This window comes from Frieseomelitta varia, unplaced genomic scaffold (assembly GCF_011392965.1).
Source record: "Frieseomelitta varia isolate USP_RPSP 00005682 unplaced genomic scaffold, Fvar_1.2 scaffold_263, whole genome shotgun sequence".
NCBI classification, from domain to species: domain Eukaryota; kingdom Metazoa; phylum Arthropoda; class Insecta; order Hymenoptera; family Apidae; genus Frieseomelitta; species Frieseomelitta varia.
Window position 1 is genome coordinate 30717 of NW_025109994.1, and position 56762 is coordinate 87478.

A 56762-nucleotide genomic window follows, 5' to 3' on the forward strand; every position below is an offset into this window, starting at 1 on the left:
AAAAAAAAAAAAAAAAAAAAAAAAGAAAATGGAAGGAGCCCGGGCTTTCGAACGGTTTTTCGAGGGCGTATTAACCCTATCGATATGATGATGCTGCGGTTACCTCGGTAGGTACTGTAATTACGGTAATGTTATGCGCGCTAATTGGAGGATTTTGCGAGAGAGCGTCCGATAAAAACGAGATTACCGCGAGCGCATCGCGCGCATCACTCTCTCTCAATCTCTCTGTCGCGCGCGCGTCCCATTCTTGTATCGTTCGGGCGTATCGGCGGAAGAAATTGGCTATCGGGGCGCACTTCTCGGCCCCGGGCCCATTATCTTTGCGCAGAAAGTTAGTAAATCATCCGCGATACAATCTTTTTTGCGCGAGGGCCCTTGGCTCTCGGCCGAAGGAGGAAGGAGCCGCGCGTTTCAGCCCCTCCGTCGTCCTGAAAACGGTAATGAAACGCAACGCATCAAATAGGATAATACTCCGTCCCGTGGCTTTTTTAATTAATCCCAATGGACGACGAAAATCGTCCGAGGCTGGCACCGGGGGCGAGGCGACGTTCGCGTGGTTGACGCTCGTTAGCGATCCGAGTAATTGCGCGCCCCGGAACAACCTCGCGTACCGCCGCCACCGTGTGTCCCGGCCAATTTTCTTCGTCGAATCAATTGAACCTTCCAGACCTGTTTGTCAACCGCGAAATTTCTCTCCTTTCTTTCTCATTTTTCGTCCCGACGGTTCCACGACACGGAGGATTCTTTCGTTTCTCGAAGTTTTCGCTGTTCTGAATTTTCGTTGCATATCTTTGGGAATGACAGTTCTTCGTTTCTTTTATTCTTATCAATTTAGACGATATTTCTCTTCTGGAGTCTTCTGTTCTTTCTTTCTCTCTTATTTTTATTTTGACAGTTTCACAGTGTGGAGGATTCTTTCGTTTTTTTAAACTTTTTGCTACTTCGAATTCGTTACAGATCGTTAGGAATGACGATTCTTCGTTTCTTTTCATTCAGAGCGATCAATTTAGACTGGCTTTTACACTCTACTTCAGTTCTTTTTAAGTTCAAATCCTCGTCCTTGTTTTCCCGTGTCATTGCTTCAAGTAACGTATCAAACGATTCTCCTGTGTTCGTGTGTCCTTATTGTGCTCTAGATAACATATTTTTAAATCCTTTTTTTTTTATATTCTTTATATTTTATATTTATTATTAGTTTATTGATTGATTTAAATCGAATTCCTTTTGATTTGAGATTGAATCAGAATTGGTTTTAGGATTTAATTTAAAATATAGAAGACTATTCGTTTATATTTTTTCTCTGAATATATAAATTTATTATTTATAAGAATAATTTTAGTAATAATTTTTTTATGGTTTATTTATTGAAATATTTAATTTAATTTATTTCATATAATAAATTTAATATTATTAGTCATAATTCGAGGTGTTTTACCTCGAATTCGACATGATTATTTTATATATATATATATATATATATATATATATATATATATGTTGCAAACGATTATTTTAAGATGTGTATCAGGGAACGTTCGATGATGATTTTATTACACAATTCCGTCATCTTTGGTTTTTTACGTTACTTCGTATTCTTCTTCATAGATGGCCAAATAGTTACTAGCCAGTACCCGCAGTAGAAAGTATACACTGGCAGTTAGATATAGGCATCGTCAGTGGATCTTGTTGTAGCCAAATTACAGATTGTTGCCAATATATGGCAACAACCACGATGATGTAGCATCTTTCCATGAGCGTGAGGAAGGCTGTGTGGAGATTGACTCTTAGTTTCAATCTTCTCAGTCATCGATGATCGCTCAGTCCTTGCACTTAGTGCAAGGATGATGGGAAAGATGCGTTCTGAGTGGCCTTTTTTTATTTAAACAACAAATACAAAGTGTTTTATGAATGGGTTGTAAAGTAATTGTATTTATAAACAATATTGATTAGTAGAGAGGGAGGGTAACATCAAGTACAAAGTGTTTTATAAACGTGAGTGTAAAATAATAGTATTTATAAACAACATTGAATAGTAGAGAGGAGGTGATTCTGCATAAAAAAATAAGTCGAAATCGAATGAAGAATAAAATTCTTTCGTTTGAGGCTTCGTTTTCGAATAAATCGGTTTTGAATATTCTTCGAGTGCACTTAACTACACTGTATAATACCAGTATAAAAATAGTACCGTATGTTTGTTATGTTTATTATACGCAACAGCACTTGCAAAGTAGCGAGTTATATATAATTGTATAAAATTACAGGTACAATAAAAATATGCTTAGACCTTAAGATCAAGACACGGAGTCATTTTTCTTCTTTCTGATACAGATTTGAAATTCATGGTTGCCGAGTCCTGCGTGCTAATAATAAATCACTAACTTCCTTACCGAGGGATTACGAGGGGAATTATTCAGAACAATGAATCGCTGGGCGGATAATGAGAAAACGAGTAAAATCGATCGGCAGAGAGATGAAAAGTTGCCTAATTTGGAAATAACGAGATTCCGCGGGCGAAAGCTATCGTCGGCGACGATGACTTTTTATCTAATTTCGGGATGGTCATAAATAATTATTCAAGGGAAATAAATGGAGGGAGGGCACGAGTTGGAAAATTTTGAAAATAAAACACCGGTACTTCGGCTGGCAGGAAAGTTCTTTAATTAATGCCGGGACACTTCTTCCCGTCAGCCAAACTTTCCAGCGTCCTTCCAATTAATTGCAAAGTAGAGGAAACATGTAAACCGTGAAACCACGCTCCGCGGCACTGGTTGTATCATTCAGACGGAGAAAAGATGAAAAAAAAAGGGAAAAGATCTCGAAATGTTTTCTTTGCAAACAAAAGAGAAAAAAAAAAGAAATCGCGAAATAGACTTTATGATAATACAATAGTTTCGTTTGAATTTTCTGAAATGAAATTCGTGCAATTTTGATTTTTCCTTACGTTAATTTTATCGGATGAACGTCGCCTCGATGATTCGCAGACGATAGGTAGAGATTAGGTTGGAATAAAGCGGAGGGGAAATGAGAAGAAGAAGAAAATCGAAAGAGAGGAAACAGAGGCAAGGTTGCACGAATGCAGTAACAGTTGCGCTGGAAAGAAGCGCAAAAATCAAGAGCCTGGAATAGGGTGGAAAAGTAAACGCGGAGAGACTCGACAAACATTGTTGTTAACAACGCTTGGTGAGACAACGCCGGGAAACTCACGAGCGAGACAGATGTCGAATAAATAAGGAAGAGACTGTAGCATTCAGTGCTGCTAAATAAATCTTCGTGAATGAAGAGAAGAAAGAGACGTTTGAACGAAAAGGAACAGATAGGGGAGGAAATGAGGCAAATATGAAAGGAAACGTGTGTTTTATATTAGAAACGAGTAATTATTCCTGCCTTTCTTTTCAATTTACGGAGTAATCTTTCCATTTATTTCACTGTATAGAATAATTTATTTTATTGAATTTCTTTCCAATCACTTGCTCAAAAATTCTTCTCTCAGATTGAAATTAATTGTGATAAATTGTATTGAATAACGGTGTGATACAAAAGATTACTTGAGAGAGAGAGAGAGAGAGAGTTTGTAAAATTCTTGAGCAAAATGAAATTTTTTTAATGTCCGCTTGTTTTAGTGACTCGGCTATTCAAATAACAATCAGAGCATCGAATATAGTCAAAACGTTGATTAATTACATATTACGTTATATCACAGTTGGGTACGGTTTGATTGTTACTGAATAAATGACATAACGTTCGATGAATATAATTGGTACCGATCACCGATTGATCAACACAACATGTCTATTTGTTTAATAGATATTGCGGTTATCTCTGCGGATATTATTGACGGGGCAGCGATGGTACGCGAATAATTAATTAACATGTGATCAACTTTTTAGCGCATTTCAATATGCGAAGCCATTTAATGGAACGTTATATCGCTGTAAAGTAATTAAAATATACGTTTCACGTTTGGATATTGGCGAAATGCCAATCTATTAAAATCTGAAGTTACAGGCATGCGCGCGCGCGCGCGCGGCAACAATTTGTCGGCGTCTGAAATTATTTGCCCGATGCAATTCGATATATTGCGTCAAGCGATACGGGAGTGTGTACGCGTAGAAAATTTTTCAAGCTTCGAAATCGACGAAAATACTTAAAATTCAATATTAATAAACGTGGCTCAGTTTACGGATACACTTGAAATTAAATTACGAATTAGGTTATTACATCTATTACATCAATTTCCAAAATCAATTAACTGCGCTTTACTTTAAAAGTACAAACTGCATTTCGTATAATATTCACAAATTTATATAAATATCCGTGATACAGTGTGTTCTGGCATTTAATGAGTTGCGCATATATTCCCTAATTCCTTAATTATATAATTCGTCCAAAGAAACGTTCCCCGACAGCGAACACTTGTCAAAAGTGACGAAATAAATTCGAATGAAGTACCACGGTGCGTCATACAAAACTTCCGAAGGAAGTCTGCGAACGCTCGCAGCCACCTACGAAGTAATCACAGTCATCCAACCTCCGATGCCCGAAAAAAAAAAAAAAAAAAGAAGAAGAAGGGAAAAAATGAACGACAAAAGGAAGGCGCGAAACGAGTAACGCGAGGACAGTGGAAAAGAAGGAGGAATGGAGGGGCGAAAGAGTGAGACGAAAGCCGAAAGGCGCGAGAAACAACGGGGATGCGCGCACAATGGCGCGGATTCTGGCTGCTTGTATGTGTAATGTATGCTTGCATTGTTTACCGGCGTCTTGAGCTGCGGTCAAACACGCGGCACACGTGTCCACCCACCGGGTTACTCAGCGACACCCACGCGTCCAGCCGCGTTTCCGTTTCGAAAGCCAGCCGCGAATGCGAAAACCACGGCGACGAAACGTTCTCCGACGGTCACGCTGGATCTTCGCCATTTTCTCGCGTCGTGCGAACGACGAAAGAGCCGAGCCACCGTGACCGAATTGTCGTCGAGCATGTTGTTGTTGTCTGAGAAGATTCGAGAAGATTTCGTTGGCGTTTAATTCGATTTACGTAAAAGTGGAGCAATTTTATGTTTCAGTTGGAAATTTTATAGATCTACTACTGGTAAATGTTGGTGGCGAGTGTCGGGAAATTTTATAGATTCGCAGTTATCGATAATTATATGAAAATATATATTGCAGATGTGAAGGAAAGCTTGTGGTCTTTCATTTCTCCGATACGGGTTTCGTATCGTAATTATTGGTGGTTGCAGTTCTCTACTAAAATTTAGTGTGTATAATTAAATTTAATTTTATAACCCAATGAAATGAAATACCTTTGAATTGTATCGGTTGAACGCAATCGGGAATTAACGAAGAATTTCATGCGTGATTGGACAATAGCGGAAAATATGAAATCACGCAGGCAATGACGTGGAATTAAACTCAACTTCTAATAAATATTCTTTATATTTCACAAATTTTACACATTTTCGTGCATTTTGTACGCAACATGTTCTGATATGAATTTCTGAATTTGATCAATTTAAATTCAAATGTGAATTTCATTGATTATCGCCTGACAAAAGCCAGTGGACAAAACATTGAATCAATTTTTTGCCTCGTTTCGAAAAAAATAAGAATAATCTTCTTGCTCTGAAATACGGCGAAAGCTGCTGTCTCGAGTACAATCAAATCAGAATCGAAGCGAGAATTCATTATGCGCCGTTCAATGAAACTCTCCGTTCGAAGCTCTGGGAAATTCCGTCATGTCAGACGCGTGTCTGACGAATTGTTTATTCCAATTTCGTTCGACGCGTAGAGATACCATGGAAAGTAACCATGTTCGCGATCGTTGAACTTTCGTTGTTCGAAAACAGGTTGCGCCTGTGATGAAAACGAGAACTTTCTGTATAAATTCTTCTTCTTTTTTTTTTTTCTCTCCCCTTTCCTGTCGAGGCAACTGCCAGCAACAAGAGCGGCAACTGTTAATTAATTGTTGAATCGTAGCTAGCGGCCGATCGTGCAGATACAATCCTTTAATTAAAACGCAATCATCACCGTTTGCTACGAACTTTCCAGCGAAGTTTCCATCCCTGCTATCTCCGCAATTATGAGTTCAGAGTTTAGTACCGTGCGTTTCGAGATCAATGTGGAGAAAAAGAGTTAACAATAAGAGCAATAATAACTCGTTCTCCGCGGTCACTGGAATTATTGTAAAAATAACTGAAGGAGAATTACCTGCGAAATGTTTAAAATTAAAAAATTTTATAATCAATAAAATCAAGTAAATGTATTAAATGATGTAAGTGTATTAAATTTTCCAGAGAAAATAGTATCAGAGTGCACTTTTATAGATATGTATTATATAGTTAGAGATTTATCTTTATTATGTAGTGTTGCTTCGTGATTTTGTTCAAATAATTGATGAAATTGCCGCCAGAAAGGATATGCAGCCAGGTAGATCATAGGCAGTAGTATTGATAGTAGTAGGATCCTTTCTGCAATAGATCTCACAAGCCTAATAACAGTAGTATTGTCAGGACTACTGGAATTTGAATGATTTACGGGATCGTCGATGATCACCATTGGTTTACCCTTTTATGCAAAGGATGAATGGTGATGTTTTTTTTTTTTTTTTAATATCAAACAAAATATCCTTCACACGTTCATTTTTTGAACCAAATATAAAATATTATTACTTATATAAAATATATTGTACTATACCAGATATATTTGTAGACAATAATATCTCTGTAATACGTAATAGATTTTTTTTTTTTTCACAAGTAGTCGAGTTGTGTCAAAATTGTTTATAAAAACTTAGCAACACATTGTTAAAGTAATTAATATTCAATGAATTTTTAAATAGTGGACAAGAAGAAAAAAAAGTTTCGCCACATGATTTTTCGCAGTCGGTAGGACTCGAACCTACGCTCCCAGAGGGAATCTGATTTCTAGTCAGACGCCTTAACCACTCGGCCACGACTGCTTCTTGTATAATTTTCTTCCGTGAACGAATCTAGTATGCAATATTATAATAAAAAAGAAAGTCCATAAATGTTAATTTTATTAACATATAAATTTATATTTTAATTTTATTAAAATAAATAATTTTAAAATTTTCTTGAAATTTATTATATATAATAAATTTTATTATAATTTTATTAAAATTTATTATATAAATTTATATGTTAATATTTTAATTTTATTAAAATTTTATTAACAAATAAACCATAATTTCCTGCTTAACTTTGCACGTGAAATTTTATCGCCTATCACCTGACCAAGGACGTAGTACAGATCTTTCTTTACAAATTTCCCAAACTTCTCAAATTTCTACCAATTCGACCGCAACATTCACGCAATTAAAACACGCAGTCCTAAAACTGCACGCAAACGCGAAACCACCTCGTGTTTCCAGCAATCCGCCACCTCTGCTTTCATCGAGATTTTAATGCAACGATTCAAACAACGCCAAAAATCCTGCGTTACAAATATAATCCGCGACGCGAATCGATTTCGCCTCGGATACGAGATATCAACGATCGTGATCAACGTTTACAACCACCCTTGTGCCGATGACACTGGAGCCCGCGAGGGGTTGCAACATGTCCCAAACGCAGCATGCGTGTCCTGTTTGCTATTAAATAAAGCCTTTAGCCTCGACTGAACGAAACTAACGACGCGACGCGCTCTGCGTTTACCGTGCAAATACCACTGCCATTATTCGCGCCGGTGGTGGAACGCCATATTACCAAGTTCAGGGGTGAATTTATACGATCGATGTAACTTTGTCATCGATGTATTTGACTTTTCGTCAAATCTCGAATGTTTCTTTCTTTCATTGTTTTTTTCACGCAGCTGAAGTATATTTTTTTTATAGAATACTTTTTGTTTATATTAATACAACTCTGTCTTTTACACGCGAATGACTCCCGAATGTTGGGAATTGATCAACCAATCATGGCCACGCTCTTTGCAACTGCCGCGATGTACAAATTAATCCGATGTGCAATTTCGCTCTCAGCTTTGTGTGTTTCACTGGCGTTTAACTTGGATGCAAAACGATACGGTTGTCGCGAGCGTCGTGTTTGACCGATTTCACGTTGACAAAACACCAGCTCGGCTGTGCGTTCCCGCGAACTTGTTAATCGGTTGCTTTGACTTCTTTATTGCTTGTGTTTCAGGGCGTCGCCGGCACTCGGAATTGATTGCAATTGGTCTAACGCGGATTAGACCTGCCGCTTCCTGTGTAATTAGACTTTCTAATTTTGGTCGTGTAATTGGCGAGGTAGAGTCGTGTAATCCCCTTAACTTATTGTTAGTCTATCAATGCAATTTCAAATCTTTCGAAATTTGCCTTTCGTCGCGTAACTTATTCCTCGTCGTGTAGCTTGATCGTCCACCGAAGTGAAAATGAGAAACGTTCCCCGTTCTCCATTCGCAGAAGACGCCCTATCGCTTTTCATACCTCGTTACATTTACCTTGATCCCTTTCCCTTTATCGTGCAACGGAAATGGAACTTCCAATTCGTTTTAAATATTCACGAAGCTATTTCAACCTTTTCCCATTCTTGCTCGATATGCATAACCCTCTTTCCTGCCGATGCTGGCATTCAATTGTCGTGACACACACACACACACACACACACACAGAGGTATAATCTACCTGATTTAAAACACGACGTCGCAGGATTAGCTTCTTCTTGAACGGAAGTGTATGAATCGGCGACGTCTTCGAGAAACGATTCAGACTCGTCGAGGCGTTAAGCTGATAGGCTTCAACGCAAACGAGGGACATTCTGCGAAAGATATTCGCGAAAGTTGAAAAAAGAGATTTGCCCGCGATCACGAAAATTGTGTGTGTTTTCTTTTCTTTTGAACGAGTCGAAATCCTCGGCTCCTTTCGTCGATCATACAGCAAGAAAATCGATTTGAGATTCATCAATTTTATGCGAATCTTCCTTGTTGTGTTGTCCTTTGTCCCTATTGTCTCTAAAATTCCAGTAGCAGCAGTAAATTTATCGAACGAAACATAATTGAGCTGGCGAGACTGAAAGTACGAAGGCACCGATACCAAAACAATCTTCCGGTTAAATAAATCGTTGTTAGAGAAAACTCGGGGTAAGCGAAGGTACGTTTACAGCAGAGCTGCGATACTCGATGAGAACGAAGCGTAGAAATACATCGTTTGTTGGAAAGTGGAGGCGTTTACGTTGAACCAACGTAGCAGAGCTACGACCAGCGATACAAAAGCGTTGCGAACTCTTGTTTCTTCGCTCTGCTATCGAAATACTTTGCCCATCTACCATAAAACGGCTCGGGTCGTATAGCTGAGTTACGCAGAGATTCGCGTAGTGCTCGAGAGTATCCCTCATACCTGCAAAGTGTCGCTCTGATCGACGCTCTCTTAGCTTCTGTTCGCTGTAAACGTGGCACGAGAAAAACTTGGAATGTGTCAGCTGATTCATCGATACCAGCGAGTGAAATCAAATTGTAAAAAATAAGTCTCAGATGACATTCTTGTACGAGGTAGACCAAAAATTTCCCCCCCCCTTTTTTTTTTTTTTTTTTTTTTTTTTTTTTTAATAAAACATGAAAATATAAAAGAAACTAATTTTATTAATTTTAAGTTAAATTCACTTATAACAAGAGTTGTTTAATCTGGTAAAGAAATATAATTCATGACATAAATATATTTTATGATATGATATGAATATGATATGATGTAAGCATATTTTAAAAATATGAATATATTTTATTTTATATTCAAAATATATTTTAATAGAAAGTGATTTTTTGCCCACCCTGTGCATGAAGTTCATTCGTTGTTTTCACGTTTTCAGAGGCTGTAATACCCTTTACGTGGTATTCACATGCTCAATCTATCTTTCTTTTTTCTCTCTTTCACGCACAGTGAAAGTTTCTCTATTTCATCTCCAACAGACTCCCCTTTTTCTTATCTCGCGAGAGACCGTTCCTCCGCTTCTCTATTTCGTCGGGGTGAGCCAGTTTCAACCCTGTTTCTCTCCCTCTCTCGCCGAACGTGGCTTCGTTCTCACCTATGGCACCCGTTGTCTCTATTTCGTGGCTGTTCGCCGCGCGTAACTGCGACCGTGACGGTTACAAACGATCCCGGAGGGTTCCAAGGGGTTGCAATGGATTTAAGTCACGTTCGTCCCGGCTTAATCTGGCCGCATTCTTTCCACCGGTCCTCCTCCACCGATGCCCGGATTCGCAGCCCGGCGACACGAACGTAATTAAGACGTAACGCGTGGCTTTCAGGTCTACACACATTCCCTACATGTACTCTATACCTGCAGAGGACAAGGATTATCAGTTTGTTGCAATTACTTACTGCGATTTAAAATAACTATTATAAATTAGTTCTTCACATCCCTTATGTGTTATCTACAGAAGAGAAGGATTATATTAGGTTGTTTCAATTTAAAATAAATTTATGTAGGAATTCCGGCTTGAGATCCCAATTTCTAGGAATTTTGTTAAAGGATAGTTGTTTATTTAAGGTTAAATTTGTTTAATGATGATTGTAGTGTTTAAAGTGACGTTTCACACTATTTTCTTAATTGCTAAACTCGCTAGACTCGCAACTCTTCTCTTTGCCTGAATTACTCTGAATTTACTCTGAATTTGCCCATCCCACATTTACTATAAATTAGTTCTTTGCTCCTTATATTCTTTGTTTATTACAAATCAGTTCTTTACATCCCATATGTACTCCATATTTCCAGAAGGGAAGAATTATTAGTTTGTTGCAACTATTTACTGCAGTTTGAAATGATTATTGTAAATTAGGTCTTTGATACTTTTATTAGTGAAACAATAAGCAGGTGAAGTAAAATTTCCGACGTGTGATTGTATGTGTATGAATATATGGATATTTAAATTGTATTGCCAATGTTGAACGACTGGATTATAATACTTGCATCCTAGAAATGAAACAGGGAAAATTTATAATGCTGTAACACGAACTCAAATCGTTTCTGTATATTACGAAAAGTCGTTGAAATTTGTACAAAATCGCATCGTTCCGAAAATCTGTCAAGTCTCTACGAAAAGAAATCTTTCACAAATGTTTCACAATCTGACAATTTCGAACTACAGTGGCAATGGAAATTAATCTAGAATTACATCGCTAACGTGTTCATTTCGAAAATTCATCCTTCAATCAACTTCATCTCACTATCTCCGAAGACTCTTCTTTGCTGCAAAGAAAAACAAACAAAATTGAAGCATTTTGCTTCAAATCGATATTTACCGATTGGCTTGCAAAGACACAGAGATTCTGAATGGCTGCTGAAATTCCGAGACTCTCGACCTACTTTTTCCCTTCCGTGTGGAAACGCGTACGCGTGGCTAGTAGTATTAAAGAGAGAAAGAGGAAAAAGAAAAAAAGGAAAAAAGGAAAAAGCTGTGATTGTGAGTGTGACGCGCGCCACTGACCAGCGCATGCAATAGCTCGCCTGGGGTAGGTCAGTGGCGAGCGAGTAAGAGAGGCAGAACAAAACGGCGGGAATTACGGCTCGTATCGAACAACGATATCTCAGCAAACCGAAAGTCGTATCGGGATAAAACAAAAAGCGTGTTAAAGGGGACGATCTTTTTTATTTAATAGGATACATGGAATTGGTTTTAACGGTGTGCGCTATAAAGGTTTAATTTGCAGTAACGCGCAAGTGTTATTCGGTTATTTGGAAAAGTAATCGCATTTTTTTTTTTTTTCTTTTTCTAATATTTTATCATTCATTGTGCAATTTGATACCCGATTGTTCGAGAAAGCAAGTTTTAGAAAAAGAAAATCAACAATCGAACAATCGAAGAAGGAAATTTCGCTGTATTACTCCTGAAAAGGAAAAGAGAATTCATAAAAAAAATGCTCTGAAAGTGTAAATTCCACTGTTGACGATGGCATCGAATCATTCTTGAAACTGCTTTTCCATCCGGAAACTGATGAAAACTTTTCTCGGAATCACGAAGTTGCCTGAAAGATACAAAAGCTGAACAAAATACATTAACTGGGTATAATTGATTCTAATCTTCGTCGTTGAATAATATAATCTCATCAACAAGATAAGACATGAATATAACATACCGTATCGCGATTAGACAAGACCAGTACACAGTTCTATCTGCTGTCAAGTGAAATTATCATTTCCGAATACCCAACAAGTCAAAAACTCGCACGACCGTGCGAATGATACAACAGTCACGAGCGCGTGACGATTAGAATTTCGCAAAGCAGGACCGAGGATGGAATTTTCTGCGTTTTCACCGGACACGGACGTGAACGGAAAATTGAGATTGGGCCGGGGGACATTTTCGGATAAAGGTTAGGCCGTATCCCGGAATTACGTAGAAATGGATAGCGTTATCCACTCGGGGCCGCGCCAATAAATCGTTTTATCCAGGCGCGCCGGCGTTTATTTAAGTTCAGCCGGCGGGGCCATTTTTCTGAAACTATTCCGAGCGGGGCCATTACGGTCCGGGGACGGCCGGGGCAGAGGGACGATTTCACAACCGTTTCGGGGCTATCGTCATTGCGATACGATGCAACTTTCCGCCTCCCGCGGGAAACTCTCTCCACGCTCTTAAACACCAACCTAGTTAACCCGTTTCCTGCTGGATCCTTGCCTCGTTTGTTTCGCGTCCCCTCACCTTCCCCCCGTTCATTCCTCTCGGCCCTTTCTGGAATATTCATTGCTTTGGAAAATGTTGCCGGTTAGAGAGGGAGGGCGAGTCGGCTTTTTGAGCAGATTGCTCTTTACGAGAGTGATTTTGAGGAGCTTTGCTTTCGGCAAATCGGGCGAGATTTAAACGTAATTGTCGTGCGATTTATGCTGATTACCGCCTCGCTGCCCGCGTATTTGCGTCTCTGTAATTCGTACACGTTGTTACGAATGTTATTGATGATTATTGTCTCTTGGATGAGCCTTTATTAATCAGTGAGAAATTAGCGCGAACGAATGAACAAACGTTGAACAAAAATGGGCCGCTCGTTTGCGATTGTTTCGTGGTTATTTTGCATTGTGTTGATTATTCTGTATCGTCTGATCTGATCAATTATTTATTTCTTCTTTTGCTAGAAGAAAATTCAAGCGGATTGCGCACTGACGTTCAAAGCTGCCTCGGAAAATTTGAAAGTTTGAAATTATTGATTTTTCCTTGCGCAAACGGAAACTCATTTTGCAGAGACCCGGTAGAGAAACCGAGCTCGCGTTGAGATTTCACGATTTGCATTCTGGTCAATCCTGGAAAGGGGACAAACACCAAGAGGCGTTGAAAAGAAAAGAGAAAAAACAAAACCGAGAATCCCATTTCTTCTTTTTTTTTTTTTTTTTCTTTCTTTTTTCTCTCAATATCGGATAAAAGCTTAGATCGGACACGGAGGGGCAAAAATTCTGTTTCGACGAGTGAAATTTCCCCGTGACGCGAGGAGAAAATGCCGCGCTAAGTAATTGCTTCCCGATTAAATCGCGTTGCGCCGTGACGTTCGCGTTGTTGCTCCCTTATAATTCAATTGCGGGCGATTCCAATTGAATAATACAACGCCGCCGCCGGAAAATGGATTAGTTGACGAAACGAAGGAAACAGATATCTCTGAGGACAAACGAGCTTCCTTTTTCTTTTCTTTTTTCTCCGCCTTCTCGCCGTGTTTGAATATTCCATTAAAGTGACAAGAGTCGTTGCGCTTCACCAGGAAAATCAACGGCCACCGTTTTACCTTTCCTTTTCTTTCCTCATCCTTTTTTTTTTTTTTTTTTTAACTCTGTTTCTCGGTGAAACCACTTAATTCACGAATCGAATGGAATCTTCGGATTCACTTTATTCGGTCATGCCGATTTTGCATCTGTATTTGCCGCGACTGGCATATCGTTGAGTCACTTTCGACGATATTAATGTGACGTTGGACGGATCAAAGGCGAAAATATTCAGTGAACTCCTGGTGAATGAAAGACTAGGAATTTTGAATAATTTTGCGAGATTTTATGAAATTTCAGAGAAATAGATTTGTGATCTTCTAAAGCACGGTTTCTAGTCTAGAATTTTTGAATATTTTGTGTTTTTGAGAAGTGATGTGAAAAATAGTTTGTACGATTTTTATTTTCATGTCATCTTGGAGTGTTATTTATTATTTTTAATAAATATTCCAATTCCACGATATTTCTCACTCTCTGAAATATTATACCTATAAATAAATATTTCATGAAGGAACGTGAGAAAAAGACTTTGCATTCAGGAATATTTTCAAGAGATAATTAAATATATGTAGGGACACAAATCATATCAATATAATCAGAATATTAGATTGGTCAAGAAGTAACTGCATTTTCTTTTTGTGCCAATAAATAAGCAAACCGAACAAACAAACAATTGCTAATGAGACTCTTCGAGTACATTTTCTTTTTCTGAAACAGCTCGAACAAATCAGGTCTCGGATTAGATAATAAATTAACTTAACTTTAAAACGAAGTTAGTTACGTTCGTTATATTAGGGGAAAAGAAACGCAATTACCTTTTGGCCAATGACCCGATAACTCTTAAAAATCCACTCAAGGAAGCACGAAGATTGCAACGGAAAGTTCCGAGTTCTTCCTGGCGGAGAAAAAAGTTACTGTTATCATTGGAGGCACTTTCGCCGCGGAACACGCGCGCGAAGCCCTCCCCGATCGATCGTAATAATCGGGAGCAGCAAGTGCCTGCATCAGTCGACTTTCCAAAGCACAATTACAAATACCATTAACAGAGTTCTCTCTCCGGGAGACTCTTCCTCTATTTCCCCCGGAACAAGAAACATAAACTCGAACAATTTATATCTCCGGCGATAGGAGCGGGGAGGGGAGTGTTCCTCCGTCGATTTCATCCACTCAATTAGCGATGAAATCCTTTCAGCAAGTAGCTTAGGTCTCGAGCGTTATTAGAATTGCCCGATTGCCTCTCTTCCTCCGCGAGTCCTTCCAGGCAACTTCGAATAATTTCGAACTTCTAGTTCCACTCGAGTTCCTTGTATAACCCGGATGTGTTCGATAACTATTGAAATTGGCTGGTTTGAAAATTATCGGTGATCGTCGAACGCCGCCAACTATCGAGGCAATAAATAACAATATTTTCATGTTCGTGTGATAAATTGAAAAAAAAAAAAGGGCACGAGTAATTTTTCTACTTCCGGTTGATGTTGTTGTCGTAAATCTTGCAAAAATTTCGCTAGCCATTATTCATATCAATAACAGCGCACTGCACAGTCGATTAAATACTCGAATAAATATATCAGGATCGAAAAAATTGATCAAGTACCTATCTCGAATTTTTTTCACTCGCTACCGCCGAACTGGAAATAAAACACAGCCTGTGAAATTAAGATTAATATTTCACCGAGTATCGTCAATCGGTTATTTGATCGAGGAATGCTGCCGTGTTTTTCACTCGATGGTTGCTAAAATTTGGCCATTATTAACCAGAGATTTTGCGAAATTTAGTTGATCATTGAAATTGGTTGCTTGTTGTTAGTAACGATGGAGAATCGCATTGACAAAACTTCAAAATCGCGATTTTCAAATCGTGTCGCTTTCGTTTCGAGTACAAAAATTAGATGAAGACAAAAATAGCTGTTCAAATTAAAAATCTCTAAAAATTCAAAAGTCCAAATTAACAATTTCTAAAAATTTAAAAGTTCAAATTAAAAATCTCGAAAAATTCTAAAAATTCCAAATTCCAAATTAGCAATCTCTAAAAATTCAAAGGTTCAAATTAAGAATCCCAAAAAATTCAAAATCTCTAAAGATCCTAAAAATTCAAAAGTCCAAATTAACAATCTCTAAAAATTCAAAAGTTGAAATTAAAAATCTCGAAAAATTCTAAAAATTCCAAATTCCAAATTAGCAATCTCTAAAAATTCAAAGGTTCAAATTAAGAATCCCAAAAAATTCACAATCTCTAAAGATCCTAAAAATTCAAAAGTCCAAATTAACAATCTCTAAAAATTCAAAAGTTGAAATTAAAAAAATCTCGAAAAATTCTAAAAATTCAAAATGCCAAATTAGCAATCTCTAAAAATTAAAAATCTCCAAAAATTCAAAAGTCCAAATTAGCAATCTCTAAAAGTTTTGAATTAAAGATCTCGGAAAAATTCTAAAAACTCTAAAGAAAGGTGGACCCACTCATCGATCTTCGTCGATCGTCCGATTTTACGACCCAAGTTCTACAAGTTCCTGATCCTAGACACGATCCATCAAACGCACGTAACTCGTTCGATCCCGTGGCTTCCACGAGACTGTAAACACCTGTAGGGAAAAGCTGAGGCCAGTTTTAGCGATCGTAAAACGCATTGTACCCGAAGGACGAAACGGAACGTGCAGATTCGTCGAGTATGTCGTACGAGCGCGTACGATGCATCTCCGGCCTCCGGCGACACCGACGCGTAACGATCGTTATTGCTACTTTATTGCTCGTAAATCGTCGTTGCGGCCTGCGCGTCCTGACCATAGAAGGATACGAGCGTCTTCTTTTAACGAACGTCTCCCTTTTCTCTTCTTCTTCTTCTTCTTTTTTTTTTATTTTCCTTTCTTGAAACGAAACGAGCTTCTTCTTCTTCTTCTTAGGCAACCGAGAACCGAGAAGTAACTCTAACCTTAAGCTTCACCCTTTTCTCAAAGTTGGAATATAGCAAGCTCTTGACGTGTGCTGTTATCTTCTAATTGGTCCTCGGATGGAAAGACAATGTGCGTGAGCAAGTTCGGAGAAGCCGAGCACTTGCCTGTTTGAGAGCCGGAGGATCGTGTTGAATGGGGATTGCTCGGAGTTAATGCGAGGTGGTGGTTGCTCCTGAGTGGTTGTTAGTTTCGGCTGGGTATTGTTCGAGTTGCGGATCTTAGAATTTCGGAGATTTTTTTTCATTTCCACAATAGTTTATAGTCGAAATTGTACAGAATATTCTGAACTTGATCGGTCAAACTGCGAAGGCTTGATTTACACAGAAAAGGGGAAAAATGTACAAAGTGTGCCAGGAAACGTCTTGTTACAGAGTTCAATAACAACAAATATCGTGTACCAAATAGGTAGCCATCTTGATTTTTACTTATGGAACAGTTTGAAACGTAAGATTTATTCAATTAGCGCAGAAAATCAGAAGTGTAATTTTATTGAATCTCGGCACAATTCTCAGTAATTTTATAGTGTTATTAATTCTCTGATTAGCTGATGGAATTAAAAATTATTTTTCATCGCATTGTTTTACAATTAATGATACGAAATTGTTAACACGTGGAAGAAAAAAAAAAAATATATATATATATGTGACAAAGTACGCTGTCTGTGTACTTTGATAGAAAATGCGTTGCATCTTACATATTTCACGTATAATATTTGTTCACAACTCTGTAATAAAGCGTTTCATATCGAATTTTATATTTTATGTACTTTTCTTTTCATTTTACGTATAGATTAAACTCGCAGTTTGGTTGTTTAAATTCCTAGACTCTGTATATCAATTAAATTTACATAGACAGAAGTTTATAATACGATAAGAAACGAAATACTTTGTTTATATATTGTTTGGAATTTGTACGTTTCTGTTTCTCGTTTAATGCAAGAAGTATCGACGACTGAGTTCTTAAATTTGTATTTTCTAATTTTTCTCAATGACTGATTCATCTGATTGTGTTCTTGTTCTTTTGTGTGTTACAGGTGAGTAACGTGCCGATAGAAAATTCATCGCTGAAGTTATCGGATTCGTAAGTTGTCTTAAATTATCTCAATATCTCATTCAGATTTCAAAAGAGATTTACGTGGTGAATGTCACGCGCTGAGATTAATATGAGTGAAAACAAGTGACTTCGAATTCGTACAAATGTGATTATTGTGTTCCCCCATTGTTGTTTATAGAATCTGACGTAATTGAAGTTCCGTGTTATTCGAGAGTTGCCTATAATTTACCAATTCACGCTTAAACGATCAATATCGGAGTAGCAATATGTTTTGTTCTCTCATTGTCGGTTCGTCGAGCCGTTAGTATAGTGACGTATACATAAGAAAATTGCACGCGTAATTTCACGATCGAGAAATCAGTTTAACTATCTTCGAACGATTTATGAATTTATATTTGCAAATACATGTCAATTTAATGAATACATTTTTATTACATTGCTATAAAATCACTATGTCGCCGAGTCGCTGTTAAATATTTAAATATTTTTGTATTTTCGCGAGCAAAAATCGACCTATTGCTATCAGAGCGCAACCGCGAGGGGGTGTAGAAACACGAACGGCCAACAAATATCCCAGAGTTTCGTCAATTTCTCAATTTCCTCGGCCAGGTTATTCCAAGTAGCCTGGTTGTATCCTTTGCTCGAACTTCGAATAAATATCGGAGAGGGGGGAAAAAGTCTCGCGGCGAAAACTTGCGGCGATCTGGTGCTCGTTTTTCCCGCAGACCGCGGGAGCCTCGACCCGGAAAAGTCGAACTCATACCACCCCCTCCCCTCTTCCCCTCTCTCTCCGTAGCTCGCTTTTATTAAAATCAAACCGGACCGACCACCGCGCCGGCGGAACTTTTGTGCTATCCGCGAAATTGTCACCGTAATCGAAACATCGGCTCCTCGTTTCTCCCTCTTCCTCGCTCTTCTCGAATGTTTTCGTTTCCTTTTCTCCACTGCGTTTTATAGCGCTTTAGCAATCGCTTCTTCTTTCTTTCTTCCTGAATTCTTCCTTTCGCTGCTATTTTTTTCTCTTTTTTTTTTTTTTTTCCTTTTTTTTTTTTTTTTTTTTTTTTTGTTTTGTTTTGTTTTGTTTTCGTTTTCCGTGAGTGACAAAAGTGTCGCGATTTGTGTGACTTTGGAAGATTGGTTTTTCTCTTTTTGGATCGTCAATTTTGTAGAAATTTGTAATCATGTGAAAGATCTATGTACATATGGAAAAATTGAGCAAAATTTAGTAAAATCAAAGAACGAAGATTGTCTTCTCTTCTAAGTTTTTATTACAACCTGACCAATTCTTGATGAAAATCAAACTTCTTTGAAAAGTGCAAGTATAAATCATTTTCATTAAATTTTATCAGAATTCGCATGAATGAAAAAGTACCATTTCGTACCAAAAATTGTCGTCCAGTATCGGACGACACCTACTTAAACAGTAAATTTCAACGTCTACGTAATTAACAATATTAATGGAAGGACATTTAAATGAGACAACATTTTTATTCAAATGTATTTGAAAAATAATCGATTTTCGTCTTTCTTCGAATGTAGAAAACTTCAGCGTCAGTTCAACCTGCCACATAGTCAGTTTCTCTTCGAGCAGAATATTCAAAGAAGAAAGAACTTAAAAACTATAATCGTAAGGAAAAAATTTTGTTCAAACTTTGTTCGGTACTGGATGATTATGAGACATAGGCTTGACATGTCGTGTACAAAGTAAATCGCAAAAACTGAGGCATTTATGTATAGTCTAGTAGTCTAGAAATAATTTAGATAATATAACAAAATTACTTACTTACCTGAAAAATAAAAAGTTTGCTAAATTATCTTTTGTCGACGCATGAGGTCTTATATCTCTGACAATATTGAAGAAAAAAGTATAGTCTAGTAGTCTAGAAATAATTTAGATAATATAACAAAATTACTTACTTACCTGAAAAATAAAAAGTTTGCTAAATTATCTTTTGTCGCGACGCATGAAGTCTTATATCTCTGACAATATTGAAGAAAAAAAGAACATTAGTATTTCCTAAGAACGATAGTATTAATTTATCTCTTCGTAAATAATGCAGATAATTATCGATAAGAACAAAGAACTTTCTGTATACTACACGACTCTCTCCTAATTTTCGTTATTTTGATTTTAATTTGCTTTTCCAATTTATACATTCCTGACATGTACAAACTACCACCAGTTTGCAAATATATACTTACAGTAAATTCTAAAAAAAAACTTATTACGAGAACTATAAAAAAAAAAGTCGACAGATCGAAAGATCGCCTATTTCGTAAATTACCGAATAACGACCAGCAGCTTCTCCATTAAGCACAAATTTCTCGACGAAACGTCGCGTCTCGCGGAAAACGAAAACACGTGGTAGATTTTCAACAAACTGCAATTCCATCAACAGCTTTTAATCCATGGCAGATGGCCGGATGCTCGAGAACAATTTGTCGCGTCCGTTGCGTACGTTCTGCTCGAAGGTGCTTTCCAGTTGTCGTAGTCGCACGAACGCTGGAATATCATTTGTGCTGTCGGTTGTTCTCGCCGTGGGAACGTATTAACGCCGTCCATTTGGCAAGCCTGCTCGTTCCCATTAAATAATTACGTTGTAACGTTGAACGGATACGTCCGGTTTCGTCCATGTATAGTCGACGAAAGAAATACAACATTTCGTTGTAAACTCAGCCGGGAATTAAATTTCCAGTGAGTTGTTTCACTCTCTGCCAAGATACGATATTTCACGTGTTAGTATATGAATATTTACGTATACAGTGATTCTCGTTAATATTCGGACGCTGGTATGTTTATTTGTACATTGAAACATTTAAAGCCGAAATGTTCAGAGTATTATTCAGGGAATGGAAACATTTTCGCCTGACGTTCAAAGTTCAGTGAATTGGATTTCAAGATCCATCGTTTTAACAAACAAGTCGTCGCGAGACAAATTTTTCGACGTTTTTACACACGTCGTAGCATTTTCGAGGAGAAAACTGCCTTCACGGTGTGAAAATATCTTGGAATAATTCCTTTTACAAATATTTATATTCGAGTATTAATGGGAGTCACTGTATATTTTACACACGCATTATATAATATTGTAATGTTCATAATATTTTGCTTCTCGATGGAAATTTAATGATAAAAGGGGATTATGTATGAATACATCGTGTATCTGGTTTCGCGTAGTTTTGTTATGCATTGTTATGCAACATGTTTCGTCGTCTCTGGCACGTGTCGAAGCCACTCGCAAGACATACATATATTCAATCTGATCTTCTTCCCGGGTTGCAACTATACTGCAACCGTACTGCAATAATATGCACCTGTTTACCCACATAACGTATACATATAAGAGACAGTTATATTGAGTCCGAACGCGGGATTACCACAGTGTCGTGTTATGGAAATTCCACGATATTTCAAGAATTTCATACAAACTCCATTGTAGTACATTTATAGTATATTATAATATAGTCTGTTACAATATATCATAGTATGGTTCATAGTATTTCAATTTCACTTGAATGGTGTTAACATTTGACCAAATTGCGCTGACAACTGATTGCGGACCGTAACGAGTGACCAGACCAGTATACAACAATTCGTCGCTTTCTTTTTGAACTCGTCGGTATGATATTGACTGGATAGAAATTATCGAGAGGTAATAAATTTATCATTTAGTTTGCCTATTTTGTTTTACTTAATATATACTTAAAACTGAAGAAATATTACAATTTTAAAACAACAGATTCTCGACGTGCGTGGCGCGTCATTCCAGCGCAAGCGGTTAAAATAAATACATTTCTTTCTATAGTCTATAGTTTATCATAGTGAAATTTTAGTACTTCAATTTCACTCGAATAGTATTAACATTTGAAACAAATACATGACACATTTCTTTCTATAATTTATGTCATAGTATTTCAATTTCACTTGAATATCGTTTTCAACAACGTTTAAAACAAGCGATAGTGAAAATGACAGCCAGTCAGGAAATTTTTCTCTCCCACGCAAGATCAGAGCGACTAAAATAATTTACGACAATGGTAACCAGCCTGCAAAGCAAACTACCAATTCCCTGCGGAACGACCTCGTTCGAAATTCAAGCCGTAGTAGCGTTGTCGTTAATCGAGTTGCAGTTGAATTCATCTTCCACGGTACGGTTGCGGATTGGGCCGGTTAATTCGACCAATCCGTGCAGTTTCGTCCGGAAACGAGCCGCGTACGTACTGCCACAATTAAGACGTTGCACCGCGCGGCGGTGCAATTTGTTCCGTAATCGGCATTGTCGCGCGGCCGCTTTCACCGCGCGCGGTGTATTCAGCGTTGTCCGCGGATTATACAGCCGTAATTAACTTCGTTTAATGACCTCGGCCGCGAGCCACGGCCGCCATTCGAGCCGATCCGACGCGCACAAAGCGACGACTTGTCGCTTGCGATGCAACCGCAATCACCGGTTTCACCATTTCCCCCGGAATATTAAAGCGGCATGTCGGATTGAAGTTTCGCGTGAATGCACGTTCGATACTTTGAAAAGACGCGAGGAGGATTGTGACGAATGTGAACAACACATGTGCCACTTTTAATCGTAACGCGGATTAATAGTTGTCTCTTACAATCTTTATTATGTAGGGCAAAATGTTTTCATTTATCAAGAAAAATGTCTAGAGTTCGAGATAATAGCATTGTTGAACAGAGCAGTAAATTTAATTTTAAGGTATTATTTTGACAAACGATTTTTTTTCACGATGTCAAAATTAATTTAAAGCGAAAATAGCGTTGTTTATGTATCGAATAATAATAAGTAGTGTTAAGTAATAATAATTTATTGTATAATACTATACGATAATACTGAATATTAATAAGTAGTATTTACTTTAATGTTATTTTAATTTTTTAACGTTATTTTGATAAGAAATAGAAAAGACCTGATCTAGCAAAAACGTATTTTCGAAAATGGTCGAAAGAACGAGAGAAAGAAATATGAATCTTAAAGCTCGAGAATCCTTCGGCATTCTTGCGCTAACAAATATATATGTATTAAATGTTTTGGGAGGAGAGTGACTTTGAATTCTCGCAATTTCGCGAGAATCGGTTAATGAGAAGGTGTTCCTTCGCGCGGAGAATTCAACAGGGCGCACTTCCCGCTCTTATCTCGTTAAAAGAAGAATTGCCCGCTGGCTTTGTGTTTCGTATACCGCCCCCCTTAAGAGTCCCACCGTCTTTGAATTTCAAATGCGAGTAACGATAATACTTGGCCTTTTGTCGCGGCCAGTTTGAATAACCATTATTTTCCAGCCAGCAACCGTGACCCGTTTCCATTCTCTCCGTAACAGACGTCGAAACGTCTATTATCTGATCCCACTGACCTCTGACCGTTCCCCTGTTTACCTCACCATCCTCGGCGAATTTTTACTCGGCCATTATGCGACGTATTCCAGCCACGATTCGACGTTGCTGTACGCACGTTCATCCACGACGAGAGTGAAATTTCGTAGTGAAGTTGAAAACTCGTTCGGATAGTAGCACGCAAAATATGACAGATCGAAACTCTTAATCTCTCGCGCTGGAATGACGCACGTCTCGAGAATTTTTTGTCCCAAAATTGGCAATATTTTCTCAGTTATATTTAGGTAAAGCAAATAATCAATTTATTACTTCTATCCAGTGATATCGAGTTCGAAAAAAAAGAAAACGACGAATTGTTGCGTACGGATTGGTCACTCGTTATGGTCCGCAATCAGTTGCCAGCGCAAGTCGTCAGATTGAGTGAGATTTTTCGCGAAGCTACAGTTCTGTTTGGCAAGGCCTGATGCAAAACTGCGCGAAACAGTGTGACAATGAAATTCATATCCGGTTTATATAAGTCTTTGCATTATTAATAAGTCTTTGAGTAAATTAAAATTTTGAAATTGAAAGAAATGAATAGCTCGTTTTAGCACCAAGCACCGTTGTTAAGATTCCAACGTAAAGAAACGACACTTATACTTAGAAGGTACACTTACACCTATACTAAAGAAAATTTATTCTACTTTGCAATCGTGATCAAGAATGACGTACAAGGTCTTCCTGATAAAAAAAAAAGAGACTGTTTATAATTCGTCTATGTCATATCGAAGAGAGGAAGAAAGTTCCACGATTGTTCCACGCACTAAAACTACAGAACTTGGTCTTCTCAAATAAATAGCTTCGTCGACGCGTGTGTCGTAAATTCCCCTAACTTGCTACAGAGTGACCACTGAAAACCTGAAGGGTTTGAGAAATTCAGAATTCAATCTTCATTTTCAATCTTTTGTTTTTTATTTTTTACATAATACCGAAAAAATCCATTAATTATATTTCCAAATAAAATAACAAAGAAATTGAAAAGAAACACGTTCGTTGTTTCTGTTTTATATCATTCAGTCTTTCAGTGATCACCCTTTAGTTCTAGGAAAATAACTGTTTCGAACGTGTGGCTAGAGAAACGCTACGAAGAGAAAAATCCTTGGGGAGAAGTTTTTGGGAGCAATCGCGCGGAAAACGGGCGTAAAACTCGACCGGACGTAGCACAGGGTATCGGGTCTGGAATGAATTTATATTCCGCTCGTTCGCCGATCCCCTTCCAGGAACAATAAAGATAAGTTCGATCGGGCGCGGCCGCCGGAAACTGCTTGCGGAGTCGCTTCTCTCTCTCTCTCTCTCTCTCTCTCTCTCTCTCTCTCTTTCTCTTTTCGGTCGCGTCGCCACCGCGAACGCGATTTAAATGCGTCTCGGGCGGTTTTAGCTGAGGCATTTAACAGGTAATAATCGACAACAAACTCGATCGATCCTGTGAAGTAAGGAGAGCGGAGAGAGAGAAAGAGAGAGAAGAGCGCAAGGTTCGAGAAGAAGAGAGAAGCGCGTGGAAAAAGTCGAGCGTTGAGAGAGAGAAAGGCACTTCCTTCGGTGAACCGTCAGATAAGCTAACAAATGTCTCCAATGAATAATAATAAGTGGCCCGGTCCAATTTGTATTGCATTTACATCGGGCGACGTCCCGCGCGTAATTTATATGGCCGGGGCCCTGTTTCGCCCTGTTTCGTTTCTTCGTTTCCTCACCGGCTGTTAGATAACATCGAATTAAGCGCTTCCCCGCTTCCCGGTACCAGGCCAACGCGCCACCGGCTACGACGAATTCCCTGGCCAGATCGTACCCGATTATGGGTGAATGAAGACGGTGTCGGTGGTGAATGATGCATCGGTGTGGAAAGGGACGGCGGAGATAATTCGCGTAACAGTGTCTGTTGCTTCAGGTGTTAGGTTGAAAATGGAGAATATTGCTTTCGAGTCTGCGGACGCGGTATCAATCTTGAATGCATGAAGTGAGTCGGGGAATGGTGCACTTTTTTTTTGAGAATTATTCTTAAATAGAAGAATCTTTAATTAGTCTTAAATCGATATCTAAAATGTATCTGTAGACATTTGTAGGATTCTCGGACGAGCCTCCAATTTGTAGGAATCCCGACTCGAGACCCCAATTTGTAGAAATTTTGATAAAAGGTGGTTGTTTATTTAAAGTTAAATAAAGAAAATTCATTTAATAATGATTATAAAGTGACGTTTCACACTATTTTCTTAATTGCTAAACTCGCTAGACTCGCAACTCTCAACTCTCTCTTTCACGGCTCGCTCACTCTGTTCTCTTTGGCTTCTCGACACTCACTGTGTTCTCTTTGGCTTCTCGACACTCACTGTGTCCTCTTCGGCTTCTCGATACTCACTCTGTTCTTCATCTGCCCAAACAGTCGTCATTCATCCATACATACGCACAAACGCATCAATACCTTAGTGTCTCAAACACTAGGCCTGAAGGACTCGCGATAAAACGATCCCAAGTCCCAAGCCTAACTTTCTCTACAGTTTATGGCACTTGGCACATCTGGTTGCAATTGTTGGGTACTTGGGAAAGTTCTGAGCCCTTTCCCAGAATTTAGATACATCAGAGGCTGGCGTTATGGGCCATTTTTCATAATTCTAACTATTAGAATTACGTTTACGAAAGAAACGTAAAACACCCGGGCGAGTCGGTTGTTCTTATCTAAAAATGGAATGATAAATTATTAACACAAGAACAAGAAGCCTAACGTCTTTCGTACACATGATTCTAATAGCTAGAATTATAGAGAATGGCCCGAACAATTTATATTTTTAATATATACATCTATATATATATATATATTTGAATATATTGTGAGAGTAGATAGATAAAAGTAGATGGATATAAATTTAAAATATAAAAGTTACATACTTTTATGTACTAGTATAATTACAAACAGAAAATTAAGGAAATAACTACAGATTTGGAAAACAAAAGAAATGACATCCTACGTAAGAAGATTATAAAAGTGTAAACTATAACCTCTGAACGCTGTATTAGCATTGCATTCCGAAAAAGTCATTACTTTTCGGTAAAATGTTAACAAATGAAAGTTCGAAAGATGAGCAGAAAATTTTTGAGCCTATTCAGTCGTAGATATTATTTAATAATTTATCTTATTTTTCAAATGAAAACGGACAAGAGGAACGATCGATATGATCTAATAATATTGATGTGACACAATAAATGTAATGATACAATGACAAAATGTAATAATTGTGAGCCATCAGTGTAGAAAAGATAAAATGTAACAACGTTGCTAAATTTTTAAAAAAAATGAACGATCTGTAGTTCTTCGTGAAAATTTGATGAGTTTGCAACAGTGAAAGTTAATTTGGGAGTAATTCATCTCAGTCTTTTTCTACAATTCACCCTTTTGGAACGAAGATACCCTAACGTCCGTTCTTTATTACCATTCAACCTGATGGAGACGTTCAGGTTTCAATCCAGCAGACCGAGTCTTAGAACACAAAAACTCAATTAGATTACAAAAAGACCGTTGATTCGCGCATCTTTGTGGAATACCGGCTCGCGTTCGCTTCATCATGCACGACCGGAGTGAAACAACTAACGCCGCTAACGCCGGCGAGATGACATCGAAGCGAGTTCGTCGCAAGTCAAAGAAAATAATTTCTCAGCGGTGAGGGGAAGAAAGACGGCAAAGGCGAGGCAAGAATCTACACGCCCCCTTTTGATATCGTTGAGCAGGAAACGAATGAAAAGCAGCTTCGCCGAGTCGAGGTGGATAATTAAAGACGCAATTTACCAGCATAATTACAGAGTTAAATCGAAATTATAGAGGCAGCGGGGGCATCGACTGGAATCGTTTAATTGGTAACAATCCGGTTTTCCTTGGGGCCCGAACGTTTCTTCCACTGTGTGTGTATGTGTGTGTGTGTGTTGTCCACGCTCTGACGATTTTCCTCGGCGACGTCTTCGCGGAATCCACTCCGCTAGTTTTTCTCCGTCGCCGTGCCTATCGTCGTTCTGCCGCGACAATCGCCATTATACTCCCAGCCAATTATACGCCAGACATTCTCTCTGCCGTTGCCTGCTCTTCCCTGCAAGAAATTAAATTATTTCAAATTATATCAGTCTGTCGTTTCGTTAATTGAAGAGTTTAGTTTTCTCTGGTTTCTCTTGGAGATGAATATTTCAAAAAAGCAACGCTCGTGTCTCAGATCTGTAAACAGAATGTAATTTTAGTGTGTCTTAATTTCTTACGCCGTTCGTGTTGCAAAATTGTCCAGTAATTTTCAAACATTTATTTTTTTTTCTGAAAGCTTCTCGAGCTCGACGAACTGTTGCTTTCTTTTTATCTTTACGAAATGACTGGCGACTGATCTTCTGAAGAAACCAGTTTCGCAACTTGTCAATCTAATCATTGTCAACGGGTTCGTCGCATTGGCCTGGCCATTAGAGCAATTAATTAATTATACGCGCGAGCACAGCGTGGTTTCTTCCGTCCATCTGTTTCACTCACACACATACTCACACACGTGCACGAGTGTACGCGCACGTAAACCGGAGAAAACCACGAAACAGCTCGTGAAAGGAAGTAGCAGACAGTATGCGTTGATGCTCTCGGCCAGAAGCAATTTCCATGCATGGTCGAACTGAATAATTTCCGGTGGCCCGACATCCCCCCCGATCTTTGCTCGTTGTACGCGAACAACACACCAAAGGGACATATTACCGTGTCCCTTCTGACGCTGTTTTGCCCGAATTTCGAGTGCAGCCTCAGTTTTGAGATTTCAATAATCGTTGACAATTCTCGCGTCGAATGTTCTGCGATGTTGCGTACACCAAGCAGTGAGAGGAAAGAAGAAAAGGAGAATCTTTTCAGAGAGACTGAACACAATCTTTGGATTTAAAGAGGTTAAAGAGATTTGCGGATCTGAAGAATTTCAACAATTGAGAAATTTAGAAATGGAAGTACCCGATCCTCGAAACCTTTTCGAATACCAAAACTGAAATTGAAATTGAAATAATTTTGGAATTTCAATCGATATTGAATCGAGCATAATTGCGTATTCGTCAATTTCGTTTCGAGTCATTAACCCGCGAGTTTGAAGTTAATTTGTTCCTTAATTTTGAATCGCTGCAAAGATGATCATTTGTCGTAGATATTTCCAGTACACTATCTTGGCGGATAGTGACATTGAAAAAAATTTCGAACGGTTTCTTTTTATTCGAACAGGCCGACGTCAAGTAACACCGAGATATCTCGGTCTCGGGTTTTATTTTAATTTTAATGCGCTGTAATTGAGATACATATTTTATTGGCGCGGCTATTATCGTTAGCGCCGATCCGGATGGTAATAAAGTTTCATGGTAAGTTAAATCACTTTATGACCGGCGTTATTTGGCTTCCTGTTTACGAAAGCTGTAAAATCAATATCGTATACTCGCTGGCTAAATATATCGCGGGGATTGCGGTCTTTAATAAAGAAGAATGTTCTTGTCGAAATATTCTTGTTACTTAAAACTGGCAGAAAGTATATTGTAGAATATTCCATCGCCCTGCATAAAACATTAGACGTCGTTCTGCTTCGAAGAATTAAACATTCAGACACTTGAGAAAGAGAAGCAAGTACGAGAATGATGACTAGGAACGAAACGAATGGAACGTGGATGAGTATGTTCCACGAATATTTTTATCCATGGAACAGAGGATAAGAAAAAGACGAGACGTGTTCTCAAACTTTTATACATAAATAAATACCGACTCTATTTTAAGTTAAGGAAAATTTTTATGGAATCAAGGATCTCTTACTTATCTTACGAACAGACAAGATGGCTTAGTTGCTATAATTACACTGACAATTTCACAAAGTGGCGTATTTTTACATCTACGTTTCTATATATCCACATTTTGTCTAATTACGTTGATGTAAGCTTAAAAATAAAACGCGAGATTTATTATAGAAACTCCACTTTCGTGAGTGTTTTCAAATCAGATAATTTGTCTTCGAATTATTATTATTAAATACGAATAGCTAACCTTATTACGGAAACGTCCACTAAATTATATTTATGAACGCGTTAATCATTTCAGGAGAAATAGGACAACTTTCTATGTAGAATTTTTAAATTCTCTGCTTGAGAAAGGCAATTCTCAATTTAACCAACGAGTAAAGCACCACATTAATTAATCAATTCGCAATAATTCCGTGTCCATTTTCTACGTGAGAGAAAATTATTTATTTCATTATTTGTTTCGACGTCGGGCAGTAAACTTTTCTCGAATTTCCCTTTCTCGTAAATTACAAACTGACAAAAAAATGAAAGTAACACAACGAGATAAAATTACTGATATCGAGGTAGATGATAAGATGAAATCGATGAAAATCGATGAAATCCAGATGAAAGAAGAAAACAAAAGGCACGTACGTACGATGGAGGGGGGGGGGGAGAAAAACGGTTTGATGTCTGTTTTTAGAGGAGAGCCGAGAGAGAAGACAAGCTTGTTTCTTACTTTGGTCGCAGTTTCAGTGTGGAAAGCGTCGAGCTATCGAACGATCGAAAGAGATCGTGGCGTTCGTGAGAGTGCATACCTTAATCGCATTATCCCTTCTAACGGAAGGTTCGTTCCAGAGGGAGGAAATTCACCCTCTCCCTCCTTTTCCCGCCCCCCTTGATGTTATCTAAAGAGGAGCGTTCGCTAATTAAAGTAACCCGAATGTGCAGCGCTTGCGCCTCGCTTGCATAATGTAACGCGGTCCCTGTGTGTACAAAATTTCCGCCATTCGAAGAAATATTCCAGCCGGATATAATTGGGATGCTTGAACGAGTCGCGGCAATTAGATAATTGATAAAGCAACTGCACTCGTGGTTACGATCGGTCGAAGCGTCGCGGCCGGCGCAGGTTTTAACGACGACCGGTTTATTAACGATTTCGTCTCGCGCTGTGCTACGTCGTTCGATAATTGGACGCTTGCAAGTAACGATAAAATGATTTTAACGATACATCGGGTAACTTTTAATTCAAGGCATATTTACTCGGGAAATTGGTAAATAATAGCCTCGATACCTATGTTTCGTCGTTTCAACGCGACGCGAGGCTGAAATTCAGGGGATTGCAAACTATTTAATAATTTAAAGCTTAGAGGAAATAATATCAGCGGCAGTTTAAAACTTTCAATACGACCGCGTATCCAGCCGTTTTAACAGCGCTGATGTGTTCACGGTTTTCTAAGAAATTTAATTCAATTTGACGTAATTCGACTGTTTGCTTGACCAATCGCGCTGGCAACTGATTGCGGACCGTAACGAGTGACCAGACCGTATACAATAACTCGTCGCTTTCTTTTCCAACTCGTGAGTAAATTTATTATTTGTTTTACCTGGGTTATAATAATTAAATTGTCTTGAAAATTGAGGAAATATTGCAATTTTGGGGCAAAAAATTCTCGACGTGCGTGACACGTCATTCCAACGCAAGAGGTTGAACGAGGTGCTGGAATCGAGGATCCCCTCGCCCATTTTCGAGAGGCACATCTTGTAGACGAACGTGAGAGAGGAAAGAACTCGTAGGAAATCTAAACTTTAATTGCAAGATCTCCGATGTACCTCCGAGTACCTCTTCTTCCGGCGAACGTCACAAACCTCCCTGCTAGCTCCGTTCGCCATTGAGGTTCGCAGGGATGCGCGAGCGACGCGGTGGCCGGGGCGGCGCAACTTTCTAGACGTTTTCTGCGCGCGAGTTGCGGCCAAGTTAGAATCCGTGGGCCGTCGAACTTCGATTAAATCGGGGAATCGAGTCGAAATCGTGGCGAGACGGATCGAGGAGACGGCCGTAATTGGCCCTCCTTGCTCTCTTGTGCCCGTCCAGCCTCCTTCTCTCTCTTTCTCTCTCTCTCTCTCTCTCTCTCTCTCTCTCTCTCTCTCTCTTTGCTTCGTGCCTTTCACGTGGCCCCGACCAGTCGTTAATCTTTTCCCAGATATACTTGATCATTGCACGCCTCACTACGTCTTCGTTTACGTCCGAGGGGGATCGAGTGCCGACAATTTCCCGTTTCCACTCTGCCATTTCTGCGTTCCGCGCGCCCTTAAGCAGCAAAGAATGCCCGACAGGGTCGACCAGAATCGAAGAGAAAGAAACAGAAGGAAACAGAGAGAGAGAGAGAGAGAAAGAGACGTTGCACGGTCGATCCGTGCTTCTTGTTTCTTCCAGGCGAACGTGCTGAAAGGGGGAGTGTAAAAAGGAAGATGAGGACAGCAGGATTAGCAATCTATCGTCGCGCATAGTTGCGACAGAGTTGGAAATCTGGATTTCAAACGACGCACTTACGCTATCTTAACGACCCGGCCGCCTTCAATTTAGAATTCTTTTAATGGAATTGACGTTTGCCATTACTCTCCATCCCTTCGCGTCCATCCCCTTTCGATGGAACGCCGACTTCGATTACGACGTTGCGTTTGAAAAAAGAATCGTTCGCTGGCTACCAATAACGTAACGCAAAGTTGTGTGTGTAATTTCACGAGATTTTGCGTGATACGTTGCGCAGTTAATTTGGTGGCATTCGTTCCTCGAAAGATGCGAAAACCTGTGTTTAGTCGCGTTCGATATATAAATATCGTCCCAAAATAGTTGTCACGTATGTATCTGTAAAACGTGCGATCTTTCGTGTTTATTTTCTCCAGTAAGAATTAGTTTCACGAAGGAAAAGATAAAAAGGACCTAATCCTTTTTCTCTCCTTGAAGACTAACTTTCCAATTATCGCCCGTTCAGTTCTTTCAAACGCACGCTTTAAAATCAACAGCTAGTGTATTTGTGGAAATTATTGTTATTCCGACATTAGGCTACTTTGATAAATAAACGACGATCGAATGATTTTTTTTTTTTAGCTGGTTGATTAACCTATCGGATTAACCAGAGATAACTATATAAATGTGACAATTAATCACAGACTGCAGATATGTATGAACATTCATACTTTTGTGGAAAATACACTTTGAATCATTTCGAGTCAAATCTCTCTAACTTCCACCATGCATCAGCATCAACTTGATAAACACATTGCTTTAGCTTAGACACGATAGTTCGAATTTTAGGAAGGATCTAGATAAATAGACCGAAATTGATGTCCTTATAGAGATTGATGATTGGATCTCTCGGAGAGGCTCGTTTTAGGAACTTGATGGACTCTATTTGTCATTGTTAGTCTGTCTCGCGATAGCCTGGAGAATAGATGTACCGTACTACAGAGATCCGAGGCGTGCTTCTTAGAAGTCTATTTAGTAATGAAATGTAAAACCACGGTGTACATAAGTGCCAAGATCTTACAAGTTCCAGCGATAGCTTCTCTGAAACTTATGGGCTTATTTATTCCATCAAACTTCAGCGGAGACGGAGCCAGATCAATTTAAGTTCACCAACTAATGATTTCTTGATCAATTTAATTTCGAATACCTGTTTGTAGCTGGTGTTATCGGAATATCAATGTAATTAACATCCACGAACTCCTCAAGATCCATGAATTTTATTACAGTAAAGTGTCTTAGGTATCACCGCTGGCTTAATTTATGAGTAAAATTCAGATAAATGATGAACAACAGTTAGCAAAACAGTTTATGTGTATGATCGATCATGCTGTGTAGTTTATAGGATAACATTAGTAAAAAGCAAGCAGCCTCGCACATCGTGGTTTTGTCATAAACGTATGATATTCAAAATAAAAAAGAATTCACCACGAATTTTTTCACTCCATTCTCAACATCGTTCCAATTTTTTCTCGACCGTTCTCCATCGAAATCCGGGACGCCTTCGTCGAAAATCCAATTGACACCTTTCTCTCATGCCGTCTAACCGGATTTCGAATTCGCAGAGAATGCGTACACGAGAGAAAGCGCTGGACGAGAGAAAGAAAGAAAGAAAGAAAGAAAGAAGGAAAGACCATCGGACGAGTTAACGAGATTATAATAACGTGCAACGGATTCGCTTATCGAAGTCTGTTAGGTGCAGAGTTAGGATGTTGAACGCGTGTTCCGATATTGTTCCGAAACGGTCCGAGGGAGTTTCAACCGTTTCATTATCGCAAACACGTAATCCAACGAAGGGGAAGAGCCATTCTCGTCCGTGGAACGAGGACGTCGACTGCGCCGGGGAAACTTCGGATTCCGGACTGGCTATGCTATCAGCCCATGAAAACGAAGTAGTTTCTAAACGATCGCGAAGGTTTCAAGCTCTCGCGCCTCTTCCTCGACCCTCTTTAGTTACACTAATTTTATGGAACGCCGACTGCTTGATCTGCCGTGCTCGCTGTTTGAACTCGTTTGCGCCGTTTCACGGTGCTGCCAGGTCGTTAGGCCTCGAATGGCCGACGCTTCCAGAAACTTTACGCACTCGTCAGGATCGTGGCTCGGATCGGCACGAGTTCTGCAAGATTCAGTCTTGACAGAGAGTTTGAAATTAACGCTAGAACTAAAACTGGCCAATTTGTAATTTTCGTTGGACGTGAAACAGCGTTTTTTTTAAAGATTTAAATAACTTTTCGTAAAATATATGAAGAGAAGCTTGCGTTTGTAAAGTTTTTCTCTTTCTCTCTTTGTCTTTAATGTCTCTGATGGACGTTTTGTGCTTTAATCGTAGGTAGTTCTAGTGTTAAAAAGCAGCTAAAAATTGTTGATAAATTGGCTAGTTAATTTTAATCCACGAAAGTCACGACAATTTTATTATGCAATATTCAAAAATTGTGTTGTATAATGTCCAGAAGACGAGGAAGATCGAAGTATGAGCTTCATTTATAAATTAAATCATGTCCAAAAATTGTCGCAATTTTACGTTATACTCAAAAATAAAAAACAAATATGTGAATGTCAGGTATGTTAAACCTAGGGAACTCAAAAACGATCAGTGAACAAAATTTACACTTCGACGACAAAACAACGTCGGTGTCTTTCTACGTATCTTTGATTAATCACCAGTCTCCTCAATATCTCCTCGCGCTTTCTAATTTCCGTAGTCCACCGTGGAAGCAAGTTCTCCTAACGACGCGCAAAATCATCCACCAATAGAATGACTACGCTTAAACGCACTTATCTGCGAGCTTTTGTAGTTTTATCAACGACGAGACATTCGTCTCAAACAACTATTACTATCCTCGCCATTACGTTCCCTGGTTGGTTCCCCTAACGAGCTCTCCCCCCTCCCCCTCTCTCTCTCTTTGTCCATTTTCTTCTCGAGGCACGAAAGACTCTTCGTCGCGAGAGAACCCCGAAGAAAGACAGAATGAGTCGAATGGAAGCGGCGAAAGGAACGATCTCGTGGAGGAGAAGGCTCGACGAAGGCACTTAGAGGCTTTGCTTGATATTAGCATATAAACTAGAAAATGTTTTATCGCGCCTCGGCGAGGGACAGCGTTCTTCGGAGTGAATGGAGGGTAGGGGAGGGACGAGCGGTGCGCGTTCTGCCGCGCGGCGAAATATTTATTGGCCCTTTACGATCATTAGCGAAGCCCGAAAACAAATGGACACGCTCGGCCCTGCCGCGATCCCCTTTGATACCAAGTCGAAACGTCCCCGTTCTTTTTCCTTCGTTACAACGCCGTTGCATACGTTCTACAGGTGCGTCTCGAAGCTTTCGTGTTACACCCCCTCGCCCCTTCTCATTGGCCATTCCGATTCTTTTTCTTCGCTGTCTCCTCTTCCTTTTCCATCTTCCTCCTCTGCTTCTTCCCTCTTCTCCTCTCGTCTTATTTTTCACTCTCATCGAAGCACTCGTTACGGCGAAATATAATGGAATTTTTATGGAGAGCTTTATTTCTCGTGGATCTTTTTTTTTTTTTAGCGTCGGGAGGGTGAGAAGAGGCGATGAAAGAAATTACACCGGTATTTAGGGAGCTGCTTGAGTTATCGTGGCATTTTAAAGTTGAAATCTCTTTATCACGTTTGGATTGGACTTCGTCGGTGAATTCTGACGAATTTGCCTTTGAGACGAGAGAAGTTTCGTTTATTTAAAATTTAGCTGTAGTTGTAATTGTTGAGTATTTACTGTTTCTTTTCATTTCGTTTTATTCCAGTTTTATTAAAGAATTACCTACGATTCCATGTGTAATTAAAGAAATGAAATTTATGTGTCTGTTAGCTACAATAATATTTCGATATAATAATTTATATATATATATATATATATATATATATATATATATATATATATATATATATATATATATATAAGTGNTATATATATATATATATATATATATATATATATATATATATATATATATATATATATATATATATATATATATATATTGATAAGTGTGTATGTAAAAGTGATTTAATAAATATTTCATATTTAATTTTTCTTTTTTCCTTTTCAATACTGCCGACAAACGTAGCTCAATTTTATAAGATCCCTTTTGTCCGTCTCACTCTCAAGAGAATTATACTGAAACGATTGTTTCAACTTACCTTAATTATATAGTATTCTGAGCTCGCAGCGAAAGAATAAAGGAAAAAAGTATTTAGCAGAAGCTGACGCTCGACGAAAATTGAAAACTATACGATGATATCATAATTGGATTTTTCTCTTTTTGCTTTCTTAATTTGATCGATGCCCTCTTTTTTTTTTTTTTTCATCGAGCTCGAAGCGAGAAATGTGATCGATCGACATCGAATATATTTCAGTCTGTTCCGCGTGGAGCATCAGAGGAATCGCGATTGAAGTTTCTGCCACGATTCTGGAATTGACCATATTGTTATTGGGTCATGAGAATTTAAAATTAAATCACTCGATTCTAATACTTTAAATCTCCACCACGAACGTGGAAAAATCAAAGAAAAACTCACGTTCAATTTTTAATCCGGACGTTCGTTTGATCAAGCACCGTCTAAAGTTTCCGTTCCAATAAATGAATTTCCATTAATTATACATACATACGTATTACAATTAACCAAGCTCCCGTGCGTAACAGTATAAAATTGTAAACTAAAGCTGCGGGATTCACGAAGAAGCAGCGTATCCTGGGGCAAAGGGACAAACTAAAAACGGGGAAAAAAGAATTTGGTGCTTTTGTGAGAAACGCGTATATCTGTTCACATAAATCTGTCGCTTAACTGGAGTCTCTTATTTCAATGTATGCACGTTGCCGTACCAGCAGCGTGCTCGTGTCACGAGCTACGCAAATAAACTCGAAGCACCCGCAAGCGCCAGAGAGTGGGAATTATTTCGCGTATTCCTTTCCCTCGTGGGACGCTTAATCCGCGTATCGTCATTTACGATAATTGAAGATTTGTATCTGCCTCGAGTTCCTTCCACTTCCCTCTCGTCTCTCGTCCCGCCAGCTTTCTCTGCCGTATTAAAAAGCAAATTCGGTGAATTGTCGCGCCGGGCAGAGAGGCTAATCTGCTCTCCGGGCGATTCAATTGAATTACGCGAAATTAAATTCTGTAAGGAAAGACGTTTTCCAGGAACGAGACTGAAAACGTCGCTACCGAAAATAAAACGTGGATAATATTCAGGCATGGGTGATTTTATTTTAAGATCCGAAGTCACGTTCTTAGTATTCACAGAGGTTTTCGAGCTACAATGAAGAACAAGATTCGATGGAGCACGAAATTATTCAGGAAACATACACCGAACTTACCAATGACCATAAACAAATAATAATCACCTGGATCCCATCACACCAAGGAATAGAAGGAAACGACAAAGCCGACTCCTTAGTCAAAGGAGCAACAACAGACCGAACAAACGAAACCAACATCCCAATCCCACACCAAGACCTACTCGCTTCAACGACCAAAGCCGAAAGAGAAGAATGGAACAGAATTTGGACTACGACAAATAGAACGAAAATCCACGACATAGCACACCATTTCTACCAAAAAATACCAAACAATATAAGCAGAAAAGAAAGGATAGCGATGACTTTGAATCGGACACTCCAAGATCACACACGAATACCTCCTAACTAAAATAGAACCACCTTACTGCCACATCTGCAATCAATAAATTACCACCCAACATCTGCTACATGAATGCAGAAAATACCGAAACTTAGGAAGAAAATACGGATTAAATCCAAGCACTGCTCTAACCTGCCAGAAACAACAAAAAAACGTTATCAACTATTTAAAGACCCAACTACTCGACCAGATATAAAGAAAAAATTCCAACACGTCGCTAAAGACCCCGTAATCGATGCGACTCTAAACCTCCATATAAAAAAAAAAGAAAGAAAGATTCGATGGGGCAAGGGACAATTATCGGTAATTAAATATGTATATTAATTGCTGTTTGAGGAAACTTATTAAGCGAAAATGGTTCGATAGTATTCTTTCATACAGCTGAAACTGTAATTAATTTTGCTCGAATTGTGATTGCAATTGCAGATGTTCATTTCATCCAAAAACCAAAGGTACTTTAAGCTTGTTAAGTATACGATACGAAAAAAGTGAAATACGTACGTAAAGGAATAGAAATGTGATTAAAAATGTTTCTTTCATTTGAAGAAATTTTTCGTTCACGAATCGCCAACAGCGTGATGAATTTCCATCCGATCGTGAATAATTCCCGTCGAGATTCTTCTCGCGAGGAGAGCAATCGCCGATCGTGTTTGTACTTATGCTAATGAAATTTCGAACACGGACAATATACAATATACGAGAGACAACTGAATAATAATGCTACGCAGTGTCCCCACGCGTGCACTCTCACCTGTCAGGAGATTAATAACTTCGTTCTAATATTTATCAGCGTATCAACGGAATGTAATTAATTACTCGGGGCAATTGTTTGTTGTTGCGCCGTCGAATCGGTGCACGCGTCGTCGTTAATTTGTCCGTGATATTTTTCACCGTGAGATGTTTTCGTCACGTTGCTTGATAAATTGCGTTTAATAGCGGACATCGCGAACACTCGAGCCTTGTGAAAGTATTATTGATTAAATATAAAAGGTAATCGTCGAAAATAACGTGGTAATTCAATCGTGTACGTTTAATGGATAAATCATGCGAAGTACTCGTTCGATGGCGGATAAGCAAATGAAAGCGTCGGGTGTTTTTAATTTGTCAGTGTTTGTCCGCAGTCGTAACGTAGGACGCTAATTTCGAAAGTTTAAATTACAACACGAATATCCAGACCTTGTAGCTGAATTTGCACTTTCTTTGTTGTTTTCAAATTTAGAACTTGTCATCAATCAGTCTATGATAAAAAAAAATTCTGTGCCGATGGAACTTCATTTCAAGTTTTAAATTTAAAATTTTGCTAAAGACAGAATGTTTGCTGAAAGCTCGAGAAGACGGAACGATTTATTTCGTGCGAATTTTTTATATACAGGAGATTTAAACGTCCATATTTAAGATCTATTCTAATAAAATTGGGCTTGTGGCCAACTATTGAGTCTATAGTGTCAATTTTGTCAAAAACATCGGAGATTTTACTTAGGGACAGAACATAAATAATGCATTTCTTATCATAAAAAGTTTATACAAATTAATAAGTTTATATAATAAATTTTTTTTTTAAATTTCCTATATTTTAATTTCTCTGATACGAGTTTCATATTATACTTTAATTGTCGGTTACCATTTCATAGCTAAATGGTATTTTTATATTTTTCTGCATTCAACTGAAGAAGTGGAATCTAGTGAGAAATCTCCTTTATAATATTTTATTTTCTGCATTTTTGCAAATTATACACGTTGATCTTCGTTCTTAAATATTTTTACAATTAAAGTTCCAAATGACTAACGACGACATTTAAGCGAAAGACAATTTTCTCGAATTTCACGCCGCGAGAAAGGATATTATAAGGATAGTATAATTGTGTATAAGAGCGATTCTAAAAGTGCGTTCCTCTTCGGCCCGAGTCCGCTTTGGCGTGTCGCCAGGCATCTCGCGACGTATTTTCAGGATTGTAACATAAACCCGATGATTTATGGCGGCGATGTAACCCTCTCGGCCGAATGTATGTTTTTCGACGCTCGCAAGACCGTCTTTGGGAGTCCTGCGAGCCACCGAGTCAGAGATCGGCCGTAAAATTTTGATTTACGGCTTGCACCTACCCCTGCCTCGTCGCTTTCCTTCTCGCTTACCTGTCGTCTCTTTCAGCAGAAAAATTTCACGCGTGAATGAACTCCGTCTTGAAAATCACTGTCAAACGATTTTTACGTCCTAGTATAACTATAGCTTTGCGCGAGCAGAGCGTGAATTGTCAGACTGTTTATATGTCGAAACGATTATTGATTAAAAAAAACTTGACGATAATTCCCTCCGCTCGTTTAGATAAGAACAGAAATTGAAATTAGAAGAATCGTTGATTCATTTTTCACATATATTTCAATTTTTCTTTCATTTTACTAATAAAAAAAGAAGAAAAAAATGAAATTTGGACGAGAAGTCGTGAAACTTTTTTGTATCTATTTTATTAAAAAAAAATATATATATATTACTTGATCGAAATTGATCTAAAAATGAGAGGATTAATAGACTGTAGATTTTTTATGTACTTATAAGAAAATGCAAATGAACAAAAGTGTATAAAACACGTGTAATATAAAGTATTTGTCACGTGAAACGAGTCTTTCTTAGATATGTTCACTAATGAATCTAAATTTGAATATATAATTATAACTTAAGCTATAATTGAAAATTTCAGTAATGATTAAACGAGAAATTGCATTAGATATCTAATCTTAAATTCGATCTTTAACGGTACTCCACTTATTGTTAGAATGCCTATTTGTACTCAACTGTAATGGAGACCAACTATTTTTGGACGATTATCAACTCTAGCAATTTTGTATTATTAGGTTAAAATATTATGGAATAATGTTAATTCAACTAGTGTATTATTTTAGTTTACAGCAACTTGATTATCATACACATATTGTGTATATATATATACACACACGTACTATATTTAACTTGCTATATTTAATACGTGTTATTTTTAGGTATATAAATTTAGATGTGGGTTGTGTAGGTTGTGCAAAAGTACAAAATACATAATATTAAATTTAGATAAATATCGTAATCAGTTATCATAATGTGTAATGATATTAAAAATACATTGGTATTACTTGAGTCTTATAGTAAAATCTTGGCCCTATTTCCAATGGCCCATTAGCTCAGTTGGTTAGAGCGTCGTGCTAATAACGCGAAGGTCGTGGGTTCGATCCCCCCATGGGCCAAATTTTTTTTCAATATCTACAAGTTTTTTAAATATCTAGAAAACAAATTCTAATACATTTTCCAAAAAAAACACCATTGATTTTTCATTGTTTTCACATTAAAATTCAATATCAAAGACTGTGAGAACTTGGATATGTTTGCAGAAACTGAAATGAATATCTCTAACTCGTTTATTCTTCAATCGAAATAAACTTGTAAAATATCAAATAAAATACGAAATTCGATAAATAGATAATTTATCTCTATACTTCCAATGAAATTTCAGTATAGTAAATCATCTTTATGTTACCCTATACGCTGAAATTTCACAAAATTTTCGGGGAAATTTTTTAGGAAATCTGAGACGGTTTTTGTTGATTTGAAAAAACGTTAGAAAAGCAAAAACAAACAAATAAATAAGTAAAGTCGATCCTGTCAGGATTTCGAATCTTGAATCTTCTGATCCGTCAGACGCATTGTCTGTTGCGCCACAAGATCTCAGTGTCTCGCGTTTGCAATTTCTGGTTCGGTGATCTCTGACTTTTTCATTAAATACTCGTGATATATTTTCCTCTCTAACGCTCAACGATTGAGAAATATACGATCCAATAAATTATCGAATAAGCGTAATAAGAGGTACTCTTTTCGCTTTGAAAATTTATTGGTAATCGTTGAAGCTTTACGTAAAGCATCGGTTATAACATTTTCCATGGATGTTTGCTCGTGTTTTTAATACTGTTATTGCATCCCGTTTTCGACGTTGTAATTAACTTCTAGCAACTGCCGTTTCGATGTTCAAATAGTTAAAAGTTAACGTCGCATTGTGGTCGACGTATGAAAATAAAATTTGATTGGCTTGCTCGGCAGGTTGTTTAATTTTCGTTGTTTGCCATTTTTCACTGCAATATTTGCTCAACTTTCAAGTTGCATCAGTTTCGGAATTGCCGATTTTTATGAATCTGTTTTTCATTCAGGGATTTCATTTTCACGCTGGTTGAAAAGATGCGTTTTCCACCGAGGTTCTAGAATTATCGAATTGTTCGATGGTATTTATTAAAAAATAATTTTATTAAAAATAAATAGAACTCTCAGCAGTCTCCCTCCTAAAAAACAATACGTGTAACAATATACAATTTCGTATAAATCGTAACAATAATTTCGTAACAATCATTTCAAGTCGAATAATTATATTTCGGCTCTCGCTGTGTGCATTATAATGTAACAACACGAACAGTCACGCAACTTTTTCGAAAGATACCCTCCACCGATAAACTCCCAGCAGGTCTCTGTCGACCCAGGTTTTCCTGTCCCGTTTTGTCTCCGGCGTATGTCGCGCGTTTATCACGGGCGTGGATTAATGATTATTAGCGTCATTAATGGGACACACGGTGCATTGATATAACGTGCACGCAGGAATAAAGTGGGTGAACGAGATTCTACGTATAAGTGGTTCGAGACAGAGATCGAGTACGCGACGAGGTGCTGAAGATTTGTAGATCGTGTCGCTCAAGACTTGATCTCTTTGGAGTAACAGCGATTGCACCGATTGCGTCGACGTTAATTGTTATTTCATTGTTGATTTATTGTTATTTTCTTGTTGATTTGTTGGAGTGTTTAGTTGTCGATTAACGTGGAGGTAAATTGAGTTTGATTTGCGCTGCAAACAAGTGCGGCATGAGACAAAAATCGAGCAAATTTCTGCCGCAGTGATTTATAACAACGTCGTAGCTTTTATCGTTGTAAAATTTTTTTTTTTTTTTTTTTTTGTAATACAGCTAGTCACAAAAATATTCCTAGCTTCTCGATGTTTCTTCAAAATTCTTTTCAATGTTTCACTGATGTTGAAGTAACGAAGTTTAACTCATTTTTGTCGATACGAATTTTGGAACTTGTCAGAAGATACGAGTCGTTCAAAATTTACAATGTTCCCAAGTTGGATGGTACGAATATTTTCACGACTCTCACTGTAGTTGGAGCATTCTGTACAAAATATTTATTGAACAAATGATTCATGGATAAGAGAATAAGAGAATGCAACTATTACATGGTATATTTATATTTATATTTTTACTATTTGTATTGATTGTGGTGAATTATGACACAGTGGAATTTACAAAAAGTAATTTTATTTAACTAGTTATCTATATATCTTACAATACAATTAATAATCATTAATATACTGTTCTCGCACGTGTTTCGCTATTGATGGTTTCGACAATACTAATGAAAAGAGTGTGCTACACGCACGGTATGTCTTTACTCATCGTTTCTCGTATCTATTTATGCCCGGTGCTATTTACTATCCATTAATATAGATAAAAATATAAATATTATTGTATATAATAATAATTTTATACAAATAATATAATAATATTATAATATAATATACAATACAATCATATAATAATGTATACAATATAAATGTATATAATGTATATAATATACAATCATATAATAATATAACATTATAACATAATAATAATATTATACAAAATTACATATACTTATATTTTTCATTTTCAATGTGTTTCTCCATCTACTTAAGATCCGGAAACACGTGAAAACGGTCTGAGACGTCTAAATAATGGTACGGAAGCCGATGGTCGCGCAGAGAGGTTGAACGGCTGGTTCATCGATCTGGAATATCCGGTGTACGGCCTCCTCCAACCGTCACGAGTTTCCCTCGTTCTTTCGCGTTTCTCTTCTCGACGGTCAACGGTTTTAAGATCCACGACACGAGTAACATCCAACACGTGACCAGCCGCGGCGCTTCATCGTTCACCGCGTCGCTCGACACGACGAGGCTCGTTTTTACTCGACCTGGCTGGCATCGACGTACCGTCTCGTCGTCCACGACATATCCCATCCGAATCTAGAATGTTGGCAAGAGAGAGGGCCTCCTCTCCTTGCAGCTTCGACGTCTGCGGAAACTTAAATCGTAAAAGTTTAATGGCGTTACCGGCTGAGAGAGAACCGGCGCGTGCATCGAAATCGATACCACCGGCCACGCTTGATTTTCTGTCGCGGATCTGTCGCGCACTTCTTCTTTGCTTTTTAATTGGATCCACTCGGAGGTAATCTGCCTTTTGGACCGATTAAGGTTTGGATTGGATTAGCAGGATTAACATGTTCCTTTTTGATGTATAAACTGTAAATTGTATAGGGTGGGCCAGAAACTCACTTCCTACTGAAATAAGTCCGTAATTCTTTTTATTATACATGGCGGTTTGAAAGTAATAATTTTCAAAACATAGTAGAAAAATCATGCTTGAAAACCGAATTTAATTTAAATTCAGTTATATATATTTTATAATAAAAATTAATAAAATTAGTTTCTCCATATGTTTTAACGTTTTATTTGAAAAAAGATTTTTCTTTGACTCACAATTCAATGTTGCAAATGAAAGATTTAATTAACTAAGGATTTAATCAATCGAAATTTTTCTACGAGACTATTAATTTGTTATTTCTTTCGAGTCGAGGTCGTTTATAATTTACAGCACGAGCGTAATCACGAGACGAGGGGTTAACACTCACAGAAAACTATTCTACGGACCGTACGAAACAATAGAACTTGGCGTTTGTACCCTTAATAATGATAGACAGTCGTAATTCCGTGACAGGGCGCACAGACGATTTACGCGAGGGTTGCTTTTCCCTCGAGTCTAGTCCCTATTGCAAAGATTAACCTACGTCACTGGGTAATTTTCTAATTATCAATGAATTATGCGGTAATTCAATTAGCGTTCAGTAATTCAATTTCATGTTTTCCATAATATAAAATATACCAAAATGGTCAAACTGATATTTTGCAGATATAAAACAATGTATTTTCGGAGATTTGAATAATTCGAAAATTTGAAATAAAACATAAATAAAAATTTAAAATTTGAAACAAAACATAAGTAAAATTTAAAACAAAACATAAATAAAATTTGAAACAGAACATAAATAAAAATTTAAAATTTGAAAATTTGAAAATAAAATTTAAAATTTGAAACAAAACATAAATAAAAATTTAAAATTTGAAACAAAAACATAAATAAAACATCCGTGCACTCTATTGTATTATGAAGATTTTCTTTCATTTTATCGTCCCTGATGGAACGATTTTATGTTCAGGCCGTCGGTAGTTTTAGCGTTGAATTGCATTACACGATATTCATAAAAATATGAATTTACGCAAACGTACGCAAACGTACGCGAACCACGACCAATCGTACATTACCTACGTAAAGTGGTTTGCATTTCCGTTACGCGTGTGCTTCGTGTTTCCGATTTATGATCGATTCGTCTTCGCACGAATATCGCGGAATATCGTGGAATTCAAGCCAGCTAGAAACAGTTTAAAAAATCAGGTTGTAGCATAGGACAAAGAAAAAGCTGCAACGTGCCCTCTCCCCCTGAGATTACAAAGTACGAGATGCGTTGTGTGTTGGAGTATACTGACGTCTCCTCCTTCCGGTGTTACACTCGGTCCTGCGTCGTCGGAGTTTGCTCTGGCATGTAATATTTAAGAAGTAAGATAACTAACCTTTCTCTACGTTCATCAACAATTCACGACTAGCTCCCGAAGGTTCCGCGACTTCAAGTAACTGCATAACAATTGCATGATGTTTGCGCAAGAATTACGCGTTCCTAGATTACTGACTCCGCAAGTTGGATTTCAGGGAGCGCCGTGCCCATTCCCGTTCTGAAAGTACAGCTGTCCTACTTCGGTATTTACCAGTTCGCGAAACAACTGCCGCCGCCGTGGAAATGGGAAGTTTTCTGCCGGATAAATATATTAGCAGCTCAAAACTGAAGGGTCGACGCGACGCGATATACGATGGACACGTTTCATTTATCGACCAAAAAATTTAGAGTGACCGAAACATTTACCTCCTCTACGAACAGTCGCAGGTTCGATCCGTATCGTGACTTGTAAATTATCACGGCCAATTGTCGAATTTTGAAGAGAGCCTGGCATTTGCATGGACACGAGGTCTCGCGAAGATCCTGCTCGCGGGTGTCCCCGGCTGTGCAAGCGTTTTACGAGCGACTGCCACCGTAAACTTCGAGCCGTATAAGCCAAGTACAAGGGCAGCTACGATTTCGCGTTTCCCCCTGCCGTGGTAAATTATAGAAAAGGCCCGAGAGTGCTGCTAAAAGTCACAAATTGTTGGAACAATGATTTTGGTTTTGCTAGCCAAGCGAAATTGGCCTCGAATTTCGGTGCGTTGGGATGCATCTCTTTCCTCCGTGAGTCGTCAGTATATATAATCCTCTGAAGGATGATTCCGAAGGATATAATAAATTTGAAAGTAAAATTGGAGGATTATACAAACAGCCTGAGAGTTCTGTTAGTTTATGTACCATATAAATATTTAAGACGTAATCTAAAGAAAAACTTACTATTTTACATCTCGATCGGAGTAGATTCTTTGAATCTCGTTACTTTCTTTCATATCGTAGCAACGCAGACTAGAGAGATTGAAGCTAGTAAACGAGTAACTTACGAGTCTTTCCAATTCCCAAAGGCTTACTATCCCCACCGGGCTTACGTAAATATTACGCTCGCGCTCTCTGCCTGTTTAAAAGCTGTCGTCGTCGAAACGAAACCGCGTTCCCATCGTCCTCTCTTCCACGGATCAGTTTCCCAACTGTTTTCTCACCAATGGACGATCGCGATCGAGCGGCACGGAATATTTTAAGGTTCATTAAAGGCGCAATAATGAAGAAGTCTCGAGCCAGTTCTCGAATAACTTCCGGCCGACTCTGCCGTAAGAGAGAACGTTCAAACGAAACTTCGCCCCCTGTTTTCTGCCTTTCGCTACACCTTCTATTCCTCTCTCCTTCCTTCCTTCCTTCCTTCCTTCCTTCCTTCCTTCCTTCCAGCATCGTCATACTTTCCGCCCGTTTTTCGCCTACTCGAAACTTTGCCCGACCAAGTCTTTCGGGCTGAAATTAAGCCGGAACTTCGGGAGGGAGGGAAAAAAATTTGCCAGCCTGTGTGTTCGCCAAGTGGCCGTTCTCCTTTCACGAGGGATGAAATTCGCGGAGTTGTTTCTTTCGAGTCGAGCGACTTTTCGCGTCCTTCTCGCGAATGGTGGTTTTCCTAGTTACGATTGTTTTCGCTTTTTGAGCTTCACGGTATTTTCTAGCTTCCGGTTTCGTATCTCTACGAACGGAATTTCAGACAGGAGAATAATCTTTCTTTCAGTAATAAAATAATTGGAACTTTAAATGTTTAATACCATTCTGTATGATTTTACAGGCTTGTGAAATTCGGTCATTTCATGTGCAACAATTTAACGACGTATCCATTCGAATGCTTTCGATAATATAAATTCTATGAATTCGAACTTTGAGTAATCGTCGTAAACTTTCTAAACTGTATATGTCTCGTTTGAACAAACAAATTCAAACTTCAATTACACATCATCGTCATAAACTTTCCAAACTGTACATATCTCGTTTGAACAAACAAATTCAAACTTCATCGTCATTATATATTGTATCTCGTTAAAACACATAAATTCCTTGCTTCGTCATTCGAATACTTTCGCAAATCAAGTGAGATAAATTCTATGAATTTCAACTTCCAGTACTCGTCGTAGCCATAAATTTTTCAAACCGTGCGCACACATTTCGTTTGAACAAACAAATTTCTTACTTCATCATTCGAATATTCTTGTAAATCAATAATATGAATTCTATGAATTCGAACTTCGATTACTGTTCGCCATAAACTTTCCAAACTGTGAACGTTTGAACTTGTTCTTGTTTGAACAAACAAATTCAAACTTCATCGTCATTTTATATATGTGTGTAGTATATCTCGTTTTTAAACAGACAAATTCCTTGCTTCGTCATTCGAATACTTTCGTATATAAATTATTAATATAATTCTGTGAATTTATATCAGTAATATAAAATTCTACGAATTCCAACTTCCAGTACTCGTCGTAGCCATAAATTTTTCAAACCGTGTGCACACATTTCGTTTGAACAAACAAATTTCTTACTTCATCATTCGAATATTCTTGTAAATCAATAATATGAATTCTAATTCGAACTTCGATTACTTATCGCCATAAACTTTCCAAACGGTGTATATCTCGTTTGAACAAACAAATTCAAACTTCATCGTCATTGTATATATGTGTGTAGTATATCTCGTTTTTAAACAGACAAATTCCTTGCTTTGTCATTCGAATACTTTCGTATATAAATTATTAATATAAATTCTATGAATTTATATCAGTAATATAAAATTTTATGAATTCCAACTTCCAGTACTCGTCATCTTCATAAACTTTCCAAACCGTGTACACACATCTCGTTTGAACAAACAAATTCCTTGCTCCGTCTCACAGGCGCGTGCTCGCTTCTCAATTTCCGCTACGGTTTCGTAACGCGGCGCAACGAGATTTTCTTTCCGAAACTCGCTATTACTGCTTGGTTTAACGTCAATATTTATCAGCCATTTCCCGGGAGGATGGATGGGCCGTGACGAAAGAGCTGTTCCGGTCCCGGTTTCGCGCGACTCGCGTTGCAATCGTACTTACGGCTCATGCAAATGATACCCTCGTATCCGTCCAACACTTGCGTTGCAGGAATTTCTGCCAACCTCCGCTTCCACGTTCACAGAGTCCGTCGAATATCGATGAGTCGCCTGATGAAGGTAAATCGGTCGAATCTGTATTGTCATTCATGATTTTTCTGCGTTTCCCTGGTCTTTCGAACATTTAGCGGATAACACTAGTGGATAGTTGGAATTATCGTGAGAGTTTTGATCATTGATGCTGCTTTCTTTCTCCTATTTTTACCAATCTTTATATCTCTCATGTGTTTTTCACGTATTCAATATGCGTTCTTGTTTTGCCAAAACGATTTCTTTATAAATCAAGTCGAAGACCAAAATGATATAAGAAAGATGGAAAGATGACATGATGTAAGACCAAGGCATAATTGTAAACCAAAATAGAAACAAACACAAGTTGTATAAGAAGAATAACGATTGTCAATGACAATTAAAGCAGAAATTGAACTAAAAACTCTGCAATTTCCTCGCCATCAAACAAAAAGCAGAATTAAATTAAACTAAAAAGTCCAATGTTCTGGCAACTAAACAAAATGCTATTCACATAAAATTTTGAAGAACAGCATATAGATTTCGTGTATTCTCAGTTTTCTAAGGAAGTGAAGAAATTGAACAGATTACGAAAATGTCAATTTCTGAGTCTGAAACTGCCTCTCCAACATTTTAGGCATCGCGAGTCGAAGGCTTCGAGATGTCAAAGAGACACGCGAAAACATCTGTTTTGAAGGTTGATCCTGCGATTTTGCAACTCGTGAAAAGTGTCGGTTGATTTCTCGCCATTTGCGAGTCAAATCAATATCAACAAACAACAGATTAGATTAGCTCTATCAGAGTACAAAAACCGTGATAAGATTCACAAGAACGCGTCATTCACATTTGTTCTCACAAAATATAATAATTTATGACACAATGTACCAAAATATAGAAGCATCATTCAGTCGCCGATTCTCATACATCCAACAACGAAAAAAAAAAAAACTACCAAACGAAATAAATAAATAAACGAAATTGGACGAAAGAAACTTTGTGTCTTCCTTTGGATGACGCAAACAAAACAGGCGACGGAACGAAGCCAGTCTGAAGGGCCATTCGAAACGATCGGCGCGTTCGAAAAATTCTAGCGACCACCGTATCCGAAGATCCTGCAGCGAGGCTCGAATAAATCCACCGAGGAGGTCCGTTCGGTGGTTTACCGCGGCCGAGAATTTATGAAGTCGATCCTTTTAGGCGTGTGCCTTCCGTCTGGGAATTTGTCAGAGACGGAATTGAACCGGAGGCGGTCGAAGAAGAATAGGGAAAAGAAAGGAATAAAATGGGAATGAAAATAGAGGAGACGGATAAGAGTTTAACGGTGAAAAAGAATGTGGGGAGGAAACGTGCAAAGGAGAAGGGTGCGGCGGACGAAGAATAAAGGATAATGAGGAAGATAGGTTGTAAAGGAAACTTTTGAAAGAAAAAGAAAAAGGGAGAATAAAGGGGGGAAATGAATTATAAAGGACATTTCGGAAGAAAGAGGAAAGAGCAAAGAAGTATATATGTGTTTATTTATTTCTGCCCCAACGGCTAAGAAAAGGACTTGGTTTTGTACATTTTATATATTTTTGCTTACATACCATCTTATTCTACTCTCACCCATCACTCGTTACACTCCCTGTCACAACACACCTCATACCAATTTAAACCAACTTAATAATTACAACTTAATAACTACACTATATGCTACTAAATACAGTATAATAAGAAGTAATGAAGATAGATTGTACAGAAAGGAAGAGGGAATAGACAGGAGCAAAATAGAGTGATAAAGATGGGTTGCAAAAGGCATTTGAAAAGAAAGGGAAAAAAGGAAAAAATGGAAAAGAATGAAGGAAAATGAGAAGGACGGGATATGAAGGACATTTCGAAGGAAAGGAAATACAGCAAAGTGAAAAAGGGCAAAGGATAATAATAAAGATAAGTTATACCAGAAGAGGAGAACAGAAAAGGTGAAAAATAGAGTGAGAAAGATGGGTTGTAAGAAACTTAAAAAAAAAGTGAGAATGGAAAATGGGAAAAAACGGGTTATAAAGGAAAGAAGAAAAAGAAAAATAGAAAGATAGGTTACGCTAGAAGAGGCAACAAAAAAAGAAGAGGAAATGAATGAAGAAAAAGAAAAGGGGGAAAAAATGCAAAAAGGAATAAGGAGAAAACAGAGAAGGGCAAATGAAACAAAAGAGAAACAATAGAGAAACACAATAGAGAATAGTAACAAAGATAATAAATGTTACTCTAGAGGAGACGACAAAAAGGAAGAGGGAATGGACAGGAGCAAAGTAGAGTGAGAAAGATGGGTTGTAAAAAGACACGTAAAGGGAGAAAGGAAAAAAAGGCACGCGAAGGAGGGAAGGAGAGAGTGGGAAAGATGGGTTATCGAGGATGGAAGGGATTCAGCGCGCGTTTATAAATATCGCCATTGTACGGGCGGCAAGGGCTGTATTTTTCATTCCTTATTTGTTGTCGCGACCGGTGCGGCGTTCGGTTCCTGAACGGGTATACGCACCGGTCACGATCGTACGTTTTCGAGCGGGCAATTTGCGACTGGCTGGCTTCCACCGAAGAGGGCCGCTTGACCTTTCAAACGATCCCACGACACGGCCAACATCTCGTTTTTCGAGACCTCGTGGATGCACGCGTTCGATGTCGCGTGAAACGAATCGACGCGGGACAAAAGCTCGCCGAACCGAAGGGAAACCATAACGAGAAGGAAACTACGTACGTCCCCTTTCTATGGATTACGTATCCCGCCATTTGTTTTCGCATTGAATTTTCGCTTGAATTTCGCTTCACCGTCTCGTCTCGGTGAACTTTAGTTTCAATTGCTTTGATCAATATTATAATGGTTTTGGTCGTTTGTCTGTGCCTTAGTAAGTACTCGGGCAGTTTTGTTATTTGAATTTAATGCGAGGTTGAATCAAGTTTAAGCGTTCTCCATAAATTGTTAGTATCAATTTTCTTGAATTTTAATGACTTGTCAGGAGAATAAGATTCACGAACAGATATTTCGAAAATGTAGAAACAACTTTAAATGAGCTGTGAGTGCAGTTTTCATGTAAACTCGTATCGTTATGTTTAGTTAAATATTCAAGATAAATTTTCAATGGCGATTTCCTCTAATTTTAATAAATTGTCAGCAATGAGAGTCACTAGTGGACATTTAGAAAATGTAGAAACAATTGTAGAGCGCGGATTTTCATGTTTCTTGAAATTTAGTTAAATATTCAAGAATTATTTCAACCGGGTCCGTTTATATTTTCCCCCGATATAAATACGCGGAACTCTCTCCTTTCGTTTCCCGAATACGTGAATAAAATTCGTGCAAATAGAGTGCGAAAATCGGCCATATATGGATGGCTAAAATTTGATCGAAGGCAACAATATACGTAAATATACAGGTTGGAGAGGCACTACGCCGGTCAGTATCCCGTTTCATAAAATTGTCAACGTCTGCGGCGTTCGTCGCGTCGCGGTCATCGCATTAAAATAAATTTCACCGAGCTCGCGCGCGTTTCTCTCCTCGTCAATAATAATGGCGCACGCGACCAATAAATATCGAGGGCGACCGCGGTGGCCGTCGATAAATCACTTTATTTCAAAAGCAGAGAAAATGAAGCGGTCGCGAACGAATGTGCCCCCCCCCCCCCCCCCTTTCCCCCCCCCCGTTTCGTCCCCGCCCGCGACGAAATAGCCTGTAAACGAGGACGAATTAATTCGCCTAGTGAATTTCAACGAAATGTTCGACAAGTCGTGTCGGCTGTGAAATCCCCGTTGTTTTTCACGATTTTTCCATCCAGCCATTCCCAGTTTGCTTGAAACGATCAGAAACCTTTAAATTAATTTGAGCATTCCACTGCAATTCCAGAAATTACTCGTCTATTCGACGAGACGACAAGTCTTTCCTGTTTTGTGCTACAAAAATTCGAATAGAGTGTATTTGTAATTTTTAATTTATTAAGGGAAAAAGTTTCGCTCGATATATTTTGTCATCGTTACGTTGAAAACTACATTTTTTTTTTATATATATATTTCGTAAATTCTACAATTTTACGAAACTTCAAGGAGCTGTAATATGTACAACTTATGTTAAACAATATTCTTCTTTCTTTCAACTATTAGTTACTTATTATTATTATTTATTTATATATAATCCTAGGCGGCTTGGGGTGGCTTCCGGATTTACAATGGGTCTGCATTTTTTCTTATTTTCTACTTTTACCTTCAACTATTAGTTACTCAACATATGTATACGAAGCATCTTCGATTTCAACTTGGGTAGCCAAATTTGATTTCGGCGAGCACCTTCGTTATTCCAACTAAAATTAATTGTTTAATCAAGCCACCTGCTCGCGCATTCCCCGCTGGTAGTTTAATTAATTCTGATTGAAATCAAATTTCACGCAATCGGGGCCGATCAATTTCCGGGATCGGATCCCAATGCGGTTTCTATCTTGTCCAGACAGTTAAGAAATATGTACACCGCTATATACGAGGCCCGGGTCTTTGAGCGTTCGATTTGCATATGGTCCAGTATACTACGTGCTCAGCGGCGATCGTGTCGCGCTAATGTAAACTGAATTCAATGGCACCGTGGCAGATGAAGCTGCACGGGCAAAAACGATTGTGCTGGCTGGCCGGGGGCCATTTTGACTCTGTCGCGCGACACAGAGAAACGACATTAACCGCAGTGTCGCGCTGCTTGCGCCCCGCGGATCCGCCCGACCGCCATAAATAATAACGAGGAGATTTTTATTGGCGACGATATTTCACTCTGTGATCGGCCACGGTGGCTGAACGCCTCATTAGACTTCGCTCATCGTCGGCAAACGTGAAATCACCGCGTCGCGAAACTTGGACAAATATTGATTAGACCACCGGCGAGACACTGTTTAGATCAGTGACTGTGAATCTTTTTGCGAAATAGGTCAAATTTTGTTCATTATTTTTTTTTAGTACTAGCTCGTGGGTCACTAAGTCAGTGGAGGGGAGGATGATTAAAAACTACTTTTTTTCTGGTTTTCGCTTTTATAATCCTGTAAAAAGTTTACGTTTCCTTTTTGTTTTACAACTTTTATTTTTGCATATGAAGAGCAGAAAATAAATGTCGACGTCAAAAAATTGATATAAAAGGGGTGACATCGTCCCCTGCACTATACATTAGATATATATACTTTATTTCTTAATATTTTTTATTGTCTGTTCTCTCTTTTATTATATAAAAAACTAGCAAAGCTACCCATTCTGAGAATGGGATCTAGTGTGTCTTTTACTGTTTATTACATCTGTTTAATCGTAAGCGCTATATAAAATTTTTTGGACACAACTAACTCGTATAACATTTAAAACTTAAAATATATGTATACATAACCAAGTCGTAAATCCTCCATAAAACACAATTATGCATTTATTTCTCACTTTTAAGCTCTAACCAAACACTTGTAATTTTCTTCAGATTTTTTGAAAAGAGAGGTTCGAAAAATAATTAAAATTTTTTTATATATGTGATGATATGTTTATAAAAATCAACGCGTGGATCATTTAAAAAGTCTGCGTGGGTCAGTGTCTGATCCGCGGGTCATAGATGTTTGAGAAATATTTATCTTCGAATTATCGAACAATCGTTATCTTCAAGTATGAACATTCGTGTAACTTAAAAATGTGAATTATTTTCTGAGAGAAAGAAGTATCGAGGAATATATTATTTTCAACTTGGATATTTAAGTGTATTTCTTAAAAGAAAGAATTGTTGAAGAGTTATTATTTTCAAGTACAAATATTCGTAATTTTCAAAAATTTAAATATACTTTTTAAACGAAAGAATTATCATTTTCAAGCATGAACATTCGTATACTTAAAAATTTAAATAGGTACATTTTCTAAAAGAAGGTTTACTATTTTCTTAAAGAAGAATTACTATTTTCAAGTCTAAACATTCGTATGCCTAAATAATTTGAGTATATTTTTTTAAAAAGGAAATAATTATTATTGTGAATCTGAATGTTATTAATATTAGTAATTCAGTAATGATAGCGTAAGTTGTGAATTTTTACAGGATGAAATTCAAAGTGGAAAAAATTTGATCCTTTCAATTCAGTCCCCTGTACATGGTAATTATTAATATTCAGATTCGCAATATTAATCATTTCTCTTTAGAACGTTGCAACTTTAAGCATCAGCTTGGTCGTTCTCATTTTTCGATTCTGCAAAAAGCTCTCGCGCTCATATTTCGCGGTCAACGCGAGGGTCGCGATCAACACGGAGCCATCTCGATGATTCACGGTTATGACTCATTTTACCGCCTCGGCAAGAGTTCGCATAATCGGAAAAACACTCGAAGCCTGAAAGAGACCGAACAAAAGTTAAGAAATTTCACGCTGCGGAAAGAAATTTAATTTTCGAGGAAAAATGAATGTTTTTAATACATCTTCTCTCTCTCTCTCTCTCTTTCTCTTTCTCTAAAAATTCCGAAATTCTTTTCAAATTCAAACGAAAGCAAATGAAAAGGAAAATTTCGTTCAAGTGCTGGAAGCGAAAGAAGATAATTTACTCAAAAAGATAATTCCTCCGTGATTTCGTTCGAGCCACCGTAACACATAGGAAAGAGATAATAAGTCAACAATTAACAACTGAACGACCTCAGCGTCGCCTTTAATTAATATCAGAGAAATTTCAGAACGGAACGTGCCACGCCGACCAGAAGTTTGATCTCCTGAACGACCGCAGTTCCCGCTTTAATTATTCTACATATTAAAATGTAATCGTAGAAGGCGGTGAAAGGAGAACAAATAATGAAACAGTCGGGGGAGAAAGAGGAAAGGAAAAAAAGAAAAGGGAGGAAAGACTACTTTCGTTCGAGGTATTTAACGATTCATGAAACGTGCGGAAATGAAATTTAAATTTCTGTCGGAATGAATCGTGACCGGCGTTTGTCAACCGTTTAATTACTGGACTGGAGGATCCGTGAATTAAATTTGCCTCATTGATTTCATTTGAATTTCCACGGCGCGATTATTGTTTCCATAATTATTCGCTAACAATTTCCAGATTATTATGTAATAATATGCTCGGTCGTTAGTTCGTGTATTTTTTTTCGTTTCTTTTTTATCTTCCCTCCTCTCCCTCTTTGTACGCATAATAGCGTTGGCCCGTTATTTCGCGCACGCGTATATATATATTAGATAATAATTCACGGGATTCGCCCGTACGCCGCGCAAAATCTTCTGCAAAGCTTCTTAATTAATTTCGCAAGTAACTTCGTTAAAATGTAACGAACACCGATCGTGTTAAATACCCGAGGACTAAACCGTTCTTTAATCGCCGTGGAATTTATCATCGTCCACGGCGAGGAGCAATTTTCACTCAAAACTCGAGCATCGAACCCGGAGCGAATTGATCAATCGACGAAATTTTTGTCGTCGTTCTTTCGTTGCTTTTCAGTTGTCTAGAGAATAATTTCAGATATTTGAAGAAATTAATTTTTCTCTAACTGAGATCAATGTTGTGCCAATTTATTCGAATCTTCTTGCTGATTAGTAATATTTTAATATTAGTGGGTTGCAAAGTTAAATCATTAGGTGACCGAACGCAAGAGAGAATTTATTAATACCAACAACTTGTGATTTAGCTCGTAATGACATTAGCTCAATTTTGTCCACAGCGCTTACATATTTATTAATGAATTCTAAATTGGGGCAGCTACTCATTCGAGTTCGATGTATCAGTTTAACTACGACACAAAATCCCATAAGATGACACAGTGGAACGTCGATTATTCGAAACGTCGGTCATTCGAATAATTTCCATTACCTTAGTTACACACGACACATTTAAACTATAGGTCGAGCAATGTTTATGCGTGACACGTCGTTCCAATGCAAGAGGTTAAAGCTTATCAGAATTTACACCGTCTGTCAACCAATTACCATCCAAGAATCATGTGACAGTCGCCCCGTTGTTACCGTCAGCCCATAAATTCCACCGAACGAATTGCGCTGCTCCGTAAGCTGTGGCTGCGAATCACATCGCGGCCGAGTTAATTTCCCATTCGAGCTGGCGGAACGCGATCTCGAGCGAAACGGGAACGGAAACGGAAACCCTCTCCCGCTTCGAGACGAATGTACGAACGTGTTTTCTGTATTTCCTAACATTTGCAAAACGATTGACCATCGATCATCGATCGGGTCGTACGTTGGTAGAGAGCTCTATACCGATCAAAGATAAAGTGTACAACGTGTGATTGTACGTTGTAGCGTTCTCCGCTTGTAAACAAACAAGCTATTAAACAAACAGCCGGATGACGAGTTTGCTGCATTGATCCAACGTTGTGCTGTGCAGCGTTATCAAAGCCGCGTGGAACCGCGCGCTCGCATTTCATTCATTCGAGCAGGAATGATCGCATTGCTGCGGATCTGATACCGATACGCGGTGTCCACACGTAATCATTCGCCAATAGCTCCAGACTGGCAAACTTATCAGCTGTCAGTGGATTTGACTTTGTAACGCGGCTGGATGGATTGCGTGTGCTCGTGTGCCACTCGTGCTCTATCACGGCGCGTTGCGAGCCATACTTTCGTCCTCAATCCACGTATTCCCGTGTTTTTCTGTTCTGTTTCTTTTTATTTTTATTTTTTTGACGAAGGTTGCGTTCCCCTTGTTTATTTTAAGGGGCTGTCGATAGATTTGATAAACTTTATACGAATGTGATTTAATTTAATTTTTTAAAGCAATTAGTTTCTTTTTTTTTTTTAATTAATCAATTTCTCGACCCAGAGAATTAGTTTAATTTATCTCTCGAATCTATCTTTCGTAGCATCAATATTTCCTACGTTGTTTCCTGTATTATTTCACGATCACGTTGACGAATTAATAAACGTGTCACTGTATTTGATAAATTTTGCAAGAATAACGATTTTCTTGATAGTTAAAAGAATTTTATCAATTTCTCG

At 38.2% G+C, this 56762-nt stretch overlaps 3 non-coding genes across 3 annotated transcripts; 2 read left to right on the top strand and 1 right to left on the bottom strand.

Moving 5' to 3' along the window:
- Positions 1-1677: 1677 nt before the first annotated feature.
- LOC122528827 lies at positions 1678-1869 on the top strand. The gene has a single exon (XR_006306675.1). It is a non-coding gene; the product is annotated as a small nucleolar RNA U3 (small nucleolar RNA).
- A 5001-nt stretch (positions 1870-6870) lies between these two features.
- Trnas-aga lies at positions 6871-6952 on the bottom strand. Its single transcript has one exon. It is a non-coding gene; the product is annotated as a tRNA-Ser (tRNA).
- Positions 6953-40145: 33193 nt separating this feature from the next.
- On the top strand, positions 40146-40219 carry Trnai-aau. Its single transcript has one exon. It is a non-coding gene; the product is annotated as a tRNA-Ile (tRNA).
- The last annotated feature ends 16543 nt before the right edge of the window (positions 40220-56762 follow it).